This window comes from Conger conger, chromosome 3 (assembly GCF_963514075.1).
Source record: "Conger conger chromosome 3, fConCon1.1, whole genome shotgun sequence".
Lineage (NCBI taxonomy): Eukaryota > Metazoa > Chordata > Actinopteri > Anguilliformes > Congridae > Conger > Conger conger.
In genome coordinates, this window is record NC_083762.1 from 77,022,030 (window position 1) to 77,093,273 (window position 71,244).

The 71,244-nt window shown below is 43.8% G+C and overlaps 4 protein-coding genes and 1 long non-coding RNA gene across 8 annotated transcripts; 2 read left to right on the forward strand and 3 right to left on the reverse strand.

Annotated features, from left to right (window-relative positions):
• Window positions 1-4,093: 4,093 nt before the first annotated feature.
• On the reverse strand, window positions 4,094-35,259 carry LOC133123846 (class I histocompatibility antigen, Gogo-C*0203 alpha chain-like). 2 transcript variants are annotated; one of them, XM_061234479.1, is made up of 5 exons: window positions 35,065-35,259; window positions 5,904-6,149; window positions 5,513-5,797; window positions 4,710-4,982; window positions 4,094-4,544 (listed from the first exon to the last, which is right to left on the reverse strand). In XM_061234479.1, exons 2-5 carry the CDS (start codon window positions 6,031-6,033, stop codon window positions 4,393-4,395), a joined length of 840 nt encoding a protein of 279 aa, XP_061090463.1. In that variant the 5' UTR covers window positions 6,034-6,149; window positions 35,065-35,259; the 3' UTR covers window positions 4,094-4,392. The 2 variants fall into 2 exon arrangements, with proteins under 2 accessions (XP_061090463.1, XP_061090462.1); XM_061234478.1 differs by lacking the exon at window positions 35,065-35,259 and adding an exon at window positions 13,546-13,712.
• LOC133125044 (class I histocompatibility antigen, Gogo-C*0203 alpha chain-like) lies at window positions 14,430-18,532 on the forward strand. Of its 3 annotated transcripts, none has more exons than XM_061236741.1 (5): window positions 14,430-14,560; window positions 16,564-16,809; window positions 16,917-17,201; window positions 17,771-18,043; window positions 18,209-18,532. In XM_061236741.1, exons 2-5 carry the CDS (start codon window positions 16,680-16,682, stop codon window positions 18,349-18,351), a joined length of 831 nt encoding a protein of 276 aa, XP_061092725.1. In that variant the 5' UTR covers window positions 14,430-14,560; window positions 16,564-16,679; the 3' UTR covers window positions 18,352-18,532. The 3 variants fall into 3 exon arrangements, with proteins under 3 accessions (XP_061092725.1, XP_061092724.1, XP_061092726.1); XM_061236740.1 differs by lacking the exon at window positions 14,430-14,560 and adding an exon at window positions 14,788-14,868; XM_061236742.1 differs by lacking the exon at window positions 14,430-14,560 and adding an exon at window positions 14,898-15,468.
• On the forward strand, window positions 20,172-25,440 carry LOC133123850 (uncharacterized). Its single transcript, XR_009708254.1, has 3 exons — window positions 20,172-22,243; window positions 23,554-23,696; window positions 25,300-25,440. It is a non-coding gene; the product is annotated as an uncharacterized LOC133123850 (long non-coding RNA).
• Window positions 30,370-36,196, reverse strand: LOC133123648 (class I histocompatibility antigen, F10 alpha chain-like). The gene is made up of 5 exons (XM_061234126.1): window positions 36,130-36,196; window positions 32,252-32,497; window positions 31,857-32,141; window positions 31,005-31,277; window positions 30,370-30,838 (listed from the first exon to the last, which is right to left on the reverse strand). The coding sequence occupies exons 1-5, from the start codon at window positions 36,194-36,196 to the stop codon at window positions 30,687-30,689; spliced, it is 1,023 nt and encodes a 340-aa protein (XP_061090110.1). The 3' UTR covers window positions 30,370-30,686.
• Window positions 36,197-65,750: 29,554 nt separating this feature from the next.
• On the reverse strand, window positions 65,751-69,450 carry LOC133123203 (phospholipase A2 inhibitor NAI-like). The gene is made up of 5 exons (XM_061233538.1): window positions 69,358-69,450; window positions 68,810-68,929; window positions 68,233-68,376; window positions 66,750-66,863; window positions 65,751-66,013 (listed from the first exon to the last, which is right to left on the reverse strand). The coding sequence occupies exons 1-5, from the start codon at window positions 69,404-69,406 to the stop codon at window positions 65,823-65,825; spliced, it is 618 nt and encodes a 205-aa protein (XP_061089522.1). The 5' UTR covers window positions 69,407-69,450; the 3' UTR covers window positions 65,751-65,822.
• Window positions 69,451-71,244: the final 1,794 nt, after the last annotated feature.

Consider the following 71,244-nt stretch of genomic DNA (forward strand, 5'->3'; position numbering starts at 1 on the left):
TTTAAATTTAAAAAAAGCATACATGGAATGTACTATAGCCTATAGCAGGAGGATATACAGACGGGATTACGGGGTTAGCGAGGAAACCTAAGCCTTAACCGTGCGTTTCCCGTACTACGAAGCTGAGTTGCATCTGGGTAAAAATCGCAGGGGGAACGCCGGGGGCTAACCTGGTCCAGGGCAGGTTATGGGTAGCTACCATGGGACACGACACGATTTGAGCTACACTTAGTGAATCTAGTGAATCGCGCTGAATTTCTCTTCAAGGTAGCAGTAGCGAAAGTGACAAAACGTAACTTACCCGAGTCAGTGCGCCGAACAATGACAGAGAGTAAGAAAATAAAGAAATTGCGATGAACGATAAACATTTCAGTGATCTCCGCCAGGATTTACTCGTTGACGCTTAACCGAGGCGGGTGGCTACGGCATCTCACTCCTTCCCAGATTTAAGTGAGGCAGCGCTTCCTCACTACGATTACCTATCCACATGTGGGGAGAAGCGACGGAGGCGTGGCTCCTACAGTCACAACAGCGTAAACTCTATCGCACTGACGAAACAGAGAGCTTCATATGGGCAAGTGTGGTTGGCTTTGAAGACATAACATAACATGTCTTCTTTCAGACTAGTGGAAAGAAAACGTTCAGAGAGAGCTTGATCGGATTTTATTGATATTTTATTCGCGCTTACATTTTTAAACCGACCGAACCGAAGGACAGTCAGGACAGTCTACTTACCTTAGTAAGTTACCTCCTCCGACAGCAACACGACCTTTCGTCGCGCAAATGGAAAGTGTCACAAGGTTTAAGACACTAAAGTGTTCAACACTTCCTGTAACCGTTCAGAAATCGATTAGTGTAGGCTAATCAGGAAACACCGTTGTCAATTTAACAGACTTAGTTTATTGCAAATATATTGCAAATATTCTCACATTCTCATTCTTGCTGTTGTTGTGTTTATATGTTCATAAGAATTGTAATATGCAGTGCCCTCTGTAATGCTTGGGACAAAAACATTAAATTAGCTCAGTACACCACAATTTTATATTCATAAACAAACGATTCAAAGTGCAAGTTCTCATATTTTATTAAAGGGTATTTTTATGCATTCTGGTTTCACCATGTAGACATGACAGCACTTTTTATACATAATCGCCCATTTCAGGGCACCATAATGTTTGGGACATATTTATGTGATGTAAATTACAGTCATGTTTACTGCATATTTTCTGTATGCATGACTGGTTGAAGTCTGTGACCCACTGAGACATGACTGTAGTCTTCTGTGGACAGTAGTCTCTGACACATCCACGCCTGCCTCCTGAAGGGTGTTTCTGATCGGTTGGACACATGTTTGGGGATTTTTCTTTATTATGATGAGAATTCTTCAGCTATCAGCTGTAGAGGTCTTACTTGGCTTGCCATGCCCTATGCCCCATTACATGTTCTCTCTCCTTAATGCTGTTCCAAACAGTTGATTTTGTTACATCTAAGGTTTGGCCTAACAAAACAGACATTACAGACTTTTTATTTTAATTTTTCAGTCTCATAATGGCTTCCTTGACATTCATTGGAACAACTCTGGCCCTCATGTTTAATGACAATCATACAAACCAAAGGCAAGAAAAAGCCTAGAAAAATATGGTGTTTATTGTTACTATGTATAAAAAACACTGTAATTTCAATATGGTGAAACCAAAGTCTGTAATTATGCCCTTCAATATTTGCTGAGAATATATGTCCTAAACATCACAGATGGCACTGTATATAACATTGTCATCTTCTTTTTGTTTATGTAATAAATTGCAATAATTGATCTAATGTCAGTAGTGATGTAATGTCAGTTCTACATCTAATGTAGAACTTTCCACATATTGTTATACATGGCTATGTTCACATACATACTACTGTACTACTTTCATGTTGCCACATTGTGTAAGTGCAAATATGTTTATACAGTTCTGTACTTTAATAAGCTATACCCTTCACCTCAGTTACATATTTTGCATCTTCTACCAGCTGCCTGCCTTTTATTTTATTTCCTGCTTGATATTATTCATTTGAATGTAAAGTTTGTCAGGATTAGAAGATATTAAATGATGTACTTCATTATCTGTCATGGCCTGGCTCAGTGGCCGTGACAAAGAGGGAGACGCACACTGACGCATTTAAAAAACAAGGTCAAATTTATTTGAAATAACCAGTTAAAAAAAATGTGTAGTGTGAAAGTCAGTTGCATCAGTAGTGTGAGTGAGTGGATGTGTGAAAAGTATGCTGAAGCAATGTTGTCTGATGCAAACCCAAAAAGAACCAACAGGTACGTGGGCAGAGAGTTCCCTCCTTCAGACAAAAGTCAGGCACATTTTAACATCTGGTCACAGGTGCTCCCCATTGCGCAAACTACCTGGTACTCCGCCAAAAAGGCACCTGTGAAGTAACGCCAGAATAAGTAGCACAGAGCAGGGGGCTGTAACATATCCCTAATTTTAACATTTTGAAACAGTAAAATAAAAAAAATAAAAAAACATTTACAGAGTTACAATAATAGCCATTAAAAACAATGTACTTAAAACAAATTGCATATCCCATATTGTTCAAAGTGAACAGTGGGGGACAAAGCCAAATACCTTAATTGTATTTGAGATAACTATTAAGTGGAATGATGGCAGAAAGGATTTCCTATCCATAGTGAAATGGAGGTGGAGATCTAATGACACAACAAACATGATTATGGGACAATTCTACAAGGAAATAGTTTCCATTTTTTATGTCATGGTTTGCCAAAGGGCGGATTCGAGCCGTCGTGACCATCGTAGGGCTCTACACCGACACGCGGCTGGCCCCGGCGGCGGACGATATCGCGGCGCTGTTCCGAGATAAACGAATGTGTATGTAATAAATTGCAATAATTGATCTACCGCCAGTTTAAATCCTCTGCCGATGTGATCTGGATCTGGTGGCTCTGCCGAAATCTGGCAGAAACTGGTGGATTTTTATGTAATTTTTTTTTAGGTTCCTTTGTTTAGTTTAGTTTGATATTGGAGTGGGGACAGGTTGTGAGTATATCTGTATCTAGGGATATACAGGGCGGGGTTCGTGCGAGGTTGTGGCCTGCTCTGTATTTTTAATAAATGTTTTGCCCTTTACCTGCTTTGTCCTGAGCTCCTTGTGGTGGGTGGGTTCTGCAAAGAGAATAATCGGACTGTGGAGGGGGCGGGAGTCAGTAGGTGCTTTTCCCGCTCCTGACATTAGTTTTCCTGTTATTTTGCCAGCGGTGTTTTCACTTGATTGGCAGTGTCTAGTTATACGGCCGGTTTGCTCCCCTATTCTTTGTACCTGTAAATGTTAGCTTTCCTCTGGGGTCCTCGTCGCACTTGTCCCTGTGTTTGATTTGCACTTCGTTGTTCGTCGCTCTGGATAAGAGCGTCTGCTAAATGCCTGTAACGTAATTTAATATATACACTTTATATAGCATCGCGCATCAACACCATTTAGAATTGTCTTTCACTGCTTGTTTGTACCATTGTGTGTTTTTTAAATGGTACGTATATATGCTTGCAAGCAATTCCATCTCTCTGACCATTTCTTCCCATTATACACTCCCAATTGTAGAGTGAACTTACATTTTACAAACAATAAAAAAATTATCCATGAAACAATTCTAGTCGTGAGGCACACTAAGACAATTACAGTAATTGTGCACTAGATGGTGGTATTTGAGTCCTCAACAGGCCATCTACAATTATGCTACAAGTGTTTGACCTACAGGCGACGAAATATGGGCTGACCATGGATCACGAGAAGACATAGAGATATTGAGACCCATGTCATCAGAGTTGGGCTATTCTCAAAAATACAGAACACTAACATTTTGTTAATGTTGTAATGATGCAGTTATTAATATGAATATGAATTCTGAAAATAAATAAATAAATAAATGAAAGAATGAATAAATAAATAAAATAAATTTTTCTTTTCGATCCCGCCTGTCGAAGAGTCCCTGAGCAAGACCTCCAACCCCCAAATACTCCTGAGAAGCTGGTTGGTGCCTTGCATGGCAGCCAATCGGCGTTGGTGTGTGAGTGTGTGTATGAATGGGTGAATGAGAAGCATCACTTATACAGCACTATACAAAACGAAACAAAGGAACCAAAAAATAACATTACATAATTGAGGACAAATGCAAAAATCCTCCAGATCCTGCCATATTTCGGCAGAGCCACCAGACCCAGATCACATCCGCAGAGGAATCAAACTGGCGGTAGGACTGTGGTTGACCCCAGGACCTCCTTGCTGTGGGGTGGCGGTGCTACTCACTGCACCATCCGTGCCGCCCTACGTAACAACATGTATGCAGCAATTCCCTCAGTGTGACTGCAAGATAAGATGCGAGGGTCACACTTCTGTGGTGAATTTGTCCTGTTTCACAGCTGTGAACCATATGAGCATCAGCATCAAAATTAAAAGCACTATAGGTGCTAGTACCCATAGTAACCAGTAGTGATGCCTCTTGGTATGGTCTACAGCCAGGTCCCATATCTTCCCGTCTGCAAAGGCAAAGAGTACATCAATAGGTTAGTTGGACAGCCACACTAATGTATGATGCCACACTCTACAATAGTGGTCATGATTTTGTTCTCACAGTACTATTCATTTCATCTAGTCTTGCAAGTCAACATGAAATTAAACCAGGTTATAATCGGTGGACTTACCCCATTTGACCGTCAGATGTCCAAAATGGACTCCACATCTATAGGACTCCTCAGTGCTGTTTGAGATGTCCAAGCTCTTTCTCAGCTGGCAGGTCCCATCCCCGTTCGGTCTGATCCCAGTGGACAAAAGGCCATCTTTTTCAGTCAAGATGTCTTTATCCCGATAAAACCCCACCGTCATGTAAATGCAGCGAAATCCTGAAACTAGGCAGGTAAGAATAACCTTCCCAGTGTTCCGGTACCTCTTAGCGAATAATGCAGCAGTGGGCTGAGCTGAAATAGCGAAACAGGAAAAGGCTTAATATCCTGTGCATGAGGAAAGGCCTTTTTGGGGTTATGATGAAAATGAAAATGTGCATTTGTATGTTTGAATGTTCAGGCTGTTTCAAGACAACTTTGTACTGTGTGTCCATTTTGAAATGTAAAGTAAAGTACCATCCTCAATTTTTTTAAAAGCAAGAAAAACAATAATTTGGGAGCGTGCATGGAAAACACACTTTAATTTGCATATGTACTCTCTGGGGTTTTGTATGGCTCTCTGATTTTGTATAGCAGTAATTCAAATAATTCCCTAAATATTAAATTCTGATATCTTGGTAATATTTCATCTTTTTATAATACAGAGCAGCATGTAGCATAGCCAAGTGGCTAAGGTACGATGACTGTGACCCGGAAGGGTGCTGGTTCACACAGTAAGATCAGTGCATCTGTATAGCTGCTAAATAACGGCTAAATAACTAAGTATACAATTATAAATTGCTGCAGTGTGTTCTAATTCCGTAAGGGAGGACCATGGTACTAACGTGTCTCCTGGCTCTCCTTTTCTTCGAAGGACAAACTTCTCATCACATGTCTCAGGCAGAGGAAGTCTAAGTAGAATGTGGTATTTTTGATGATGTCCGTGTCACTGTTCCACTTGGTTTCAATGGGGACAGCAGATCCCACTGAAGCCTCCCACTTTTGCCTGGAGATGCTGAAGGACAGGAAGTCATCTCCATTCCATCCGAACTGTGCAAAGGTCCTCCTTATTCTTAGATACGGGTTTAGCTCGATCTTACAGCCGAATCTCCCCTGCAGGACGGCAGCACCTGCAACAAACGGATGTATGCAATGCTGCAGTTACCTCCATGTATTGGAACTTCAACTTTAATGTATTACTTTTTTTTTTTTAAAGCTCAAATATAGGGCACTCACCAGGCATTTGAATTCCTTTGTCATTTAAGATGGCAGTTCTGCCTCTGTCCCATTGCTGCATATTGAGGCGTCTGACTGTGTTCCACAGATCATGGCCGTCACCTTCACGCATCCAGTTTCGCATGGGCATGATGACCGCGCCATCGCTGCTGTAGGAGTCAACTGCTTCGCCATCGAGCCACAGAACTGAAGTGAACTCATAACGGGTCACCGCAGTGTAGGTGCCTAAAATGGAGTGCACCTCATCTATACGCCGCAAAAGAAACAAATGATAAAAACACATGGAAAAACGCACCCAGACACACCCTCTATATAGCACAGTGCAAATAAAAATAAAAAACATACATTTAATGTACTATAGTCTATGGTGGGAGGATATACAGGCGATATTACGGGGTTTTCCCGTACTACGAAGCGGAGTTACATCTGGGTAAAAATCGCAGGGGGAACGTACAGTGGGAGCAATAATTATTTGATCCCTTGCTGATTTTGTAGGTTTGCCCACTTACAAAGAATGGAACTGTGTAGAATTTTAATCATGGGTACATTCTAACATCGAGAGACAGAATATCACAAAATAATCCACAATAACAACATCATATAAATTTTATACATTTATTATCGTATTTTTGCATGAAATAAGTATTTGATCCCTGACCAATCAGCAATAATTCTGGCTCGCACAGACCAGTTAGTTTTCCATTAAGAAGCACTCCTAATCTCAACTCATTACCCAAAACACCTGTGTCAGGTGTAGCTGTAGAAAAGACACCTGTCCACACAATCAATTAGATTCCAACGTTTCCACCATGGCCAAGACAAAGGAGCTGTCTAAGGACATCAGGGACAAAATTGTAGACTTGCACAAGGCTGAGATGGGCTACAAGAAAATAAGCAAGCATCTTGGTGAGAAGTTAACTGTTGGAGCAATTATTAGAAAATGGAAGAAACACAAAGTCACTGCCAATCTCCCTCGGTCTGGTGCTCCACGCAAGATCTCGCCTCGTGGGATATCAATGATCATGAGAAAGGTCAGGGATCAGCCCAGTACTACACAGGAGGAGCTTGTTAATCACCTGAAGGCATTTGGGACCACAGTCACGAAGAGAACCATCAGTAACACACTACACCGTGAAGGATTAAAATCCTGCTGCGCACGCAACGTTCCTCTACTGAAGAAGGCACATGTACAGGCCCGTCTGAAGTTTGCCAAAGAACACCTGGATGATCCAGAGGAGGCCTGGGAGAAGGTGATGTGGTCAGATGAGACCAAAATAGAGCTATTTGCCATCAACTCGACTCGCCGTGTTTGGAGGAAGAGAAATGCTGAGTACAACCCCAAGAACACCATCCCCACTGTGAAGCATGGAGGTGGAAACCTTATGCTTTGGGGGTGCTTCTCAGCTAAGGGGACAGGACGACTTCACCATATCGAGGGGAGGATGAATGGGGCCATGTACCAGGAAATTTTGGGCGACAACCTCCTTCCCTCAGTGAGAGCACTGAAAATGGGCCGTGGATGGGTCTTCCAACATGACAATGACCCAAAACATACGGCCAAGGCAACAAAGGAGTGGCTCAAAAAGAAGCAAATTAAGGTCCTGGAGTGGCCTAGCCAATCTCCAGACCTAAATCCCATCGAAAATCTGTGTAAGGAGCTGAAGCTTCGAGTTGAACGAAAATCCCTCCCAAGATCTGTGCAAACCTGGTGAAAAACTACAACAAGCGTCTGACCTCTGTGCTTGCCAACAAAGGTTTCGCCACCAAGTATTAAGTCCTATTGTTCTATGGATCAAATACTTATTTCATGTGAAAATATATTAAATGTATAACATTTATATGATGTTATTGTGGATTATTTTATGATATTCTGTCTCTCAATGTTAAAATGTACCTAAGATTAAAATTCTACACAGTTCCATAATTTGTAAGTGGGCAAACCTACAACATCAGCAAGGGATCAAATAATTATTGCTCCCACTGTATGTCCACAGCTGGTCCAGTCACTAAACCGTGACTTCCCCGTGTTTATAGGGGTGGCTATGACTATAACGTGTACTATAGCCACCAACCGATAATGACGTTAAGAATGAGAATTTTACTGAAAAGGGGCCGCGTCACAGCAAGGTGGTTACAATCTACTGTATGTGGAAGCGGCAGAAAGAAAATAAATAAATTGCTGTGAACGATAAACATTTCAAAACTCAAGGCGAGACACGGCAGGCAAAAACATCGGTTTTTCATGCACTGGTCAATTTTTAGATTTTGAGCTATTTAGCTTCCATAACTTGTCTACTTTCAGACTAGTGGAAGGAAAACGCACAGAAAATCGTAAAAGTAGTTTTGCCAAGTACGCTACATGGCATCACATGACTATGGACTGGTTTCACGACTTTCCTGTTAGCATGCCGCGGGTAGTTTGAAACCTAGAAATGAAATGGTCAAAACGCCAAAAATCCGTGTAAAAGCTACTCACAAGAGACATTGCCAATTAGCTACGGCCAGAAGAAAAAAACGGGGAAAATGCGTGTGACAGTGATCATGCCAGAGAATCACCCGCTGTCAGTAATGTAATGGCTGGCTTGTAATGTATGATTATTTATTGTTCCGCAGCTAAATCTTTTTTCGTTTGTGCTTCGCTGTCGATCATAGCTGTTGTCATACAGTTTTAGTTGTGAACTACCGAACGAGATTCAAATGCGAATCAAGTCGTAGGCTATTAAGTGGATTAACGTTACTGTTAACTTTAATACGAACAACGGTATGGTAACAATGAAACGTGCATTTAGAATCACGGGATAGCAAAATACGCTATTCACTTTTCAATTCAATACATGACACAAAAAGTAACACCGCATTTCAGAAAAAGAACATCATACCAACAGTAAAATATGGTGGTGGTAGTGTGATGGTCTGGGGCTGTTCAGGACCTGGAAGACTTGCTGTGATAAATGGAACCAATAATTCTGCTGTCTACCAAAAAATCCTGAAGGAGAATGTCCGGCCATCTGTTCGTGACCTCAAGCTGAAACGAACTTGGGTTCTGCAGCAGGACAATGATCCAAAACACACCAGCAAGTCCACCTCTGAATGGCTGAAGAAAAACAAAATGAAGACTTTGGAGTGGCCTAGTCAAAGTCCTGACCTGAATCCTATTGAGATGCTGTGGCATGACCTTAAAAAGGCGGTTCATGCTCAAAAACCCTCCAATGTGGCTGAATTACAACAATTCTGCAAAGATGAGTGGGCCAAAATTCCTCCATAACGCTGTAAGAGACTCATTGCAAGTTATCGCAAACGCTTGATTGCAGTATGTCCCTAAACCGTGACTTTCCCGTGTTTATCGGGGTGGCTATGACCATAACGTGTACTATAGCCCCCAACCGATAATGACGTTAAGAATGAGAATTTTATTGAAAAGGGGCCGCGTCACAGCAAGCCCCTTTGAACAATAAACATTTCAAAACTTAAGTTGCATCCACGCTAAAACGTCTGAAAGAACAAGTCGGACATATACTGTATGTGAAAGCGACTTACCCGAGTCAGTGTGCCGAACAATGACAGAGAGTAAGAAAATAAAGAAATTGCGATGAACGACAAACATTTCAAAACTTCATGCGAGACAAGCCAGCCAGAGATCTGCTGGGGGGTTTACGGGATACGACTGTGCCCAGATTTGAGTGACGCGGCGCTTCAACTGAAATCTAGGCAGGAGCCACGCCGTTTGAGAAGCCACGGAGGCGTGGCTCCTACAGCCGCAACACAGCATACAATCTATGGCACTGACAAAAGGGGGAGCTTCACATGGGCAAGTGTGGTTGGCTTTGAAGACGCGTAACTTACGTTTTGAAATGTTTATCGTTCATCGCAATTTCTTTATTTTCTTACTCTCTGTCATTTTTCGGCGCACTGACTCGGGTAGGTCACGTTTTGCCACTTTCACATAGGCTACTTGGAAGAGAAATTCAGCAAGATTCACTAGCGACTGTGGTCTAAGTGGCGTGAAGTGCAGCTCAAGTCGTAATAGCCGGCAGATATCGCACAGTATACAGCCAGCATAACTGCGATGTACGCCCCAATAATATCCAGAATATGGTGTTTCCTGATCTAATTGTTTTAATGGATTTTTAAATTGTGTAATGCATTGGACTGAATAGTGAATATTTTGCTTTCCCGTGGTCGCTACCCACTTTATAGCAGCTACCCACTGTAAAAACGCTGGGACAGTTTTGGCTACCTGCCAACGGTTGGTATGCATGGACATTTATTAAACATGGCCTAATTGTTAGGTTATTATCATTGAATGTTTAAAATAAACAAACGGTAGCATTTTGAGTATTTGTCGTGTCTTTCGTTTGCCGCAATGTAGATGCGCACTATAAACGAAGTGTGCCGGAGAGAGCAGTCTTCAGGTAAAAATCTTTGTAAAATATTTGTTGTTGCTCTGACCTTGTTCGGCGCACTGATTCGGTAATTTAACGTTACTTGCTTGTGTTTGTGGGCCGCCCCACAGTGGAAATACAGCAACAATTGCTGGGAACATGATTTCACAGAAGTGACTGTACAATATTAAAAATATGGGCCTATAGAGTAAACGTATACCCCCTTTCATTTGATAAAAATGTACTGTTTCTGAGTTATGAGCTATGCAAATGAGCTGGTTGGCAATTGACAGTCTATGGCAATGTCGCCCCAGGGTAGGGTAGGCCTATATGACGACGAAGAAGTTAAAAATGAAAGCCTCATAGGCAAATAGCAAAAAGTAACATAATGCCAGGGACAAGGATTGGTTATCGAATCAATTAATTGTCCTCCAGTTTATTTCTGTTGGAATTAGACTACATATTCTAGAAACGTGACTTGATACAGCATATTCACAAATATTATGTCTGTAGGAGCCATTTAGGCCTACATGCTAGTTTTGTTTAATTTTTAATTCTTAATAATATTGATTGGTTTGATTTGATTATGATGACATTTGCTTTATTTTTATTTATTTATGTTGTCATTACCCCCTTGTGTTCGAATTGATATGTAGAATATAAAAGAACAGCAAACGGGGTGCCTGCTGGGAGCAAATAGGTTTTCAACGGCAGTATCAATGGCTGAGGCTTATTGCAAATGTATTTTTGGAGGCAGTAAATGAACGTTTATTTTAAACGTTTTGTTGACTCCGTTTTGTTATGGAACTGTTTGTTGGGACCTCCGACTCACCCAAGTAGAGGCGATTTGGATCCGTTAAGACGCCTCTACAATGTCTGAAGCGAAAAGGGTTTATTCTTAAGCTCTGAAGTTTATAATTGATGGCTATTGATGTCGGCTACTGTATTCTCTCCCTTGAGAATCTAATTTATATTTTTCGAGTGGAACTTTAACCACGAAGAAAGTTAGCCGATTAATTTGATCCCCGCCCAGCGAGAAAACCCCCGAGCTCTACGGGAGTGTCCTGGCGAGACGTCTATTTCCGATAGCCTGTGCAGGACCTGCCCTGCACCAGGTTAGCTGTGGGCATACGTTCCCCCCGGCGATATATACCCGATATATATAAGTAAATCAGCTTCGTAGTACGGGAAACGCACGGTTATGGTTAAGGCTTAAACCCCGTAATCTCACCTGTATATCATCCCACCATAGACTATAGTACATTCAATGTATGTTTTTTTTAAATAAAATTTTAATTTGCACTGTGGTATATAGAGGGTGTGTCTGGGTGAGTTTTTCCATGTGTTTTTATCGTTTGTTTCTTTTGCGGCGTATAGATGAGGTGCACTCCATTTTAGGCACCTACACTGCGGTGACCCGTTCTGAGTTCACTTCAGTTCTGTGGCTAGATGGCGAAGCAGTTGACTCCTACAGCAGCGATGGCGCGGTCATCATGCCCATGCGAAACTGGGCACCTCATCCATACGCCGAAAAAGAAACAAACAATAAAAACGCACGCACACAGACACACCCACTACAGTGCAAATTAAAATAAAATAAAAAACATACATTTAATTTGCTATAGTCTATAGCTGGATGGTATACTAACGAGATTACGGAGTTAGCGAGGTAACTTAATTTCTAACCCTCAGTGTCCCGTACTACGAAACTGAGTTTCTGGGTATAGCCTATCGCCGGGGCTACGTATGCCGCGCAGCTAACCTGGTCCAGGGCAGGTTATGCATCGGCTTGAAACATATAAAATAACCACCCTTTGACCGATCAACTCATTGGAAATAGACGTCTCTCCAGGACAGACGTGTAGAGCACTGCGATGACGCCATCCGCACTTGACGAAAACCGTCGGTCGCGCTATCCGCTCTTGGAAATTTCTATGCGCGTCTACATTGCGCTTTACGGTTGTGTCACGGTTTACGGATTTTGGTGTTTCGATAGCAATATACAGCTAAAATCTCCACGACTCGCTCGTTCAATAGTTCAAATTATACCATTTGGTTATTTTAAACACTCGATGATAAATACTCCAAAATAGTCATTATTTTTATTTTTTTTAATCTATAAAAATCAAAGGTCGACTCGAACTGTTCTCAGAATTCCACAATAATCCTGAAAACCATTGCATGTATCCTTGCATATCGATTACGTGGGTATTTAGAACGATGGAATAGCAAACTCTTCAGCAAAAGACTCACTATTCAATTAAATACCTTAAAAACTCCCTCCCCTACCGTGAAGCTTCCACGCTTCTCATTTTTAAAGTACCTATTGTTATATATATATTTTATACTAGGCTTAGTATAAGTAAGTAACTAAGTAAATGTTATTTATATAGCACCTTTCGCAGACGGTCACAAAGTGCTTCTGGTACTGTCAGGCAAGGGGACAGGCTTGGTGCTACAGCTGTGGCAGGAGGGAGTTGTGCGGCTGGTCTTGGGCTGGAGCTCCAGGCCAGGAGGGTGTGCGCAGGAAAGTTGGGCTATGTGTGGACTGATGTCTATGTTGATCAAAGCCAATAGATTCAGTGATAGACAGGAATGCTGATCTGAGATTGCTTCACGATTGCTTCAACCGGACATCGTTAGCGCTGACATGAATAACAATTTTCGAAAATGTACGATTACCCTAAGCCAGCACTTTTAAATTTGCCTCGATGTCGGTCGCCCTAGCCCCAGGAATACATTGCACTATAGTCGCTGGTGTCGCTAAATTCACGTTTCTTAAAATAGAGTCGCCAATTACCAGAGTTTTTTCAACAGGTTTCACAGCCGGTGCGTTGCTGAGGGGGGAGAACCTGTTTGAAACGTGAATGGGCTGTTGGTGGACTGGTGACTTAAGTTTTCGACTACGTTCCCGAACTGTAATCCACCCGCCTTGCTGCAAAGGCTCTGCCGGGTACTACCTGGAGAGACTAACTTGTGCATCCGGAACCGAGAAGGATTCTATGAACTTTTCACTATCTAGAATTTCGTATAAGGTACGGATGCGAGTTTCCGATTCAACAATCTCCGTCAGCCTAGCATTTAACCTACACTTATCACAGGAAAGTTATTAACTCCCAGTCATTAACTGCGGAGAAGAAATAAGTAAACATATCGCACACAGAGCAGGAGACAGCCCAAGAAGGAGAGGGAAGGCCAGGGTGAGAGATGGGCGATACCGGCGAGCCGAAAACCGCCATAAGAATTCGTAGATAACTTACGTTTTATCTGCCTGTATTTATTCCGTGAGCTTGTGGATGATATAGGACGCCGTGGAAATTCGGAGCGCCTTATTGATGGTAGAGTAATCCAATGATTATTTTCAGAATATATTATCAAAAATAGAAGCGAAGTTCAGCAGCTGCTTGGAGAAAAACGCGCCTCTGGTTCAAACATCAAACAGGAAACAGCGTCAAACAGGAAACAGCGTCAACCGTCAACCGTCAACCGTCAAGATCCTCCTGGAGCTGGTCAGCAGCCTGGCAGCAGCATTTTGGACCAGTTGTAGGCGGTCTAGAGATGATTTGCTGAGGCAGGTAAAAAGCGAGTTACAATAGTCCAAGCGTGATGAAATAAAAGCATGAATAATCATTTCCAGCTCAGAGTGTGATACAATATACCTGAGTTTAGTAATGCTTCTAAGGTGGAAAAAACATGTACGGGACAAAGACTTAATGTGCTTGTCAAGATGCATAGCCTGATCAAAGACAACACCAAGATTTCTCACATTTGATTTAAGAGACCCAATACAATTTACAACATTAGAAACAATATTATCAGCAGCAATGATGGGGACTTCAGTTTTGTCTGCATTTAACTGAAGAAAGTTACTGTCCATCCAGTCCTTAATAGCAGACAAACAGTCACGCAGTACATAAGTTTATCAATCCTGTCAGGTTTAAAAGAAAGATAACTGAATGTCGTCCGCATAGCAATGGTATGAAATACCTTTGAATTGGCTAATAATGACACCTAAAGGAAACGTGTACAGAGCAAACAAAATCGAACACAGAACAGAACCTTGAGGGAAACCACAGGATAAGGCAGCGATCGCAGCAGATTCGCAGGGGCCAAACAGCCACTGAAAAACTCCTATCCGAGAGATAAGATGAGAACACGTCATAGTCATAGCCACGCCTATATACGCTTTTGCTGGTACCAAAACCTTGCTGTTTGCATTTCCTACATTTGTAGCAACAGGCTCTTACTCTGTCATTTTTCGGCACACTGACTCGGGTAGGTTACGTTTTGTCACTCACAAAGGCTACTTGGAAGAGAAATTCAGCGCGATTCACTAGTTACTGTCGTCTAATTGGCGTGAAGTGCAGCTCAAATCGTAAAAGCCGACCGATATCGCAGTGTACAGCCAGCATAACTGCGATGTACCCCCAACAATATCCTGAATATGGTGTTTCCTGATTATTATAATTGTTTTAATGGATTTTTAAATTGTGTCATGTATTGAACTGAACAGTGAATATTTTGCTTTCCCATGGTAGCTACCCACTGTATAAACGCTGGGACAGATAGGCTACTTGCTAAAGGTTGGTATTCACATTCACGAATAGGCCTAGGGCCTGGAGAGCCGCAGGGTTTGCTGGCTTTCGTCTCCACCTTAAAGTTAACTGTGTAATCAACGGCTTTCATTGATCAATTAATGCCAAGTAGCAACGAAAGCACACCCTCCGGCTCTCCAGGACCAGGGTTGCCGACCCCTGGGCTAGTTCGACATTCATTTAACATGGCCTAATTACCGTTTTGTTAGGTTATTATCATTGAATGTTTAAAATAATCAAACGGTAGCATTTTGAGTATTTGTCGTGTCTGTCGTTTGTCGTTACCGTAAACCGCAATGTAGATGCGCACTCAAAAAGGAAGTGTGCGGGAGAGAGCAGTCTTCAGGTAAAAATCTGAAAGACTTTATCCAAAGCGCTGTACAATTGATGGTTCTCCATTCACCCATTCATACACACACTCACACACCGACGGCGATTGGCTGCCATGCAAGGCCCCGACCAGCTCATCAGGAGCATTTGGGGGTTAGGTGTCTTGCTCAGGGACACTTCGACACAGCCCGGGCGGGGGATCGAACTGGCTGCCAGACGACTGCTCTCACTGCCTGAGCCATGTCGCCCCAGGATAGGGTAGGCCTAGATGACGACGAAGAAGTTAAAAACGAAAGCCTCATAGGCGAATAGCAAAAAGTAACACAATGCCAGGGACAAGGATTGGTTATCGAATCAATCAATTGTCCTCCAGTTTATTTCTGCTGCGGGAATTAGACTACATATTCTAGAAACGTGACTTGATACAGCATATTCACAAGTATTATGTCTGTAGGAGCCATTTAGGCCTACATGTTAGTTTTGTTTATTCCATAATATTAATTTTTAATTCTTAATAACATTGATTGGTTTGATTTGATTATGATGATATTTGCTTTATTTTGACTTATTTATGTTGTCATTGCCCCCTTGTGTTCGAATTGATTTGTAGAATATATAAGAACAGCAAACGGGGTGCCTGTTAGGAGCAAATAGGTTTTCAATGGCAGTAGCAATGGCTGAGGCTTATTGCAAATGTATTTTTGGAGGCAATAAAAGAACGTTTATTTTAAACGCGCATGACTGCGTTTTGTTATGGAACTGTTTGTTGGGACCTCCGACTCACCCAAGTAGAGGCGATTTGGATCCGTTAAGACGCCTCTACAATGTCTGAAGCGAAAAGGGTTTATTCTTAAGCTCTGAAGTTTATAATTGATGGCTATTGATGTCGGCTACTGTATTCTCTCCCTTGAGAATCTAATTTATATTTTTCGAGTGGAACTTTAACCACGAAGAAAGTTAGCCGATTAATTTGATCCCCGCCCAGCGAGAACACCCCCGACCTCTACGGGAGTGTCCTGGCGAGACGTCTATTTCCGATAGCCTGCGCATGACCTGCCCTGCACTGCACCAGGTTAGCTGTGGGCATACGTTCCCCCCGGCGATATATACCCGATATATATAAGTAACTCAGCTTCGTAGTACGGGAAACGCACGGTTAAGGCTTAAATTTCCTCGCTAACCCCGTAATCTCGCCTGTATATCATCCCACCTGTATATAGTACACTATAGTACATTCAATGTATGTTTTTTTTTTTTTTTAATTTTAATTTGCACTGTAGTATATAGAGGGTGTGTCCATGTGCGTGCGTTTTCCCATGTGTTTTTATCGTTTGTTTCTTTTGCGGCGTATAGATGAGGTGCACTCCATTTTAGGCACCTACACTGCGGTGACCCGTTCTGAGTTTACTTCAGTTCTGTGGCTCGATGGCGAAGCAGTTGACTCCTACAGCAGCGATGGCGCGGTCATCATGCCCATGCGAAACTGGATGCGTGAAGGTGGCGGCCATGATCTGTGGAACACAGTCAGACGCCTCAATATGCAGCAATGGGACAGAGGCAGAACTGCCATCTTAAATGACAAAGGAATTCAAATGGCTGGTGAGTGAGTAGCCCTATATTTGAGCTTTAAAAAAAAAGGTAATACATTCAAGTTAAAGTTCCAGTACATGGAGGTAACTGCCGCATTGCATACATCCGTGTTTCAGGTGCTGGCGTCCTGCAGGGGAGATTCGGCTGTGAGATCGAGCAAAACCCGTATCTAAGCATTAGGAGCTTCTTTGCACAGTTTGGATGGAATGGACTGGACTTCCTGTCCTTCAGCTTCTCCAGGCAAAAGTGGGAGGCTTCAGTGGGATCTGCTGTCCCCATTGAAACCAAGTGGAACAGTGACACGGACATCATCAAAAATACGTCATTCTACTTAGACTTCTTCTGCGTGAGACATGTGATGAGAAGTTCGTCCTACGAAGAAAAGGAGAGCCAGGAGACACGTTAGTACCATGGTCCTCCCTTACGAAATTAGAGCATGCTGCAGTAATTTATAATTGTATACTTTGTTATTTAGCCGTTATTTAGCAGCTATACAGATGCACTGATCTTACTGTGTGAACCAGCACCCTTCCGGGTCACAGTCATCGTACCTTAGCCACTTGGCTATGCTACATGCTGCTCAGTATTATAAAAAGATGAAATATTTTACAATGATATCAGAATTTAACTACGCTATATTTAGGGAATTATTAGAATTACTGCAATACAAAACCCCAGAGAGTACATATGCAAATTAAAGTCTGTTTTACATGCACGCCTCCAAATGATTGTTTTTTCTTGCTTCTTTAAAAAAAATTAAGGATGGTACTTTACTTAAAATGTGACCTTATTTCCCAATGGTTTTTTCGCAGGAAACCAACCTTTTCAAAATGGACACACAGTACAAAGTTGTCTTGAAACAGCCTGAACATTCAAACATACAAATGCACATTTTCATTTTCATCATAACCCCAAAAAGGCCTTTCCTCGTGCACAGGATATTAAGCCTTTCCCTTTTTTGCTATTTCAGCTCAGCCTACTGCTGCATTATTCGCTAAGAGATACCTGAAAGCTGGGAAGGTTATTCTTACCTGCCTAGTTTCAGGATTTCGCTGCATTAACATGACGGTGGGGTTTTATCGGGATAAAGACATCTTGGCTGAAAAAGATGGCCTTTTGTCCACTGGGATCAGACCGAACGGGGATGGGACCTGCCAGCTGAGAAAGAGCTTGTACATCTCAAACAGCACTGAGGAGCCCTATAACTGTGGAGTCCATTTTGGACATCTGACGGTCAAATGGGGTAAGTCCACCGATTATAACCTGGTTTAATTTCATGTTGACTTGCAAGACGAGATGAAATTAATAGTACTGTGAGAACAAAATCATGACCACTATTGTCGTGTGTGGCATCATACATTAGTGTGGCTGTGAAACTAACCTATTGATGTACTCTTTGCCTTCGCAGACGGGAAGATATGGGACCTGGCTGTAGACCATAGCAAGAGGCATCACTACTGGTTACTAGCACCTATAGTGCTTTTAATTTTGATGCTGATGCTCATATGGTTCACAGCTGTGAAACAGGACAAATTCACCACAGAAGTGTGACCCTCGCATCTTATCTTGCAGTCACACTGAGGGAACTGACTGTGACAACCACAGTCCTACCGCCAGTTTAAATCCTCTGCCGATGTGATCTAGATCTGGTGGCTCTGCCGAAATATGGCAGGATGTGGCGGATTTTTATGTAATTCTTTTTTAGGTTCCTTTGTTTTGTTTAGTTTGATATTGGGGGCGGGTGGGTGGGTGGGGGAGGGGGGTACGGGTGGGGTCGTGTGGGGTGGGGACAGGTTGTAAGTATATCTGTATAGTGCTGTACAATTGATGCTTCTCATTCACCCATTCATACACACACTCGCACACCAACGGCGATTGGCTGCCATGCAAGGCCCCAACCCGCTTCTCAGGAGCATTTGGGGGTTTGGGTTCTTGCTCAGGGACTCTTCGACAGGCGGGATCGAAAATAAAATAAAATAATTTATTTTATTTATTTATTCTTTCATTTATTTATTTTCAGAATTCATATTCATATTAACAACTGCATCATTACAACATTAGCAATCTCAAAATGTTAGTGTTCTGTATTTTTGAGAATAGCCCAACTGATGACATGGGTCTGATGACAATATCTCTATGTCTTATAGTGATCCATGGTCAGCCCATATTTCGTCGCCTATCGGTCAAACACTTGGAGCATAATTGTAGATGGCCTGTTGAGGACTCAAATACCGCCATCTAGTGCACATTTACTGTAATTGTTTAAGCATGCCTCACGACTACAATTGTTTCATGGATTATTTTTTTATTGTTTGTAAAATGTAAGTTCACTCTCCAATTGAGAGTGTATCATTTCTGTGAATGTAAAATACCAATACATTCACCCTTGGTGGCTAGATCCCGCGCGAACACCCACAATTTTTACTTCCAGGGGATGATGGGTGACCGTGAATCTAACGCCCAGGGAAGAAATAGACAGAGAGCTGGAATTGCTTGCAAGCATATATACGTACATAACTGAAGAGGCCCCCTGGACTACATCTTGGGAAGGTTTTCGGAGACCTGTGATAATTTTTGTTTCATTATTTATTTATTTTTGAAAAGAATAATAACAAGCCATAGATGGAAATGTTATTAAAACCTCAACATTACAGCTTGACAATTAATATAATGACATATGATCACAACATACTTAACCCCTTAAGTCTCACCGGCCCAGGGTTTTGCATTCATTAATTTTTTTATTATTCATTTTTTCAGGGTGCAATTTTCAATTGGGGGGGGTTGCATGTGAAACACTTTAATTTGCATATGTACTTTTATATGGCTCTCTGATTTTAACAAAGTATATAATTATAAATTACTGCATTGTGTTCTCATTCCGTACGGGAGGACCATGGTACTAAAGTGTCTCCTGGCTCTCCTTTTCTTCGTAGGACGAACTTCTCATCACATGTCTCACGCAGAGGAAGTCTAAGTAGAATGTGGTATTTTCGATGATGCCCGTGTCACTGTTCCACTTGGGGACAATGGGGACAGCAGATCCCACTGAAGCCTCCCACTTTTGCCTGGAGAAGCTGAACGATAGGAAGTCCCCTCCATTCCATCCGAACTGTGCAAAGGTCCTCGTAATTCTTAAATACGAGTTTAGCTCCATCTCACAGCCGAATCTCCCCTGCCGGACGGCGGCACCTGAAACGAGCCTGGCGCGATTCCTCGAATGATATTTATGTTGAAGTATTCCCACAATACTGTAGTTTAATCAGTTACTGCGATGTATTTTGAATGTTGTTAACTTGCCCATATTATGTAGTTGCCCAGCTAAGTACTTAAATAATAGAGCAGTTTCCACAATAATTATATTATATGAATGTACAGTAAATGCATATACTTATTATTCTGTTTTTTCTTTGTTTAGTACAATAATGACTGTAATGCCAGGCATTACAGTATAATTAGGCACACAGTATAATTGGTACTAGGTTAGTTTCATACATTTCATAACTAATGTTACTTTGATATCTCCAGGTGATCAGCATGTGGAGGCGTGTATATTTTCTCCCAGGTAGGCTACAGATGTACTTCCGAAGAGGTCTGAAGTCCTTGGCAAAATCGGAACAATACCAGAACGTCAGGAGACCCAGCAGTTGTGGCAGCATCTGACTGTCGGGACACAACCAACCTCGGAAGCACTCCTTTAATACCCATGCATATCCACCGTGCTAATATTGTTACATTACATTACATTGCTGGCATTTGGCAGACGCTCTTATCCAGAGCAACGTACAGTTGATTAGACTAAGCAGGAGACAATCCTCCCCTGGAGCAATGCAGGGTTAAGGGCCTTGCTCAAGGGCCCAATGGCCCCTTAGAACCACCGACCTTGCGTGTCCCAGTCATTTACCTTAACCACTACGCTACAGGCCGCCCATGTTATGTTATGTTACTCTATGTTGCATCAGGTTACTGTATGTTGTGTTGCATTACAGTATGTTATGTTGTGTTATGTTAGGACCTGATTTGTAGGGTCTGGAAGTGATGTTTTAATGTGAGACAGATAGGCATACTGAGGCAGATTTACGCTTACAGATCTTTTACCTTAACCACTACGCTACAGGCTCAGCTCAGTACTCCGTTCACCACACCACAATTTTATATTCATAAACAAACGATTCAAAGTGCAAGTTCTCATATTTTATTAAAGGGTATTTTTATGCATTCTGGTTTCACCATCTAGACATGACAGCACTTTTTATACATAATCCCCCATTTCAGGGCACCATAATGTTTGGGACATATTTATGTGATGTAAATTACAGTCATGTTTACTGCATATTTTCTGTATGCATGACTGGTTGAAGTCTGTGACCCACTGAGACATGACTGTAGTCTTCTGTGGACAGTAGTCTCTGACACATCCACGCCTGCCTCCTGAAGGGTGTTTCTGATCGGTTGGACACATGTTTGGGGATTTTTGTTCATTATGATGAGAATTCTTCAGCAATCAGCTGTAGAGGTCTTACTTGGCTTACCATGCCCTAGCCCCATTACATGTTCTCTCTCCTTAATGCTGTTCCAAACAGTTGATTTTGTTACACCTAAGGTTTGGCAAAACAAAACAGACATTACAGACTTTTAATTTTAATTTTTCAGTCTCATAATGGCTTCCTTGACATTTATTGGAACAACTCTGGCCCTCATGTTTAATGACAATAATACAAACCAAAGGCAAGAAAAAGCCTAGAAAAACATGGTGTTTATTGTTACTATGTATAAAACACACTGTAATTTCAATATGGTGAAACCAAAGTCCGGAAACATGCCCTTCAGTATTTGCTGAGAATATGCATTTTTTATTACAAATCTAAAATTGTGGAAGTGATGGACCGAGCAAGCAGGCACGAGGACACAAAGTCGAGTGCAAAATTAAGGGTTTTAATTTACCCAAAAATCAGGCAAAAGGGTAACAAAACCAATTGTGGATTACAAAAAGATAATAAAAAACATACATTGTGGAGCCCAAACTATATTATAAATAACGGACCAGAAAATAGAACTGAACAGAACAGGAGCCTTTTAGCCAAATGGCAAACTCAAGGAATATAAAGACCTGGCCAGGTACATTTAAACACAGGGGGAATAAAGTAATTAACTTCTACACAAAATATAATTGTATATTCAAATACATCTAACACAAGTAATTACCTTAATAAATAAAGACTTTCACATCTAAATAATTATCAAACGATCTAGTTTTAATACAAAATAAATACAACTAAACAAGTGAACTAAGGCCAACCCCCCCTTCAGTCTCCCGGGAGATGGTTCAGTCCACCGCCCCCGCTCCGGTATTTAGTAGTGGCCGGAACAGCTGCTCACTCTTTGGCAGTCAGGAGAGGTGGTGGACGGCGCCCGGTGAGAGACATGTGGAGGAGAAAAGTATGTAAGTTGCAAAGTAAATAACAGCAAAATGATAGACATGTTTAACTAAAATGTGCGCACTCAAATTAGAAACATGTATAATCAGTAATGCTAATAAAGTGTGATCATTTGAAAACAAACTATGTGTCGTGTAGTTATGTGGTGGTGATGATATGTGTATTGTGAGTAAACGTGCTACAAACTAAGTGAGGAAATGAGGTGAGAGGTTTTGATACCGACGGGTTAACTGGCAACTATGGACGGCAATTAGTTGCAGCCGTCACAGTGGAGTACAGAGCCAAATAAAAAAATATGTCTTTGTCCTAAACATGACAGATGGCACTGTATATAACATTGTAATCTTTTTTTGTGTATGTAATAAATTGCAATAATTGATCTAATGTCAGTAGTGATGTAATGTCAGTTCTACATCTAATGTAGAACTTTCCACATATTGTTATACACTGCTATTTTCACATACATACTACTGTACTACTTTTATGTTGCCTCATTGTGTAAGTGTAAATGTGTTTATACAGTTCTGTACTTTAATAAGCTATACCCTTCACCTCAGTTACATATTTTGCATCTTCTATTTGACAATGTACACTCACTTTATTAGGTATTTATTAGACGTATTAGGTCTTCTGCTGCTGTAGTCTATCCACTTAGAGGTTTGACGCATTGTGTGTTCAGAGATCTGTTCACTGATGTTATGTGCAGTTATTTCCATTACAGTCACCTTCCTGTCAGCTTAGACCATTCTGGCCCTTCTCCATTACCTCACTCATCCTCAAGCCATTTCCATCCGCAGAACTGCCGATCACTGAATGTTTTTATTTTTCGCACCATTCTGAGGAAACTCAAGAGACTGTTGTGGATGAAAATCTCAGGAGGTCAGCAGTTACAGAAATACTCGTACCTGCCCGTCTGGCACCAACAATCATGCCACACCCATGCATTGCACTGCTGCCATGATTAGGTAATCACATGACTAAGTAGGTGAACAGAGGTTACTGATGTACCTTCAGCGCCAGTGAAGGCCCCCATTCCAGTCCCAGTGGAACTTCTGCGTGTGTTCGTGGAGCTCACTGGAGCAGTAGCGCAGAGTATGGCATTGAATCTTACCCAATAGTAAATACTCTGTGAAGAGCCATCATTCATTGTATTTACTTTTTTATTTCTTACTTCCGTTGTGAAAATATACTACAATTGTTGAAATTATACAATAGTTTGACTGATGACCCTTTGTCTCAAAGTTCACAGTGGAGTTGCTACAACAGCGCCACATGTCTCTGTCTCTGACCATATGTCCTCTTTTACACCCTCCAGCCCCTGCCACACATGAGCCAGAGACACGACTGGATGAAGGTGAGCCTCGCTCCGTAAACACACATGAGCCAGAGACATGGCTGGATGAAGGTGAGCCTCGCTCCGTAAACACACACCTGAGCTAGAGACACGACTGGATGATGGTGAGCTTCGCTCTGCAAACACACATGAGCCACAGACACGTCTGGATGAAGGTGAGCCTCGCTCCGCAAACACAACCGAAGTCATTGTTGAGTGTTATTGTGTCAGCTCTTAGATACTTTGTTAATTTAGTGTTTTAAGTCAGTAACCCCATACTTTGTGTTTTGTAGCAATAATACAGCCAGCAACAACTTCTCCCCCTCCGCCTCCACTCCCTGGTGTGCCTGGCAAGTACATATACTGCCCAGCTAAGGTATTTTTCCAATACCAAGCACAAGGCATGGCAAGGGAGATGACCTGGAGTGAGTTTCAGACCACTGCCTTTTATGAAAAGGAGAAACTAAGACGGTCAGCTGAGAGAGGAAAATGAAGCACACATGTATGTGCGCACACGTATGCACACACAAGCACACACAGATACACACAGTTCTTCCAAGCCCCCACCCCCCACCATTGAACATTGGAACATTGTAAAATGCCTTTTTTTTGGTACAGGTTTATATATTCGTTTCAGTCCCTTTGTTTAAGTGTATGTTTGTGCTGTTGCTGCACATTTTGTTTTTACATAGATGTTGCATACCTAGTCATTAAAGAGTTTGTATTGTATAAGGGTGTCTTCATGTGTGTGTATGTGTATTGGGTACTGTATCGGGATGTGTATGTGTGTCTGTTAATATCAGTGAAATTAATAACAGGCAGATGAATACGCATTCTTTTGTATGTAAGTGATGTGTTTGGTCATAATTTTGCTTTGTTGTTTGTTTGTTTGTTTGTTTGTTTAATATATATATATAATAATAATAATAATAATAATAATTCAAATAGGCCCTAGTCCTTATCTTTGTTGTGCAATTCCAGCTCTGACTATTTCTTCCCTGGGCGTTAGATTCACGGTCACCCATCGTCCCCTGGACGTAACAATTTGGGGGGCTCGCCCGGGATCTAGCCACCAAGCGTGAATGTATTGGTTTTTAACTTTCACAGCAATTATACAATCTCAATTGGAGAGTGAACTTACATTTTAAAAACATTTTAAAAATCAGTGGTGGCAGCGATTGGTTTATAAACCAAAGGCAATGGATAGGCTTTCCTTATAGTATAGACAATTATCCATAAAACAATTCTAGTCGTGAGGCACCAGATGGCGGTATTTGAGCCCTCAACAGGCCATCTACAATTATGCTACAAGTGTACATGTACATATACATGGTATGACCATATATGGGATGAGCATGGATTACTGACAGAGAGATATTGAGACCCATGTCATCAATTGGGCTATTCTCAAAAATACAGAACACTAACATTTTCAGATTGCTAATGTTGTAATGATGCGGTTGTTAATATGAACATGAATTCTGTAAATAAATACATAATTAAAAAAATAGATTCACTGCTGTAGCCTATGTGAAATTGACGAAACGTGACTTACCCGAGTTGGTGTGCCGAAGGATGACACAGAGTAAGAAAATAAAGAAATTGCTATGAACGATAAACATTTCAAAACTTAAGGCGAGACACGGCAGGCAAAAACATCGGTTTTTCGTGCACTGGTCAATTTTGAGATTTTGAGCTATTTAGCTTCCATAACATGTCTTCTTTCAGACGAGCGGAAAGAAAACATCTCCTCATGCGAAGTTGGATGTGATTCCCGAAAAGCCATGATCTGACTGCACTTCAGTCCCCTCCTTTCACAGTCACGTTGTTTCTGGAAGAAAATAAATAGACGATAGTCCTTGTATTCAAGTCCGTCTCCGTCTGATTATTGTTCTAATTTAGAGTTTAAACGGGAATAAAACACAGGTAATATACATCAAAGTGGCAACGAGGATTCTCGTGATCTGCGTGTGTTTCGATGTTTGTAAAGAAAAGTTTCGAGCGGACTGTTTTCCATGAATGCGGCGGCGGATGATGACCTTCATCGTTGGGAGGACGACTACGTTGGCAGTGAAATCAGTTAACTAAGGAGCGCGAGTACTTGATAACAAGTAGCTAACGAGGCTAAAATGACGGGGATACTAGGAAGCATTGGCGCCTTTGATGAAAATACGGAGCAGTGGAACTCCTACACGGAACGTTTTGAGTACTTGACATGACATTGAAGCAGTCTGGGACTCTAGAACTTACTTTTTTTTCTTAATTATGTGCTTTTCATGTTCAGAAAGATTGTTTATCATCTTAGCTATGCATAGCACGTAGCTATGCATACCATAAATAATATAATATAATTGTGCTTTTTACGGAAATCCCGTGTTTTATTGTGTTTTCGCTGTGTGCGGTGTCTGTATTTCATCTTCACTCTGGAGTCTTTGTGTGAAATTCAATTGGTAACTGTTTCGGTTAAATTTGGAGAAAAACAAAAATGTTTTTTATGTTCCGGATAATCTCCCCCCTTGCAGAGCAGCACACACCGTGAGCCAATCTGCACAGGAGTTGCAACAGGGAGTTTGGGGCAATAACTTTGCCCGTGTACTTGTGGCGCCATATGTCAGTGACAAGATCCTTAAGGCAACCTCTGAATCTCCAGAGTTCTTGCTTAGTTGTGGAGGGAGACTACTGTACCTCCAGAAGTTCTGCCAAAGTAAATTCCTGTATCCAGGCCAAGATGGTAGGTCAACAGCTCTTTTAGCTGCAGCATCCACGTGCACATTGCCCTGGGAAACAGGGTCTTATATTTTATTACATCACAGCTAGCTTTGATGGTAGTTTTATTGCCTTGAGTACTCCAACAGTGGTAAGTGAAAGGGGAGTGTTGAGTGACGATGGCAAATCCTGATTTCCCATTTTGATGTCGGGGTCAATAAATGATGAGCCGTCTACAAACAAAGTCATGTCTGGGGTACTGAGGAGGTTTGTAAGCAGACCAGGTCTAGGGCTCAAGTCCACTTCAACTGTGGCTTTGCAGTTGTGTGGTTCTCCATCGAGGGGAGTGGTCCTGAGAGTGGCTGGGTTGACAACCAGCGAGTGATTGTGATGTGTGTTTGGGTCCACAAAACTTTGTAGCCAGAAACTCTTTGGTGGGTTAGGGCATTTTTTCCCTGGATAGCATGGAGTCCACAGCGTGTGACACATGTAAGGAGAGCTCTGCTGTCTTGCTCGCATGCTTCTTTGGATGGGCTGCAGAGTAGGAGATCATCTACATACCGAATGAGTGTGCTCCCATTGGACCGGGCGAAATCGGAGAGATCTTGTCGGACAATTTGGTTGAACACACTTGGTGATTCCACGTGTCCTTGTGGCAGCCTGGAATAAGTGTGTTGCTGCCTTCTGTAGGTGAAGGCAAAAAGGGCTTGTTCATGTAAGGTGATGGAGAAAAATGATGAGCACAAGTCTATGACAGTGTAATGGGTTGTTGAAGGTGGGATTTTGGTGAGTATTGTTGATGGGTCTGGTACAATAGGATAAAAGTCTCTTTTCCAGTTCTGGCCTTTAGGGGGCGCTCTTGCTTCTGGCAAGGTTCCTGATGGGCCATGGATCCTCCTCCAAACAGCTGGCTGTCGCGTAGGTCATCACTCTGTAATGAACAGGCACTTTGCATGGAGGGGTGTTGAATTCTGGAAGGGCTGCTGGTGTCCCTCTGGTGGGGAGGACAGGAGGTGCTCAGCTGGCCTGATAAAGTCCCTTGTCTGAGTCGTCCTTCCATCTGTAATGGAAGTGTCAGATTGATTTACTTGACTTACCATCATTTGGACCTCCTCAATGTCAGGGTACATTCCTCCAGCAGGGGAAGCTCCAGAATAAGGTGGTGGTTTCTCAATGAGGGCAGGGCAGCTTGGTTCTGCGTCACTGGGAAGCTCCTCCTTCCCGGGCACCCCTCTCTGCTTCTTCCTGTTGGCTTCAGTCCTTCTGCCAAGCCTATTCTGATGCCTCTGTGACTCAAAAAAATGTTGTCGGTACATATTTTTATCAAATTTTTCTTCCCCCAGCCTGGGCTCTTTTCTTTCTCAATCAACGCAGCCTCAACGCAGCCTCAACGCAGCCTCAACGCAGCCTCAACGCAGCCTCAACACAGCCTCAACACAGCCTCAACACAGCCTCAACACAGCCTCAACACAGCCTCAACACAGCCTCAACACAGCCTCAACACAGCCTCAACACTGCCTCAACACTGCCTCAACACTGCCTCAACACTGCCTCAACACTGCCTCAACACTGCCTCAACACTGCCTCAACACTGCCTCAGCACTGCCTCAGCACTGCCTCAACACTCCAAGCAATCAGGTTTAAATGTTCCAGTCTTATCTGGCCACACATTCTTTTTAAAAATAATTATTTATTAATTCATCTATATATATATATATATACTTATTTATTTATTTTCAAATGTTTGAACATATGGTCCAGGGGAGTCACAATCTTATTTAATGTTTCTGAGCAGTCCGTCAACATCACAAGATCAACCTTTCTTCGTTGCATTTGCTTTTCCCCAAAAACTGAATAAAAGAACTGAAAAAAATTAAATAAATGAAATAAAAATAAATGTGAATGGAACTTAATGTTTTCCAATTTCGTCTTATTATTTATTTTAATTATATATGAGAACAACCACTTTGTCCTAGCTCTTGGAAAATTCATAATATTTTTTCTTATTTTTAGAATATATTATTATTATTATTATTATTATATCTGAGAACAACCAATCAATTTGTTCTCTCCCTTGGCAAATTCACAATATTTAAAACACCCGGCAGTAATCACGCATATATTTACAAAAGATTCTCAAACCTTAAAATTATATAAAAAAATATATAAAAAGAGTGAGAGTAGTATATTAAGAATTTTTTACTTTTTACTTTCACAGCAATTATAACAGCAGCAGCAATTATAAACTCTCAATTGGAGAGTGAACTTACATTTTACAAACAATGAAAAAATGATCCATGAAAATTCTAGTTGTGAGGCATGCTTAGACAATTACAGTAAATGTGCACTAGATGGCGGTATTTGAGTCCTCAACAGGCCATCTACAATTATAATGGTAAATGGTTGGCATTGATTTACATTACAATTTAAATTTTGTCATTTGGCAGATGCTTTTAATCCAAAGCGACTTACAAGTGCATAGGTTCTACCACAAGTCAAAGCATTACATCCATAACAAGGAAAATACACATGGAATGCTGTTCTAAACATATAATCATCATAAGTGCATTTGTTTTTTTTGTTGTTGTTTTTTTTGCTTTTTTTGGGTTAGACAAGGAGGATAAGGATATCAGAAAGGGGGGGGGGGATCAGGAGGGAGGACTAAGGTAGAGTTTGAAAAGGTGTGTTTTGAGTCTGCGTCGAAATAGGGGGAGGGATTCTGCTGTTCTGACAGTGGTAGGCAGGTCATTCCACCACTGAGGAACCAGAACGGAAAACAGGCGTGAACGTGCGGCTCGACCGCCAGGTGCACGTAGAGAGGGAACCTTAAGGCGACCAGAGCTGGCAGACCGGAGTGGTCTAGCTGGGGAGTAGGGAGTGATCAAGGATTGTATGTAAGGTGGGGCAGTCCCCTTAGCAGCCTGAAATGCCAACACTAGGGCCTTGAATCGGATGCGTGCAGCAATAGGAAGCCGGTGGAGGCCAATGAGAAGTGGGGTGACATGAGCCGACCTGGGCTGACTGGTGATCAGGCGGGCTGCAGCATTCTGGACCAGTGGAGGGGCTTGATGGCACACGCTGGGAGACCTGCTAGGAGGGAGTTGCAGTAATCCAGGCGGGAAATGACGAACGCCTGGACGAGGAGCTGGGTGGCTTTCTCCGTCAGAAGATGACGTATACGGCGTATATTATACAGAAAGAACCTGTAGGTTCTGGCAGTGGAGGATACTTGTGGAGCCAGGGTGAGGCAGTAATCAAGAGTCACCCCAAGATTCTTTGCCGTACGGGAGGAGGAAACTACAAAGTCCTCAACACTCAGTGAGAGGTCGATTGACGGATAGGACTTAGCAGGGATGTAGAGAAGCTCAGTTCTGGCAAGGTTGAGCTTCAGGTGGTGGGAAGTCATCCACGCAGAGATATCAGCCAAGCAGGCAGAGATCTGTCTGGTGACTTGGGTGTCGGGGGGGAAGGAAATAAAGAGTTGAGGAAATAAAGAGTTGTATTAGAATTAGAATGAGAATGAGAATTTATATAGCGCCTTTATCCAAAGCGCTGTACAATGGATGCTTCTCATCCACCCATTCATACACACACTCACACACCAACAGCGATTGGCTGCCATTCAAGGTGCCGACCAGCTCGTCAGGAGCATTTGGGGGGTTTAAGTTTCTTGCTCAGGGACACTTCAACACAGCCCGGGCAGGGGATCGAACCAGCAACCCTCCGACTGCCAGATGACGACTCTTACTGCCTGAGCCATGTCGCCCCTTTTTTATGCTACAAGTGTTTGACCTATAGGCGACGAAATGCTACAAGTGTTTGAGCTATAGGCGACGAAATGCTGCAAGTGTTTGAGCTATAGGCGACGAAATATGGGCTGACCATGGATCATTATAAGACATAGAGATATTGAGACCCATGTCGTCAGAGTAGGGCTATTCTCAGAAATACAGACCACTAACATTTAGAGATTGTTAATGTTGTAATGATGCAGTTGTTAATATGAATATGAATTCTGAAAATAAATAAATAAATGAAAGAATGAATAAATAAATAAAATATTAATAAAATTTTTATTTTAGAAGCATCAATTATACAGCACTATACAGATATACTCACAACCTGTCCCCACCCCAACCCCCAATATCAAACAAAACGAAACAAAGGAACCAAAAAATAACATTACATAATTGAGCACAAATGCAAAAATCCACCAGATCCTGCCATATTTCGGCAGATTCTCCAGATCACATCGGCAGAGGAATTAAACTGGCGGTAGGACTGTGGTTGACCCCAGGACCTCCTTGCTGTGGGGCGGCGGTGCTACCCACTGCACCATTCGTGCCGCCCTACGTAACAACATGTATGCAGCAATTCCCTCAGTGTGACTGCAAGATAAGATGCGAGGGTCACACTTCCGTGGTGAATTTGTCCTGTTTCACAGCTGTGAACCATATGAGCATCAGCATCAAAATGAAAAGCACTATAGGTGCTAGTAACCATAGTAACCAGTAGTGATGCCTCTTGCTATGGTCTACAGCCAGGTCCCATATCTTCCCGTCTGCGGAGGCAAAGAGTACATCAATAGGTTAGTTTCACAGCCACACTAATGTATGATGCCACATTCTACAATAGTGGTCATGATTTTGTTCTCACAGTACTATTAATTTCATCTAGTCTTGCAAGTCAACATGAAATTTAAACCAGGTTATAATCGGTGGACTTACCCCATTTGACCTTCAGATTTCCAAAATGGACTCCACAGCTATAGGACTCCTCAGTACTGTTTGAGATGTCCAAGCTCTTTCTCAGCTGGCAGGTCCCATCCCCGTTCGGTCTGATCCCAGTCGACAAAAGGCCATCTTTTTCAGCCAAGATGTCTTTATCCCGATCAAACCCCACCGTCATGTTAATGCAGCGAAATCCTGAAACTAGGCAGGTAAGAATAACCTTCCCAGTGTTCTGGTATCTCTTAGCGAATAATGCAGCAGTGGGCTGAGCTGAAATAGCAAAAAAGGAAAAGGCTTAATATCCTGTGCATGAGGAAAGGCCTTTTTGGGGTAATGATGAAAATGTGCATTTGTATGTTTGAATGTTCAGGCAGTTTCAAGACAACTTTGTACTGTGTCCATTTTTAAAAGGTTGGTTTCCTGCGTAAAAACCATTGGAAAATAAGGTCACATTTTAAGTAAAGTACCATCCTCAATTTTTTTAAAAGAAGCAAGAAAAAACAATAATTTGGGAGCGTGCATGGAAAACGCACTTTAATTTGCATATGTACTCTCTGGGGTTTTGTATGGCTCTCTGATTTTGTATTGCAGTAATTCAAATAATTCCCTAAATATTGCGTAGTTAAATTCTGATATCTTGGTAAAATATTTCATCTTTTTATAATACTGAGCAGCATGTAGCATAGCCAAGTGGCTAAGGTACGATGACTGTGACCCGGAAGGGTGCTGGTTCACACAGTAAGATCAGTGCATCTGTATAGCTGCTAAATGATGGCTAAATAACAAAGTATACAATTATAAATTGCTGCAGTATGCTCTAATTCCGTACGGGAGGACCATGGTACTAACGTGTCTCCTGGCTCTCATTTTTTTCGTAGGACAAACTTCTCATCACATGTCTCACGCAGAGGAAGTCTACATAGAATGACGTATTTTTGATGATGTCCGTGTCACTGTTCCACTTGGTTTCAATGGGGACAGCAGGTCCCACTGAAGCCTCCCACTTTTGCCTGGAGACGCTGAAGGACAGGAAGTCCTCTCCATTCCATCCGAACTGTGCAAAGGTCCTCGTAATTCTTAAATACGGGTTTAGCTCGATCTCACAGCCGAATCTCCCCTGCAGGACGGCAGCACCTGAAACAAACGGATGTATGCAATGCTGCAGTTACCTCCATGTACTGGAACTTCAACTTTAATGTATTACTTTTTTTTTTTAAAGCTCAAATATAGGGCTACTCACTCACCAGCCATTTGAATTCCTTTGTCATTTAAGATGGCAGTTCTGCCTCTGTCCCATTGCTGCATATTGAGGCGTCTGACTGTGTTCCACAGATCATGGCCGTCACCTTCACGCATCCAGTTTCGCATGGGCATGATGACCGCGCCATCGCTGCTGTAGGAGTCAACTGCTTCGCCATCGAGCCACAGAACTGAAGTGAACTCATAACGGGTCACCGCAGTGTAGGTGCCTGAAATGGAGTGCACCTCATCTATACGCCGCAAAAGAAACAAACAAAAAAAAACACATGTAAAAACGCACGCACGCACGCACTCACAGACACACCCTCTATATACTACAGTGCAAATAAAAATAAAAAACATACATTGAATGTACTATAGTCTATGGTGGGAGGATATACATGCCAGATTACGGGGTTAGCGAGGAAACTTAAGCGTTAGCCGTGGTTTTCCCGTACTACGAAGCGGAGTTACATCTGGGTAAAAATCGCCGGGGGAAAGCATGTCCACAGCTAACCTGGTCCAGGGCAGGTTATGCGCAGGCTATCGCCAAACCGTGACTTTCCCGTGTTTATAGGGGTGGCTATGACCATAACGTGTACTATAGCCACCAACCGATAATGACGTTAATGATTTTATTGAAAAGGGGCCGCGTCACAGCAAGGTGGTTACAATCTACTGTATGTGGAAGCGGCAGAAAGAAAATAAATAAATTGCTATGAACGATAAACATTTCAAAACTCAAGGCGAGACACGGCAGGCAAAAACATCGGTTTTTCATGCACTGGTCAATTTTTAGATTTTGAGCTATTTAGCTTCCATAGCATGTCTTCTTTCAGACTAGCGGAAGGAAAACGCACAGAAAATCGGATCCCTTTTTATCAACAACCAATCGTTGAAATGTAAAAGTAGTTGCTTTTGCCAAGTAGGATGTGATTCGCTACATCGCATTACATGACTATGTGGCTCTGAGTTCACCACTTTCGCGTTAGCATGCCGCGGGTAGTTTGAAATGAAATGGTCAAAACGCCAAAAATCAGGGTAAAAGCTACTCACAAGAGACATGACCAATTAGCTACGGCCAGAAGAAAAATATCTAACGGGGAAAATGCGTGTAACAGTGATCATGCCAGTCAACCGCTGTCAGTGTCAGTAATCAGAATGACAGATCAGCCACTTGTAATGCTTGTAATGCATGATTATTGATTGTTACTCGGTCCTTCCGACTTTCCCAGTCGGAAATCCCACCGCAGGGGGCGTTCCAGTTGAAATGTCCGACTGGGAACTCGGAAATTCCGACTTCCCAGTACAAATGGAACGCATTTTCGGCCACCGCGTGGAACGCAACGGAGCAGTGGAGCTGTTTCGTCTTCTGCGCCGGAGCCAATGAGAAGACCGGAATACGGGTTTGTTGCTCGCTCTCAGTTGGGAGAGAAGGCGAAACAGCGCCACGGCTCCGTTGTTATTATTCTTTTCAAAAAATAAATAAATCATGAAACAAAAATGATCACAGGTCTCCGAAAACCTTCCCAAGATGTAGTCCAGGGGGCCTATTCAGCTATGAAGTAAAAGGCACCCCCACTCCTCACTGCTTATGTGGTTTTGGTGGAATTCTGGAAGGGCTGCTGGTGTCCCTCTGGTGGGGAGGACAGCAGGTGCTCAGCTGGCCTGATAAACTCACGCAAGACATAGAGCTATAGTAGCTTGTGAAATCAAGTCTTTTTTACTTTTTACTTTCACAGCAATTATACACTCTCAATTGGAGAGTGAACTTACATTTTACAAACAAAAAAATTACCCATGAAAATTCCAGTCGTGAGGCATGCTTAAACAATTACAGTAAATGTGCACTAGATGGCGGTATTTGAGTCCTCAACAGGCCATCTACAATTATAATGGTAAATGGTTGGAATTTCTATAGCGCCTTTATCCAAAGCGCTGTACAATTGATGCTTCTCATCCACCCATTCATACACACACTCACACACCAACGGCGATTCCCTGCCATGCAAGGCGCCGACCAGCTCGTCGGGAGAATGTGGGGGGTTAGGTGTCTTGCTCAGGGACACTTCGACACAGCCCGGGCGGGGGATCGAACCAGCAACCCTCCGACTGCCAGATGACTACTCTTACTGCCTAAGCCATGTCGCCCCTTTTTTATGCTCCAAGTGTTTGACCTTTTGGCAACGAAATGCTACAAGTGTTTGAGCTATAGGCGACGAAATATGGGCTGACCATGGATCATAATAAGACATAGAGATATTGAGACCCATGTCGTCAGAGTAGGGCTATTCTCAAGAATACAGACCACTAATATTTTCAGATTGTTAATGTTGTAATGATGCAGTTGTTAATATGAATATGAATTCTGGAAATAAATAAAAAATTAAATTAATAAATATTTATTTAGCAACTTGTAGCTACCTTACGTAGGCTACTTGGAAGAGAAATTCAGCGAGATTCACTACTGTAGCCTATGTGAAAGTGACGAAACGTGACTTACCCGAGTTGGTGTGCCGACAGAGAGTAAGAAAATAAAGAAATTGCTATGAACGATAAACATTTCAAAACTTAAGGCGAGACACGGCAGGCAAAAACATCGGGTTTTCATGCAGTTTTGAGATTTTGAGCTATTTAGCTTCCGTAACTTGTCTTCTTTCAGACTAGTGGTAAGAACCTTGAAACTACACATCTATTTCTCCTCATGCGAAGTGAAACGCGAAAAGCCATCAGATCACGTGTTCAGCACTTTCGCCTTAGCATGCCGCGGGTAGTTTGAAACCTGGAAATATCGTCAAAACGCCAAAAAGCTACTCACAAGAGACGTGACCAATTAGCTACTTCCAGAAGAAGAATATCTAACGGGGAAAATGCGTGTGACAGAGATCATAAAGTTTACGATCATGCCAGAGAGTCACCAGCTTTCAGTGCCTCAGAGCACAAAATACGGGAGATGGGGAAAGCGCAGTCTGTTGCTAGAATGTAGCAAATGCAAACCGCAAGAAAATGGCTACAGAAAAGGCCTGTTCTCATCCTCACGTCTTCGAGTCAACCAGGAGCGATGTAGCCTTTGACATTAAGTTACGCGTCTTCAAAACCATCCACACTAGAACGTGACTTTCCTGTGTTTATAGGCGTGGCTATGACTATGGCGTGTACTATAGCCACCTAGCAACAGGGACTTTAAGAATGAGAAGCGGGGAAGCGTCACGGTAGGGGAGGGAGTTTTTAAATTGTCAAGTATTTCCTCATCTTTTGCTGACGAGTTTGCGATTCCTGCCACCCGCTGTATATTTGGTTTAACGCCATTTATGAGCATAGACCGCTACAGAACTTTCTTTTCTTGTTAGTTTTCATGTTATTTTGCCAGCTGTGTTTTCACTTGATTGGCAGTGTCTAGTTATACGGCCGGTTTGCTCCGGTTTGCTATTCTTTGTATCTGGAAATGGTAGCTTTCCTCTGGGGTCCTCGTCGTACTTTGTTGTGCGTCGCTCTGGATAAGAGCGTCCGCTAAATGCCTGTAATGCAATGTATACACTGTATACCAACACCATTTAGTATTGTCTTTCACTGCTTGTTTGTACCGTTGTGTGTGTTCTTTAAAATGTACGTATATATGCTTGCAAGCTTCCAGCACTCTGACTATTTCCTCCCTGGGCGTTAGATTCACGGTCACCCATCGTCCCCTGGACGTAACAATTTGGGGGGGCTCGCCCGGGATCTAGCCACCAAGCGTGAATGTATTGGTTTAACTTTCACAGCAATTATACAATCTCAATTGGAGAGTGAACTTACATTTTACATGAATTCTGTAAATAAATACATAATTAAATAAATGGATTCACTGCTGTAGCCAATGTGAAATTGACGAAACGTGACTTACCCGAGTTGGTGTGCCGAAGGATGACACAGAGTAGGAAAATAAAGAAATTGCTATGAACGATAAACATTTCAAAACTTAAGGCGAGACACGGCAGGCAAAAACATCGGTTTTTCGTGCACTGATCAATTTTGAGATTTTGAGCTATTTAGCTTCCATAACATGTCGTCTTTCAGACGAGCGGAAAGAAAACATCTCCTCATGCGAAGTTGGATGTGACTCCAAGAGACATTGTATCACGTGATCCGTGACGTTGTTTCTCGAAGAAAATAAATGGACGATAGTCCTTGTATTCAAGTCCGTCTCCGTCTGATTATTGTTCTAACTTAGAGTTTAAACGGGAATAAAACACAGGTAATATACATAAAAGTGGCGACGAGGATTATCGTGATCTGCGTGTGTTTCGATGTTTGTAAAGAAAAGTTTCAAGCGGACTGTTTTCCATGAATGCGGCGGCGGATGATGACCTTCATCGTTGGGAGGACGACTACGTCGGCAGTGAAATCGGTTAACTAAGGAGCGTGAGTACTTGATAACAAGTAACTAACGAGGCTAAAATGACGGGGATACTTGGAAGCATTGGCGCCTTTGATGAAAATACGGAGCAGTGGAACTCCTACACGGAACGTTTTGAGTACTTTGCTAAAGCAAATGACATTGAAGCAGTCTGGGACTCTAGAACTTACTTTTTTTTCTTAATTATGTGTTTGAACGTATGGTCCAGGGAGTCACAATCTTATCTAATGTTTCTGTGCAGTCCGTCAACATCATAAGATCAACCTTTCTTCGTTGCATTTGCTTTTCCCCAAAAACTGAATAAAAGAACTGAGAAAAATAAAATTAATAAAAATAAATGTTAATGGAACTTAATGTTTTCCAATTTCGTCTTATTATTTATTTTAATTATATATGAGAACAACCACTTTGTTCTAGCTCTTGGAAAATTCATAATATTTTTTCTTATTTTTAGAATATATTATTATTATTATATATGAGAACAACCAATCAATTTGTTCTCTCCCTTGGCAAATTCGCAATATTTAAAACACCCGGCAGTAATCACGCATATATTCACAAAAAATTCTCAAACCTTAAAATGATATTAAAAAAATATAAAAAGAGCGATAGTAGTATATTAATTTTTACTTTCACAGCAATTATAACAGCAGCAATTGTAAACTCTCAATCGGAGAGTGAACTTACATTTTACAAACAATGAAAAAATAATCCATGAAAATTCTAGTTGTGAGGCATGCTTAGACAATTACAGTAAATGTGCACTAGATGGCGGTATTTGAGTCCTCAACAGGCCATCTACAATTTTAATGGTAAATGGTTGGCATTGATTTACATTACAATTAAAATTTTGTCATTTGGCAGACGCTTTTAATCCAAAGCGATTTACAAGTGCATAGGTTCTACCACAAGTCAAAGCATCACATCCATAACTAGGAAAATACATATGGAATGCTGTTCTAAACATATAGTCGTCATAAGTGCATTTGGTTTTTTTTTGTTTTTGTTTGGGTTAGACAAGGAGGATAGGGATATCAGAAAGGGGGGGCGGGGGAAATCAGGAGGGAGGACTAAGGTAGAGTTTGAAAAGGTGTGTTTTGAGTTTGCGTCGAAATAGGGGGAGGGATTCTGCTGTCCTGACAGTGGTAGGCAAGTCATTCCACCACTGAAGAACCAGAACGGAAAACAGGCGTGAACGTGCAGCTCGACCGCCAGGTGCACGTAGAGAGGGAACCATAAGGTGACCAGAGCTGGCAGACCGGAGTGGTCTAGCTGGGGAGTAGGGAGTGATTAAGGATTGTATGTAAGGTGGGGCAGTCCCCTAAGCAGCCTGAAATGCCCACACTAGGGCCTTGAATCGGATGCGTGCGGCAATAGGAAGCCAGCGGAGGCCAATGAGAAGCGGGGTGACATGAGCCGACCTGGGCTGACTGGTGATCAGGCGGGCTGCAGCATTCTGGACCAGCTGGAGGGGCTTGATGGCACACGCTGGGAGACCTGCTAGGAGGGAGTTGCAGTAATCCAGGCGGGAAATGACGAGCACCTGGACTAGGAGCTGGGTGGCTTTCTCCGTCAGAAGATGACGGATACGGCGTATATTATACAGAAAGAACCTGCAGGTTCTGGCAGTGGAGGATACTTGTGGAGCCAGGGTGAGGCAGTTATCAAGAGTCACCCCAAGATTCTTTGCCGTACGGGAGGAGGAAACTACAGTCCTCAACAGTCAGTGAGAGGTCGATTGACGGAGAGGGATGTAGAGAAGCTCAGTTTTGGCAAGGTTGAGCTTCAGGTGGTGGGAAGTCATCCACGCAGAGATATCAGCCAAGCAGGCAGAGATCTGTCTGGTGACTTGGGTGTCGGGGGCGAAGGAAATAAAGAGTTGAGGAAATAAAGAGTTGTATTAGAATTAGAATGAGAATTTATATAGCGCCTTTATCCAAAGCGCTGTACAATGGATGCTTCTCATCCACCCATTCATACACACACTCACACACCAACAGCGATTGGCTGCCATTCAAGGTGCCGACCAGCTCGTCAGGAGCATTTGGGGGGTTTAGGTTTCTTGCTCAGGGACACTTCAACACAGCCCGGGCGGGGGATCGAACCAGCAACCCTGACAGCCAGATGACGACTCTTACTGCCTGAGCCATGTCGCCCCTTTTTTATGCTACAAGTGTTTGACCTATAGGCAACGAAATGCTACAAGTGTTTGACCTATAGGCGACGAAATATGGGCTGACCATGGATCACTATAAGACATAAAGAGATATTGAGACCCATGTCGTCAGAGTAGGGCTATTCTCAAAAATACAGACCACTAACATTTTCAGATTGTTAATGTTGTAATGATGCAGTTGTTAATATGAATATGAATTCTAAAAATAAGTAAATAAATAAATGAAAGAATGAATAAATAAATAAAATAAATTATTTTATTTTATTTTCGATCCCGCCTGTCGAAGAGTCTCTGAGCAACCCCCAACCCCCAAATGCTCCTGAGAAGCTGGTTGGTGCCTTGCATGGCAGCCAATCGGAGTTTGTGCGTGAGTGTGTGTATGAATGGGTGAATGAGAAGCATCAATTATACAGCACTATACAGATATACTCACAACCTGTCCCCACCCCAACCCCCAATATCAAACAAAACGTAACAAAGGAACCAAAAAATAACATTACATAATTGAGCACAAATGCAAAAATCCACCAGATCCTGCCATATTTCGGCAGATTGTCCAGATCACATCGGCAGAGGAATTAAACTGGCGGTAGGACTGTGGTTGACCCCAGGACCTCCTTGCTGTGGGGTGGCGGTGCTACCCACTGCACCATTCGTGCCACCCTACGTAACAACATTCATGCAGCAGTTCCCTCAGTGTGACTGCAAGATAAGATGCGAGGGTCACACTTCTGTGGTGAATTTGTCCTGTTTCACAGCTGTGAACCAGATGAGCATCAGCATCAAAATGAAAAGCACTATAGGTGCTAGTAACCAGTAGTGATGCCTCTTGCTATGGTCTACAGCCAGGTCCCATATCTTCCCGTCTGTGAAGGCAAAGAGTACATCAATAGGTTAGTTTGACAGCCACACTAATGTATGATGCCACACTCTACAATAGCGGTCATGATTTTGTTCTCACAGTACTATTAATTTCATCTAGTCTGGCAAGTCAACATGAAATTAAACCAGGTTATAATCGGTGGACTTACCCCATTTGACCGTCAGATTTCCAAAATGGAGTCCACAGCTATAGGACTCCTCAGTACTGTTTGAGATGTCCAAGCTCTTTCTCAGCTGGCAGGTCCCATCCCCGTTCGGTCTGATCCCAGTGGACAAAAGGCCATCTTTTTCAGCCAAGATGTCTTCATCCCGATAAAACCCCACCGTCATGTTAATGCAGCGAAATCCTGAAGCTAGGCAGGTAAGAATAACCTTCCCAGTGTTCTGGTATCTCTTAGCGAATAATGCCGCAGTGGGCTGAGCTGAAATGGCAAAAAAGGAAAAGGCTTAATATCCTGTGCATGAGGAAAGGCCTTTTTGGGGTAATGATGAAAATGAAAATGTGCATTTGTATGTTTGAATGTTCAGGCTGTTTCAAGACAACTTTGTACTGTGTGTCCATTTTGAAAAGGTTGGTTTCCTCCGTAAAAAACATTGGAAAATGAGGTCACATTTTAAGTAAAGTACCATCCTCATTTTTTTTTAAAGAAGATGAAAACAATAATTTGGAAGTGTGCATGTAAAACACATTTTAATTTGCATATGTACTATCTGGGGCTGTCTGATTTCGTATAGCAGTAATTCAAATAATTCCCTAAATATTGCGTAGTTAAATTCTGATATCTTGGTAAAATATTTCATCTTTTTATAATACTGAGCAGCATGTAGCATAGCCAAGTGGCTAAGGTACGATGACTGTGACCCGGAAGGGTGCTGGTTCACACAGTAAGATCAGTGCATCTGTATAGCTGCTAAATAACGGCTAAATAACAAAGTATATAATTATAAATTACTGCAGTATGCTCTAATTCCGTACGGGAGGACCATGGTACTAACGTGTCTCCTGGCTCTCCTTTTCTTCGTAGGACAAACTTCTCATCACATGTGTCACGCAGAGGAAGTCTAATGTGATATTTTTGATGATGTCCGTGTCACTGTTCCACTTGGTTTCAAAGGGGACAGCAGATCCCACTGAAGCCTCCCACTTTTGCCTGGAGAAGTTGAAGGACAGGAAGTCTTCTCCATTCCATCCGAACTGTGCAAAGGTCCTCCTAATTCTTAAATACGGGTTTAGCTCGATCTTACAGCCGAATCTCCCCTGCAGGACGGCAGCACCTGAAACAAACGGATGTATGCAATGCTGCAGTTACCTCCATGTACTGGAACTTCAACTTTAATGTATTACTTTTTTTTTTTTAAAGCTCAAATATAGGGCACTCACCAGGCATTTGAATTCCTTTGTCATTTAAGATGGCAGTTCTGCCTCTGTCCCATTGCTGCATATTGAGGCGTCTGACTGTGTTCCACAGATCATGGCCGTCACCTTCACGCATCCAGTTTCGCATGGGCATGATGACCGCGCCATCGCTGCTGTAGGAGTCAACTGCTTCGCCATCGAGCCACAGAACTGAAGTGAACTCAGAACGGGTCACCGCAGTGTAGGTACCTAAAATGGAGTGCACCTCATCTATACGCCGCAAAAGAAACAAACGATAAAAACACATGGAAAAACTCACCCAGACACACCCTCTATATAGCACAGTGCAAATAAAAATAAAAAACATACATTTAATGTACTATAGTCTATGGTGGGAGGATATACAGGCGATATTACGGGGTTTTCCCGTACTACGAAGCGGAGTTACATCTGGGTAAAAATCGCAGGGGGAACGTACAGTGGGAGCAATAATTATTTGATCCCTTGCTGATTTTGTAGGTTTGCCCACTTACAAAGAATGGAACTGTGTAGAATTTTAATCATGGGTACATTCTAACATCGAGAGACAGAATATCACAAAATAATCCACAATAACAACATCATATAAATTTTATACATTTATTATCGTATTTTTGCATGAAATAAGTATTTGATCCCTGACCAATCAGCAATAATTCTGGCTCGCACAGACCAGTTAGTTTTCCATTAAGAAGCACTCCTAATCTCAACTCATTACCCAAAACACCTGTGTCAATCGTTATGTAGCTGTAGAAAAGACACCTGTCCACACAATCAATCAGATTCCAACGTTTCCACCATGGCCAAGACAAAGGAGCTGTCTAAGGACATCAGGGACAAAATTGTAGACTTGCACAAGGCTGAGATGGGCTACAAGAAAATAAGCAAGCATCTTGGTGAGAAGTTAACTGTTGGAGCAATTATTAGAAAATGGAAGAAACACAAAGTCACTGCCAATCTCCCTCGGTCTGGTGCTCCACGCAAGATCTCGCCTCGTGGGATATCAATGATCATGAGAAAGGTCAGGGATCAGCCCAGTACTACACAGGAGGAGCTTGTTAATCACCTGAAGGAATTTGGGACCACAGTCACGAAGAGAACCATCAGTAACACACTACACCGTGAAGGATTAAAATCCTGCTGCGCACGCAACGTTCCTCTACTGAAGAAGGCACATGTACAGGCCCGTCTGAAGTTTGCCAAAGAACACCTGGATGATCCAGAGGAGGCCTGGGAGAAGGTGATGTGGTCAGATGAGACCAAAATAGAGCTATTTGCCATCAACTCGACTCGCCGTGTTTGGAGGAAGAGAAATGCTGAGTACAACCCCAAGAACACCATCCCCAATGTGAAGCATGGAGGTGGAAACCTTATGCTTTGGGGGTGCTTCTCAGCTAAGGGGACAGGACGACTTCACCATATCGAGGGGAGGATGAATGGGGCCATGTACCAGGAAATTTTGGGCGACAACCTCCTTCCCTCAGTGAGAGCACTGAAAATGGGCCGTGGATGGGTCTTCCAACATGACAATGACCCAAAACATACGGCCAAGGCAACAAAGGAGTGGCTCAAAAAGAAGCAAATTAAGGTCCTGGAGTGGCCTAGCCAATCTCCAGACCTAAATCCCATCGGAAATCTGTGGAAGGAGCTGAAGCTTCGAGTTGGACGAAAATCCCTCCCAAGATCTGTGCAAACCTGGTGAAAAACTACAACAAACGTCTGACCTCTGTGCTTGCCAACAAAGGTTTCGCCACCAAGTATTAAGTCCTATTGTTCTATGGATCAAATACTTATTTCATGTGAAAATATATTAAATGTATAACATTTATATGATGTTATTGTGGATTATTTTATGATATTCTGTCTCTCAATGTTAAAATGTACCTACGATTAAAATTCTATACAGTTCCATAATTTGTAAGTGGGCAAACCTGCAACATCAGCAAGGGATCAAATAATTATTGCTCCCACTGTATGTCCACAGCTAACCTGGTCCAGGGCAGGTTATGCGCAGGCTATCACCAAACCGTGACTTCCCGTGTTTATAGGGGTGGCTATGACCATAACGTGTACTATAGCCACCAACCGATAATGACGTTAAGAATGAGAATTTTACTGAAAAGGGGCCGCGTCACAGCAAGGTGGTTACAATCTACTGTATGTGGAAGCGGCAGAAAGAAAATAAATAAATTGCTGTGAACGATAAACATTTCAAAACTCAAGGCGAGACACGGCAGGCAAAAACATCGGTTTTTCATGCACTGGTCAATTTTTAGATTTTGAGCTATTTAGCTTCCATAACTTGTCTACTTTCAGACTAGTGGAAGGAAAACGCACAGAAAATCTTTTAATCAACAACCAATAGTAAAAGTAGTTTTGCCAAGTACGCTACAACGCATCACATCACTATGGAGCCACGCCGTTTGAGAAGCCACGGAGGCGTGGCTCCTACAGCCGCAACACAGCATACACTGACATGACATCACAACATGGCAAAACGGGGAGCTTCACAAGGGCAAGTGTGGTTGGCTTTGAAGACGCGTAACTTACGTTTTTAAATTCATCACTTCGTTCATCGCAATTTCTTTATTTTCTTACTCTCTGTCACTGACTCGGGTAGGTCACGTTTTGCCACTTTCACATAGGCTACTTAGAAGAGAAATTCAGCAAGATTCACTAGCGACTGTGGTCTAAGTGGCGTGAAGTGCAGCTCAAATCGTAAAAGCCGGCAGATATCACACAGTACACAGCCAGCATAACTGCGATGTACCCCCCAATAATATCCAGAATATGGTGTTTCTTGATTTAATTGTTTTAATGGATTTTTAAATTGTGTAATGCATTGAACTGAAGACTGAATATTTTGCTTCCCCATGGTCGCTACCCACTTTACAGCAGCTACCCACTGTAAAAACGCTGGGACAGTTTTGGCTACCTGCCAACGGTTGGTATGCATGGACATTCATTAAACATGGCCTAATTGTTAGGTTATTATCATTGAATGTTTAAAATAACCAAACGGTAGCATTTTGAGTATTTGTCGTGTCTTTCGTTTGCCGCAATGTAGATGCGCACAATGTAGATGCGCACTATAAACGAAGTGTGCCGGAGAGAGCAGTCTTCAGGTAAAAATGTTTGTAAAATATGTATAGTTCGTAGCATTTTATTGCTCTGACCTTGTTTGGCGCACTGATTCGGTAAGTTAACGTTACTTGCTTGTGTTTGTGGGCCGCCCCACAGTGGAAATACAGCAACAATTGCTGGGAACATGATTTCACAGAAGTGACTGTACAATATTAAAAAATATGGGCCTATAGAGTAAACGTATACCCCCTTTCATTTGATAAAAATGTACTGTTTCTGAGTTGTGACCTATGCAAATGAGCTGGTTGGCAATTGACAGTCTATGGCAACGCATGTTTTGGCCACATGTGAAATGCCATGTAATGGCAGACATTTATATAGCGCCTTTATCCAAAGCGCGGTACAATTGATGCTTCTCCATTCACCCATTCATACACACACTCACACACCGACGGCGTTTGGCTGCCATGCAAGGCCCCGACCAGCTCATCAGGAGCATTTGGGGGTTAGGTGTCTTGCTCAGGGACACTTCGACACAGCCCGGGCGGGGGATCGAACTGGCTGCCAGACGACTGCTCTTACTGCCTGAGCCATGTCGCCCCAGGGTAGGGTAGGCCTAGATGACGACGAAGACGTTAAAAATGAAAGCCTCATAGGTGAATAGCAAAAGGTAACACAATGCCAGGGACAAGGATTGGTTATCGAATCAATCAATTGTCCTCCAGTTTATTTCTGCTGCGGGAATTAGACTACATATTCTAGAAACGTGACTTGATACAGCATATTCACAAGTATTATGTCTGTAGGAGCCATTTAGGCCTACATGCTAGTTTTGTTTATTCCATAATATTAATTTTTAATTCTTAATAACATTGATTGGTTTGATTTGATTATGATGATATTTGCTTTATTTTGATTTATTTATGTTGTCATTACCCCCTTGTGTTCGAATTGATATGTAGAATATAAAAGAACAGCAAACGGGGTGCCTGCTGGGAGCAAATAGGTTTTCAACGGCAGTATCAATGGCTGAGGCTTATTGCAAATGTATTTTTGGAGGCAGTAAATGAACGTTTATTTTAAACGCGCATGACTCCGTTTTGTCATGGAACTGTTTGTTGGGACCTCCGACTAACCCAAGTAGAGGCGATTTGGATCCGTTAAGACGCCTCTACAATGTCTGAAGCGAAAAGGGTTTATTCTTAAGCTCTGAAGTTCATAATTGATGGCTATTGATGTCGGCTACTGTATTCTCTCCCGTGAGAATCTAATTTATATTTTTCGAGTGGAACTTTTACCACTGAGAAAGTTAGCCGATTCATTTCATCCCCGCCCACTCAAATCTAGGCAGGAGCCACGCCGTTTGAGAAGCCACGGAGGCGTGGCTCCTACAGCCGCAACCCACCTTACAATCTCTCGCAGGGAAAACGGGGAGCTTCACATGGGCAAGTGTGGCTGGCTTTGAAGACGCGTAACTTACGTTTTGAAATGTTTATCGTTCATCGCAATTTCTTTATTTTCTTACTCTCTGTCATTTTTCGGCGCACTGACTCGGGTAAGTCACGTTTTGCCACTTTCACATAGGCTACTTAGAAGAGAAATTCAGCAAGATTCACTAGCGACTGTGGTCTAAGTGGCGTGAAGTGCAGCTCAAATCGTAAAAGCCGGCAGATATCACACAGTACACAGCCAGCATAACTGCGATGTACCCCCCAATAATATCCAGAATATGGTGTTTCCTGATTTAATTGTTTTAATGGATTTTTAAATTGTGTAATGCACTGAACTGAATAGTGAATATTTTGCTTTCCCGTGGTCGCTACCCACTATATAGCAGCTACCCACTGTAAAAACGCTGGGACAGTTTTGGCTACCTGCCAAACATTAAACATGGCCTAATTGTTAGGTTATTATCATTGAATGTTTAAAATAACCAAACGGTAGCATTTTGAGTATTTGTCGTGTCTTTCGTTTGCCGCAATGTAGATGCGCACTATAAACGAAGTGTGCCGGAGAGAGCAGTCTTCAGATAAAAATGTTTGTAAAATATGTATAGTTCGTAGCATTTTATTGCTCTGACCTTGTTTGGCGCACTGATTCGGTAAGTTAACGTTACTTGCTTGTGTTTGTGGGCCGCCCCACAGTGGAAATACAGCAACAATTGCTGGGAACATGATTTCACAGAAGTGACTGTACAATATTAAAAATATGGGCCTATAGAGTAAACGTATACCCCCTTTCATTTGATAGAAATGTACTGTTTCTGAGTTGTGACCTATGCAAATGAGCTGGTTGGCAATTGACAGTCTATGGCAACGCATGTTTTGGCCACATGTGAAATGCCATGTAATGGCAGACATTTATATAGCGCCTTTATCCAAAGCGCGGTACAATTGATGCTTCTCCATTCACCCATTCATACACACACTCACACACCGACGGCGTTTGGCTGCCATGCAAAGCCCCGACCAGCTCATCAGGAGCATTTGGGGGTTAGGTGTCTTGCTCAGGGACACTTCGACACAGCCCGGGCGGGGGATCGAACTGGCTGCCAGACGACTGCTCTTACTGCCTGAGCCATGTCGCCCCAGGGTAGGGTAGGCCTAGATGACGACGAAGACGTTAAAAATGAAAGCCTCATAGGCGAATAGCAAAAGGTAACACAATGCCAGGGACAAGGATTGGTTATCGAATCAATCAATTGTCCTCCAGTTTATTTCTGCTGCGGGAATTAGACTACATATTCTAGAAACGTGACTTGATACAGCATATTCACGAGTATTATGTCTGTCAGAGCCATTTAGGCCTACATGTTAGTTTTGTTTATTCCATAATATTAATTTTTAATTCTTAATAACATTGATTGGTTTGATTTGATTATGATGATATTTGCTTTATTTTGACTTATTTATGTTGTCATTGCCCCCTTGTGTTCGAATTGATTTGTTGAATATATAAGAACAGCAAACGGGGTGCCTGCTAGGAGCAAATAGGTTTTCAATGGCAGTAGCAATGGCTGAGGCTTATTGCAAATGTATTTTTGGAGGCAATAAATGAACGTTTATTTTAAACGCGCATGACTCCGTTTTGTTATGGAACTGTTTGTTGGGACCTCCGACTCACCCAAGTAGAGGCGATTTGGATCCGTTAAAACGCCTCTACAATGTCTGAAGCGAAAAGGGTTTATTCTTATGCTCTGAAGTTTATAATTGATGGCTATTGATGTCGGCTACTGTACTGTACTGTTCTCTCCCTTGAGAATCTAATTTATATTTTTCGAGTGGAACTTTAACCACGAAGAAAGTTAGCCGATTAATTTGATCCCCGCCCAGCGAGAACACCCCCGAGCTCTACGGGAGTGTCCTGGCGAGACGTCTATTTCCGATAGCCTGCGCATGACCTGCCCTGCACCAGGTTAGCTGTCGGCATACGTTCCCCCCGGCGATATATACCCGATATATATAAGTAACTCAGCTTGGTCAGCAGCCGCAGGGGCAGAGTAATGGGAATAGTAATGAGAATGCCCCCTCTAGTAGTGTTGGGCACCATGTATATGCCGGGGTCGGGCCACCTCCTCGCCCAGTTTTTATGCCTGAGACCTTTACGGGGGTAGGCCGTGCGTGGTCTGATTGGTCAGAACAGTTCGATGTGGCGGCTGAGGTGAATTATTGGGATGAGGCTCTCAAAATTAAGTTTGGGGAGAACTCGCCTTGCTTTACACCAGATCGATACAGAGGGAGCAAGGCCAGTGAAGTTGCCCCCCCGTCGTGTTCCCCTCCATTTACAGCAGGAGGTAGCGGAGCATATAAAGCAAATGCTCGAGAACGACATCATTCAGCCCTCTTACAGCCCCTGGGCGGCGCCTGTAGTTCTGGTCCGCAAGCGGGATGGAGGGCTCCGCTTTTGTGTTGATTACCGGAAATTGAATGATCTGACTCGAAAAGACGCCTACCCCCTGCCTCGCATTGACGACGCCCTTGATGGCTTGAGTAAGGCTTGTTGGTTCTCCACTCTAGACTTAGCCAGCGGTTACTGGCAAGTCGAGATGGACCCCAAAGACAAACCTAAAACGGCATTCATTACACGACAAGGGCTTTTCGAGTTCAATGTGCTTAGTTTTGGCCTGTGCAATAGCCCCAGTACCTTTCAGAGACTAATGGATCTAGTGCTGGCCGATCTGCAGTGGACAACTTGTTTAGTGTACCTAGATGATATTATTGTGTTTGGTCGGACTTTCCAGGAGCACCTGTCCCTGCTGGATGAGGTACTAACTAAATTACGCCAGGCTCAGCTTAAGGTAAAGCCAGCTAAGTGTAATTTATTGTCCACTCAGGTGCAGTACTTGGGCCACATAATCTCAGCGAGGGGCGTGGAAGCAGACCCAGCAAAGGTAGAGGCAGTGCGACAGTGGCCAGCGCCAAGGAACCAGACTGAAGTGAGGAGCTTTGTGGGGTTAGCCTCCTATTATAGGAGGTTTATGAAGGGCTTTGCGGAGATTGCTCGCCCCCTTCATCAACTCACAGAGAAGGGTAGACGGTTTAAATGGACGGAGGACTGTCAGTCAGCCTTTGAACAGCTTAAACTTAGGTTGATGTCGGCCCCCATTCTCTCATATCCAGACCCCCATAAAACTTTCATTCTAGACACAGATGCTAGCGATGCAGGCATTGGGGCAGTCCTGTCACAGGAAGAGGCAGGACAGGAGCATGTCATAGCTTATGCTAGTAGGGCTCTGACAAAATCCGAAAAGAAATATGCTACCACTAAGAAGGAGTTGCTGAGTATGGTCACGTTTACTAAATACTTCAAGCACTACTTGTTGGGCAAAGAATTTGTGCTGAGGACGGACCATAACTCCTTAAGGTGGTTGCATAATTTTCAGGGGATAGAAGGACAGTTAGCCCGGTGGTTGGAACAGTTGGCTAGTTTCCAGTATAGGATCGTGCATCGTCCTGGATGAGTACATGCTAATGCAGATGCCCTCTCTAGGTTACCGGCGTTTCTGTCGACCATTTCGCACACCCCGACGGAAGGGGGGGCGGTGGAGGCTCCAGCTCCCCAGGCTGTACGTACAGTGCACCACACAAACCCAGGGGTGCCCCCTGGCCCCGAGGAGGGAGATGATTTGGCGCAGGCTCAGAGAGAGGATGCAGAATTGCAACAAATCATCGCTCTGAAAGTGGGTGAGCTGGAGTGTCCAGGGCCTCCCAGTGAGTTAAAGGGGTTTGCACCCGTGTGGGCTCAGTTACAGGTACAAGGTGCTAGGCTGGTGAGGCTACCACCTGTAAATTCAGATGCAGCTAAACAGGTGCAGGTCGTTCTCCCCAAATCCCTAGTGCCGAAAGTGTTAGAGCAGTTGCACGATTCAGTTACGGCGGGTCACTTGGGGGTACAGAAGTTGCAAGCCAAGGTGAAAGACCGATTCTACTGGCCGGGGTGGTTTGGGGATGTTAAGCGGTGGTGCCAGGAGTGTGTAGAGTGTGGATCTCGAAAGACAACTGGGCAGCAGTTGTGTGCCCCCCTTCAATCTGCTGTAGCCTCAAGAACCTATGAGCGGGTGGCGTTAGACATCTTAGGACCACTGCCAGAAACCCCCACTCGGAATAAGTATATCTTAGTTATCGGGGATTACTTCTCAAAGTGGACAGAGGCTTTTCCCCTTCCCAACATGGAAGCACAGACAGTAGCCAAAGTTTTGGTAGAACAGTGGGTCTGTCGACTGGGGACCCCCCGCACCATTCACACCGACCAAGGGCGGAATTTTGAGTCCAGGTTGTTTAAAGAAATGTGCCAGCTGCTAAACATTCACAAGACCCGCACGTCGCCTTACCACCCCCAGTCTGATGGGATGGTAGAAAGGTTTAATCGAAACTTATTGTCCATGTTGTCCTTGTTTGTGGAGGAGAATCAGACTAATTGGGACACACTGTTGCCATATGTAATGTTGGCGTATAGGAGTAGTGTGCACTCAAGCACAGGGTTCACGCCCCACAAGGTGGTGTTTGGGCAGGAGGTCGTTCTCCCAGTGGATGTTATGCTGGGCCTTGGTGGGGGAGAGAGTTTCTCTGCAGCTACAGGGTATGTGTCTAGGTTGAGGGACACATTGTCCACAGTGGTGGGGGCTGTAAGAGGCCATCAGGCGAAGTCCTCTGGTAGGCAGAAAGAAGCCTTTGATGTCAGGGTCAACTGGCAGTATTATTCCGAGGGAGAGTTGGTATGGGTCCGGTCTAGGGCTAGGAAAAGGGGTGTTTGCCCTAAGTTGCAAAGGAGATTTAGGGGCCCCTATAGGGTCATAGACAGAATCACCGAAGTCTTATATCGTCTAGTGTTAGTGGAGGGAGGGCCTGAGGTGATTTTGCATTACAACAGACTCAAACCTTTCCTCTCCCCAGTACCGGACACAAGCTGCCAGGAGAGTGTACCAAATCGTCAGACCAGGCCCCCACGTCCAGGAGCAAGGGGCAGCACTGGCTGGGTCCGTTGGCGAGCCCCAGGTCCTGCTGGGAGGTCTGGAGAGGGAGAGGCCCAGCAAGCAATACAGAGTACAACGCCCCCTAGGCCCTGCGTTGGAGTGGAAGCAGAGCGACAGACTGGGGACCCGACGCAGAGTGTCCAGCAACCAGCGGATCCAGGAGGAGAGAGCCTGGAGAACACCAGCCAGGACACCCGGGAAGGAGAGAGACTGAGCAGAGGAGCAACAACCCAGGAGAGCACATCGGCCCCCATACAGGATGGGGGTGGAGAGAGGCCGAGGGGACAACAGACAGTGCAAGGGACACGTCAAGGACGACAGAGGAGGCCGCCAGTGTGGAGCAGAGACTACGAGATGTGTTGACTCAGGGACGAGTCACATTTAAGGGGGGGGAGAGTGTAGTGAATGTGGTTCTGAGTGGGTCAGTAATCAAGGACTAGTGGTTTCACCTGAGTTGGATGATTGCTGCTGACGGGGACTCTGTGTTGAGCCTTCTCAGCTGCACGTGATTTGCAGCGGGGAGGAACTAGGGCGAGGTTCCTGCGGTAGGCAGGGCTAAGGGGAAAGCATAGCGGGGATATAGGAGTGCTCCTGTCCGCTCTCCAGCTTGTGGAGAGGCTCTCCTGCCGTTTGTGGAGACGCCTCGCGGCGCTGGACCGAGGGTCACCTGTTGCTGTTGACCGACGGGGATCGGACCAGTGCCAAAACCCAGACCCCGTGGGAGGGTCTAGAACCCCGGGCAAGTTAAGTGTTTTAATGGACTTTAAGAAGTGTTTTATGTCCTATGTCTGTGCACTATTTGTTGTGTGATTGGTGTTAGCATTTTAGCCCAGCACAGCCCAGCCATAGCACGGGGGTGGGGGAAGCAGTCGGCTCTCCACCTACCAGTGGCTTCTTGACAGGTGTGCCCATTATCGCACGGGGGGGGGGTTTGTAGTGGAAGTAGCTTAGGTGTGTGTGCAGTGCAGTTGCCGTGTGGGTAGCCTACCTGTGTGTAGTATTATGTGCAGTGTGCATGAGGCCGAGTAGCCTACCTGTGTGCCGTGCCCTAAGGGGGTGAGTCTTTATTGTGGTTCCGGCGTACTTTTGGGGACCGGGTGGGGAAGGTAGCCACCGCAATATCCCATGCCTGTGTAGTGTCTGAGCTGTAGCCCATGCGTGTGTTTTAACAATAAAGGTAGCTGTTTTGTACCTGAACCTTCTCCTCCAGTAATTGTAGCTTCTAGCCCGAATACTTTATGTGGTCTGGCTCTCTACATCTTCCTATTGGCAACAAGGTTTATTACAGTACACTATAGTACATTCAATGTATGTTTTTTTAAAATTTAATTTTAATTTGCACTGTAGTATATAGAGGGTGTGTCTGTGTGCGTTTTTCCGTGTTTGTTTTTTTTGCGGCTTACAGATGAGATGCACTCCATTTTAGGCACCTAAAGTTCACTTCAGTTCTGTGGCTCGATGGCGAAGCAGTTGACTCCTACAGCAGCGATGGCGCGGTCATCATGCCCATGCGAAACTGGATGCGTGAAGGTGGCGGCCATGATCTGTGGAACACAGTCAGACGCCTCAATATGCAGCAATGGGACAGAGGCGGAACTGCCACCTTAAATGACAAAGGAATTCAAATGGCTGGTGAGTGAGTAGCCCTATATTTGAGCTTTAAAAAAAAAAGTTATATATTAAAGTTAAAGTTCCAGTACATGGAGGTACGTCCGTTTGTTTCAGGTGCTGCCGTCCTTCAGGGGAGATTCGGCTGTGAGATCGAGCTAAACCCGTATTTAAGAATTACGAGGACCTTTGCACTGTTCGGATGGAATGGAGAAGACTTCCTGTCCTTCAACTTCTCCAGGCAAAAGTGGGAGGCTTCACTGGGATCTGCTGTCCCAATTGAAACCAAGTGGAACAGTGACACGGACATCATCGAAAATACCACATTCTACTTAGACTTCCTCTGCGTGAGACATGTGATGAGAAGTTTGTCCTTCGAAGAAAAGGAGAGCCAGGAGACACGTTAGTACCATGGTCCTCCCGTACGGAATTATAACATACTGCAGTAATTTATCATTATATACTTTGTTATTTAGCCGTTATTTAGCAGCTATACAGATGCACTGATCTTACTGTGTGAACCAGCAACCTTCCGGGTCACAGTCATCGTACCTTAGCCACTTGGCTATGCTACATGCTGCTCAGTATTATAAAAAGATAAAATATTTTACCCAGATATCAGAATTTAACTTCGCAATATTTAGGGAATTATTTGAATTACTGCTATACAAAATCAGAGAGCCATACCAAACCCCAGAGAGTACATGTGCAAATTAAAGTATGTTTTACATGCAGGCTTCCAAGGTTTCCAGGTTTCCAAGATTGCTTCTTTAAAAAAAATTAAGCATGGTACTTTACTTAAAATGTGACCTTATTTTCCAATGGTTTTTATGCAGGAAACCTTTTCAAAATGGACACACAGTACAAAGTTGTTTGAAACAGCCTGAACATTCAAACATACAAATGCACATTTTCATTTTCATCATTACCCCAAAAAGGCCTTTCCTCCTGCACAGGATATTAAGCCTTTTCCTTTTTTGCTATTTCAGCTCAGCCCACTGCTGCATTATTCGCTAAGCGATACCTGAACACTGGGAAGGTTATTCTTACCTGCCTAGTTTCAGGATTTCGCTGCATTAACATGACGGTGGACTTTTATCGGGATAAAGACATCTTGGCTGAAAAAGATTTTTTTGTCCACTGGGATCAGACCGAACGGGGATGGGACCTGCCAGCTGAGAAAGAGCTTGTACATCTCAAACAGTACTGAGGAGTCCTATAGATGTGGAGTCCATTTTGGACATCTGACGGTCAAATGGGGTAAGTCCACCTATTATAACCTGGTTTAATTTCATGTTGACTTGCAATGACTAGATGAAATTAATAGTACTGTGAGAACAAAATCATGACCACTATTGTAGAGTGTGGCATCATACATTAGTGTGGCTGTCAAACTAACCTATTGATGTACTCTTTGCCTCCGCAGACGGGAAGATATGGGACCTGGCTGTAGACCATAGCAAGAGGCATCACTACTGGTTACTATGGTTACTAGCACCTATAGTGCTTTTAATTTTGATGCTGATGCTCATATGGTTCACAGCTGTGAAACAGGACAAATTCACCACGGAAGTGTGACCCTCGCATCTTATCTTGCAGTCACACTGAGGGAATTTCTGCATACATGTTGTTACGTAGGGCGGCACGAATGGTGCAGTGGGTAGCACCGCCGCCCCACAGCAAGGAGGTCCTGGGGTCAACCACAGTCCTACCGCCTGTTTAATTCCTCTGCCGATGTGATCTGTGTCTGGTGAATCTGCCTAAATATGGCAGGATCTGGTGGATTTTTGCATTTGTGCTGAATTATATAATGTATGTAAAACTAAAAAAATCATTATTATATATTCTGAATTTCACACAAATATAGAAACTTTTTATTGTCATTTTAAGTGTGTTTGAACAGTACCGCTGATAACTGTCCACTGATAACTGTAAAGCTATGAATAATTGTACAATATTTATTTTCCTATGATTGTGCTTATGTTGCACACTTGAATAATGACACTTTGTGATATCCAGGTGCTCATATTTTATAATATTCTGCAACAGCACATGAAAATATTGTTAGCTGAACTGTAGTGACGATAAGCAGCTATGATACGCTTCTGCTTTCTGCCATTCACACTGACATGACTTGCTCTGGCCAAGGTACAGCGCTTTTGGATGATATCCTGTGTGACTACTGCCACCTAGCGGCTAGGAGTGATATGCAAAGAACAGTTGCAGGCAAACTGTGTCCAATATACCGTTTGAACAACCAAATAAATATTCAACGAACATTAAAAAATGCGCTATGGGGGCTATCATAAGAAGCAATGCATATTATGAACAAAATGCATATTATGAACAAAATTATAAACGGTACCACATTCCATGGCGCCACACTTCTATCCAGGTAGGCTAGACGAGGTAGGCTAATTATTATTATTTTATTTATTTAATTTTGCCCTGTAGGGGGCGTATTCATCTCAAGAACTAAAAATACAGTTTCTGGTTAAATATTTTCACCGCAACATGTTTTTGCCATCCGAGACAGTTGTATTATATATATATAAAATAATAATAAAGAACATTTTTCAACTTTTTGGTGTTAGACGTGTTTTTCTTTAATTTGGGTGTATCTGTATGCATGTATTAAATTAAAGATATAGGCCAGAGGAAAACGCAAAATAATTAAAAAAAAGGTTTCTCCGTCAGCTGATCTGAAATGTAAAGTAAAGACATGTATTCACACAGATGGCAGCGTAACACAAAAGATTGTATTTACTGAACTTTTAGGCCTATTGGTTAGTTTCCTATTAAGGCTACTTTCAATTCCGACTGCGAGGGATAAGAGCTTGATAGGTTTCAACGCTTTTCCAACACCCAGGTAAGCAAAGTCTTATTTTATAACTCAATAGTCGATACATTGGACGGCATTGTGGAGGACATTAGTGATTATATTGCCATTGGGCGACTCGGATGTGGTTCGTGAACCATGTCAACTATAGGTTAGTACAATATTAATGAGTTCCTTTCGCTGAGCAGATTTATATACTTTTTTATTCTAATCATGTTTTTAATTTATAGCCTACGAATCACTGCAGTTAAAACAATGTGTCTGTGCTGTATGTGTATTCGTCTTTTGTATATTTCTGTAAAGCGGGTGTCTATTTGGTGTATAATTCTTGTAGAAACTCAACTCAAACGATAGCATTTGCTCTCATTTCTGCCTTTCTGAAATATATCTCAGAAAAGGTATACCTCAGTTATTAAATTATTTATACCTTATGCTAAACAACTTATTACACCCTAGAGTACATTTTTTACTGGCTATGAAGGAAACTAATGCAAACTTCCAACAAATTAACTGGATAGACACATAACAACCTTACAGATGGATATTTCACTCTGACTAAAGTTTACAAAACAGATAGGCTGGGATTTGAGAATACCAACATTGTCCTGAGCTTTAATAACTCTTATATTCAAAAAGTTTCAGCTATCACTATAACTAGTGTAATGTTTGTGCTTACTTGTTCGTCAGCTAATAGCAAATATTGATTGAATAGGATACAGTGCAGCTTGTTCAGTGTGACAAACCAGCAAACACTGGACACAGTTGAGGTTACATAATGCACATAAGTTCTATTGTACTATTCCTATTACCTGTACATGATTACTATTTAAACAGCACCCAAAAATGATATGCAGATATACCTTAGGCGCAGGTTGTGATACAAATCTGCCAACACTATGAATTTGTTTTTAACAACATAAACAGTCAACATTAGGCCACCACACAAAAGAAGAACAGTAAATTAACCGCTAATAATTTCTAATCCTTTTCTCTTATGCCACATTTTGGGGTGCCACAATTATTTACAGAGTGCCTTGGGCCTGACAATTTTGGGAACCGCTGCTCTTGAGACTGTTGTGTGTGTGAAAATCCCAGGAGATCTGCAGTTTCTGAAATGCACAGACAACCCTGTTTGGCACTAACAATCAGGTCAAAGTCACTTAGATCACATTTCTTCCCCATTCTGATGTTTGGCCTGAGCAATGACTGAACCTCTTAACCATGTTCACATGCTTTTGAGCGTGTGTGTGTGTGTGTGTGTGTGTGAGTGTGTGTGCGGAGTGTGTGTGTGTGTGTGAGTGTGTGTGCGGAGTGTGTGTGTGTGTGTGTGTGTGTGTGTGAGTGTGTACTCTGTATGAAAGAATCAAGCAGCGTGTCTGCTGCACTGGATTAAATTAACGACTCACAGAATATGCAATTTTCTTTTTCCTCTGGCAATTGAATTTTCCCGCTAAATGAGCTTGTGAAGAAAACAATTACATTCCCCTGCGGAATGAATGCTTCCGTCTCCAGTGCTATGGATCTGAACCTGTGGCAATATGTTTCTAGTGCTTCATTAAGGGGGTAGAGAGCAACGATGGCAAGGCTTCAGACGATCAGCGAGGGGGGAGATCCAGCAGATGAGCCGTGTGCTGCAGTCACGAGTGGTGACGGAGGTGGTCGCACAGGTGCAAAGCATGCTGGGACAACGGCAGTCCTCCACACTGGACATCGCGGTCACAGGGAAGTCCACCTTCATCAACGCCTTCAGAGGCACCGCTGATGACGATGACCCCAGAGCAGCAAAGACCGATGTGACAGAAACTGCCCAGGAGATCACGGCCTACGCCACCCCACTGCGCCTACCGTCCGTTTGTGGGACGTGCCGGGCATCGGGACACCCACTTTCCAACCTCAGCGTCATCTGTGTCTGATGCAAATCAGAAAGCCGGTAAGCTTTCTCACTTTCTGTCATTTCTTTGCAAATAAATACGAAAGTTAAACGCAGGTATAGCTATCGTTGTTTTTACTGGGATCTGTTTCATCAGACGATGCTCACCTGTGAAATGTTAAAAAGGGCATTTTTCCCTAGCACCCTGTAACCACCAGACAAAATAGAGCAGCATTGGACATGATAACAAAAGAAGGCGGAGTCTGTGCAATGTTGGGGGAAACAGTGTTTGTCTTATATTCGCAGCACTATGGGGGATGGAGAGGGACTGGACGCGGTTCTGACTCGGATGAAGAAGATGTCTGAAAAGATGCAGGATGGAGCAGGGACCACTGATTTGCTAGGAGGCCTGGGAAGGTGGTTCTCTGGCTGGACCGGCATCCTGATCACCTGACTGACGATTGTCAGACTGCTTCTGCTGCTCCTGGGGTGCTGTGGATGCTGCGTCCGCCCAATGCTGCAGGAAGCAATGGAGAGAACAGACTCGAACAGTCCAAAAGAGGACCGGACTATGATGATCAATATGATGATGTGAACTTGGCAGGATTGCCTAATATGTTTGAAGAGTAGAGTCCACTATAAAAATTAACCCTCTGTTAAAACCTGAAAGGGAGAGGCAGATGGGGGAAAAATTAAAATAGTGTAGATTAATCATAAGGAGCATTGTAATGATAAAAAATTTGAATTGGCTCACGAAATATAGCTCATATGGTATTAACTGTAAATTGTGCAAAGCATTAATATGTGCCCACTTCTACTAATGTGCAGAGAGAAGCTGTCTACCAGTGGAAATTTCCACTGAACTGTAGCAACGCAAGCAAATATGTGTCATAGGGCATGAATACCAGTAAGCTAAGAGAAGCAGAAACATTTGTTTCAAATATCATTACGAGCTTGCAGAAAAACAGGAGCCCACCTAACCACGAAGGAGGGGGCCACACTGGATTGACCCCAGAGCTTACAATTGTTTCTCTTGGTGCATGTGTTGGCTGCTGACTGGAGGGAGACAGGGACTGCCCCACTCTCCCCAGCAACAAAATGTGTATATAAGCTGTAACAAAGTATAAGGCATTGTTCTCTGCTTTGGAAGCGCTGGACCCGATATGCATATTGTATAAAGCTGTTGAAACTCTGTTAGGCCTCTCAGCCTTATTCTGCATTACGTTGCTTATTTCTGTTCTGGTGTCTTGTAGGCCTGGTCCCGTGTGTTCCTGGATGGGATGTGCCAGTGTGCAAGTGGGCCTGGCCTTCGAGAGAAGGGCGGGAGCTTTGCTTTGTCTTTTGTTCTGTTTGGCGTTTGAGATCAGATTGAAATACATATGCTTTTTTCACATAATTAAACCCTAAACATGAAACAGTTGTGAAGTCTCTCCTGCCATTTCTTTGTTACTTTGAGCCGGTAACAAACTCTCAGTTGTGCAGAGCTGTTATTGTGTTGCAGATTTGTATCCAACAGGGTCTCGGTGGCAGTAGGCTAAACTGGGTATTCCAGGCGTCCCTCTCCCCAGCAACGCATTCCAGCTCCTCCTGGGGGATCCCGAGGCGTGCCCAGGCCAGGAGAGATATATAATCTCTCCAGTGGGTTCTGGGTCTACCTCGGGGTCTCCGTCCAGTTGGACGAGCCTGGAAAACCTCCAAAGGGAGGTGTCCGGGAGGCATCCTGATCAGATGCCCGAACCACCTCAATTGGCTCCTTTCGACGCGAAGGAGCAGCGGCTCTACTCCGAGCTCCCTCCGGATGTCCGAGCTCCTCACCCTATCTCTAAGGCTGAGCCCAGCCACCCTACGGAGGAAGCTCATTTTGGCCGCTTGTATACGCAATCTCGTTCTTTCGGTCACTACCCAAAGCTTGTGACCATAGGTGAGGGTTGGGACGTAGATCAGGCATCCCATTCCTCCCAATCAACCCCTTCCAGGTGTCACGTTTCAGGTCTGTCTCACCATGTTTTATGTTGATTTATGTTTTTTCATGTTGTCTTAGTCACGTAGTGTCTTATCATGTATTATGTTAGTCTAGGTTTGTCATGTTGTTTAGTTATGTCTCGTTACGATTTATTTTCTCGTCATGTCTAGTTATGTTTTCGTACGATTATATTACCTGGTTATGTTGAGTGATTATCGTCTTAGTTTGCTTTGTGTTATGTTTCGATGTATGTTTATTGTTACGTTTAACTGGTCGTTGTTATGCATACACTTTTAGATGTTTTTCCGCAAACCTTGCGTTCCGCCTTTTCTCTCTCTCTCTCTCTCTCGTTCTGTCCTTCACTCCCCTAATGTTCTATTTGTCTATTTACTAAAACTACTAACGCTAGATCAGGATTGGGTAGAAACTAACAAGACTAATCATGTGTTCATGTTACCTTATGTTGCTCGTGCATGTCATTTACTAATTTACTAATGCTAGGGCAGGATAGGTTTATTACTAACGATTACTAATCTCCTTGTTAAACTTGTCATCCATCGCACCTGTTTTCCATTTCCTTGCTACGCTCTTACTAATTGTCTACACCTGTCTACACCTGCATTTATAGCCCAGTCGCGCAACTGTTCACTGCGAAATTGTCTGCCTCTGTTTTTTTCACGCAACTCTTGAGCATTATTTACTGTTTGATTTCACGTTACGATCCACGCCTGTTTACTGACCATCGATTATTGATTTCTGTTTTGTGACCTTCGTTTTGTTCTTGACTACGTCCCCGCCTACCGTTTTTTTGTACTTTTGCCCCGCTGATTGTTTCATGGTTTCGACTCCCGCTTCGTCCACGACTACGCCTCTGCCTGCCGTCCGTCTGTTCATCTGCCCCGCTGACAGCTCTCCTGCTACCGGACCTTCCTGCACGCCTACCGACTACGAGATTGCCTCTTCCCTCGGCACCGTGCTTTTTGTTTGTTTTGTATTTGTTTGGCTGGATCTACGTGTATGGACTTTGCTTGTGTTGACTACTCCCCTGGGATTCGTCCCGAATAAAGCCCTGAGGGGTCTTTATATTACTATTGTTTCTGAGTCGTGCATTTTGGGTCCAACCCCCACGCACCCGTCTCAGAACAATTTCGCCAAAATGGACCCTGCTGACTCTACTGCCATGTTCTACGCCCTCCAGGAACAAGGAGCCATCGTCCGGCAGCATTCACAAGGAATCTCCGAACTTCACCTGGAGATTCGTGAACTGTGCGCGGAGATGAGGAGGCTTGCCGTCGCGGTCCTACCACAACCACGGGAGGAGCCTTCCCACCCACCCACATCCCCAGCGCTCAACCCCACGGGAACCTGCCAATTCCGAGAGCCCCAACAACCCCCTCCGGAGAGGTTTGGTGGAGAACCTGAGAGGTGCAAGGCTTTCCTTCTACAATGCGACTTCGTGTTCAGGCAACAGCCCCAGACCTACAACAGCGACGACCGTCGGATTGGCTACGTGATGGGGCTACTCAAGGGGAGGGCGTTGGACTGGGCTACGGCGGTGTGGTCCGGGGATTCATTCCCTCCTCTTTACCCAGTCTTCGCCGATGAGATTCGGAAGGTCTTCCAACACGCATCCAGCGACCAGGAGCCATCCCAGAGACTGATATGCTCTGCGCCAAGGACGGAAGACCGCGGCAGACCACTCCATCGACTTCCGCACCCTCGCGGCGGCTACTAGCTGGAACGATGCGGCGTTGGCAAATCTCTTCCTGGCCAGCCTGAGTGAGACGCTCCAGGACGAGTTGGCGCGACTGGACCCCATCACCCAGTTCGACCAGCTCGTGCGCACCACGATCCGCCTGGACAACCGTGCCAGACAACGTCGGTCGAAGAGACCGATCCTTCCTGGCAACCATTACCCCAGGCAGGGGCCAAGTCCTCGACTGGAGGAGCAGCAGTCTGAGGGATCCGAACCCATGGACCTGTCCCGGGCCGGTACAAGGATCTCTACTGAGGAACGAGCACGCCGCAGAACCACGGGTTCGTGCTTCTACTGTGGGAGGCCGGGTCACACCCAGGCTCGGTGCTCCTTCAAGACCAGGAGACCAGTGGAGGTGAGAGCTGTCGACAGACATGAGGGGTCTGACAGAGACAACCATCGTCCCACGCTCACGACTCTCTTAATTCTGCCCGACAGAACGACCCGGATTAACGCGTTGGTGGATTCTGGAGCGGACGCCAATCTCATTGACGAAGTTTTGGTGTCTGAACTGAACATCCCCACCCTCCCTTTACCCCACCCTGAGAACGCGCGGTCGCTGGATGGAAGGACCTTTTGCCGCATGACACAAATCACCATTCCCTTACAACTGATCATTTCTGGGAACCATCGGGAGATGATCCAGTTCCGCGTCATCCAGTCCCCTAATGACCAACTCATCTTGGGATTACCCTGGCTCCAGAAACACAACCCCACGATCAACTGGAGTTCTAACCAAGTGCAAGCATGGGATCCGAAGTGCCATCTGTCCTGCTTGCGTTCCGCCCCACCACCAGCAGAGGGAGTGCCAGCTCTACCACAGACTCCCAAACCCTCCCTGGAGAGGGTCCCCTCTCCTTACCATGACCTGGGAACAGTGTTTTCCAAGACACAAGCTCAGTCTTTGCCGCCTCATCGACCCTACGACTGCGCCATCGAGCTCCTCCCTGGTTCGTCACTTCCCTCAAGTCGCCTATACAACGTCTCCAGACCAGAGAGGGAGGCGATGGAGAAATACATCCGTGACTGCCTGGCTAACGGACTAATTCGCCCTTCTTCCTCTCCCGTCGGTGCGGGATTCTTCTTTGTTCAGAAGAAAGATGGCTCCCTACGCCCGTGCATCGACTACAGGGAGCTGAACAACATCACGGTGAGGAACAAGTATCCTCTGCCCCTGATGGACTCCGCGTTCCACCCACTTCACGAGGCCACCATCTTCACCAAGTTGGATCTCCGCAACGCTTACCACCTGGTCCGTATCCGCGAGGGCGATGAATGGAAGACCGCCTTCAACACCTCTCTCGGACACTTCGAATACCTGGTCATGCCATTCGGCCTCACCAATGCTCCTGCTGTGTTCCAGGCCCTGGTGAATGATGTTCTTCGGGACTTGTTGGGTCGCCATGTGTTCGTCTACCTGGATGACATCTTAATCTACTCCACCAATGCCAAGGATCATGAATACCACGTCAGGCAAGTCCTACAGAGACTCCTGGAGAACAGACTATTCGTCAAGGCGGAGAAGTGCGTCTTCCACTCCGACACAGTTGAGTTCCTGGGGTTTATCCTTGAGAAGGGACGGATCAGGGCGGATCCCAAGAAGATTCTGGCAGTTACCAACTGGCCCACACCCACCTCACGTAAGCAGCTCCAACGCTTCTTGGGATTCGCCAACTTCTACCGGAGGTTCATTAGATCCTATAGTCAAGTGGTCTCTCCCCTAACCAAGCTCACGTCCCCAGCGGTGCCATTCCGGTGGAGCCCCGAAGCTGAGACGGCCTTCACCAAGGTCAAGAGACTGTTCGCTTCCGCTCCCATCCTGGTACACCCCGACCCCACCCGCCAGTTTGTGGTCGAGACGGATGCTTCCGACACAGGGGTGGGAGCAGTGCTCTCTCAGGTGGCGGCCGCTGACAACCGACTACACCCCTGCGCCTTCTTCTCTAAGAAGCTGTCCCCGGCGGAGAGGAACTACGACGTTGGAAACCGTGAGCTGCTGGCAGTCAAACTGGCGCTGGAGGAGTGGAGACATTGGCTGGAGGGGGCCGAGAAGCCGTTCATCGTTTGGACCGACCACAAGAACCTGGCATACCTCCAGACAGCCAAAAGGCTGAATTCTCGACAGGCAAGATGGGCGCTGTTCTTCGGGAGGTTCAACTTCTCTCTCACCTACCGTCCAGGTTCGAAGAACGTTAAGCCCGATGCCCTGTCCCGTCAATTCAACACCTGTTCTGAGCGTGAGATCCCCGAAAACATCCTTCCTACCTCCTGCACCATCGGATCCGTCACATGGAAGATCGAGGCGGTGATCCAGAGGGCTCTACGGGAGGAGCCCGATCCCAGGTCCAACCCCGGATTACGCCTATACGTCCCCTCAGCCGCTCGGACACAGGTGCTGCAATGGGCCCATTCATCCCTCCTTTCCTGCCATCCCGGCTTTACCCGCACCTTGGCGGTGCTGAAGCGGAGATTCTGGTGGAGTGCCATGATCCCCGACACCAGACGCTTCATCAAGGCCTGTACCACCTGTGCCAGAAGCAAGGCCTCCCACCAAGCCCCTGCTGGCTTACTCCAACCTCTGCCTGTGCCCAGCCGACCCTGGAGCCACATCGGCGTGGACTTTGTTACCGGACTTCCCCCTTCCGAAGGTAACACCACCATCCTCACTGTGGTGGACCGATTCAGCAAAGCGGCACACTTCATCCCCCTGGCTGGATTGCCCACCGCCCAAGAGACCGCAGAGGTTCTGGTGAGAGAAGTATTCCGCATTCACGGACTTCCCTCGGACATCGTTTCTGACCGCGGCCCCCAATTCATCTCCCAAGTTTGGAAGGCATTCTGCGTGGCCCTCGGGGCCACAGCTAGCCTCTCTTCGGGCTACCACCCTCAGTCCAATGGCCAAACGGAGAGGGCCAATCAGGACCTGGGGGCCGCTCTACGCTGCGTATCGGCAAAAAATCCAGCCGGCTGGAGCAAGATGCTAACCTGGGTGGAATACGCACACAACACCTTACCCTGCGCCGCCACCGGGAAATCTCCGTTTGAGGTCTCCTTGGGCTACCAACCTCCACTGTTTCCTGACCAGGAGGCCGAGATCGCTGTTCCCTCCCTCGCCATCCACATGAAACGGTGCTCCAAGGTTTGGAGGGAGGCCAAGGCCGCGCTGCTAAGCACGGCAGATCGTAATCGGCGTTTTGCTGATCGCCACCGCACTCCAGCTCCGGCCTACAAACCAGGTGACTCCGTCTGGCTGTCCACTAAGGACATTCCCCTCCAAGCCACTTCCCACAAACTGCAACCCCGCTTTATTGGTCCCTTTAAGATCCACAAAATCATCAATCCTTCCTCTGTTAAACTGTCACTCCCTGCTTCCCTTAAGATTCACCCCACATTCCATGTCTCATGTATTAAGCCTGTATCCTCTCACCCCATATGTCCCCCGGATCCCCCACCACCTCCCCCCCGCATTATTGACAACCACCCCGCATTCACGGTTAAGAAACTCTTGAACATTTGTAAGAGGGGCCGTGGGGTGCAATACTTGGTTGACTGGGAGGGCTATGGCCCTGAGGAGCGTTCCTGGGTCGCTCCCAGTCTCATTCTGGACAAATCGCTTATCAGAGACTTCCATCGTGACCACCCTGATAAATTCCAAGGACCGCCAGGAGTCGGTCGTTAAGGGGGGGGTCCTGTCACGTTTCAGGTCTGTCTCACCATGTTTTATGTTGATTTATGTTTTTTCATGTTGTCTTAGTCACGTAGTGTCTTATCATGTATTATGTTAGTCTAGGTTTGTCATGTTGTTTAGTTATGTCTCGTTACGATTTATTTTCTCGTCATGTCTAGTTATGTTTTCGTACGATTATATTACCTGGTTATGTTGAGTGATTATCGTCTTAGTTTCGCTTTGTGTTATGTTTCGATGTATGTTTATTGTTACGTTTAACTGGTCGTTGTTATGCATACACTTTTAGATGTTTTTCCGCAAACCTTGCGTTCCGCCTTTTCTCTCTCTCTCTCTCTCTCTCTCTCGTTCTGTCCTTCACTCCCCTAATGTTCTATTTTTCTATTTACTAAAACTACTAACGCTAGATCAGGATTGGGTAGAAACTAACAAGACTAATCATGTGTTCATGTTACCTTATGTTGCTCGTGCATGTCATTTACTAATTTACTAATGCTAGGGCAGGATAGGTTTATTACTAACGATTACTAATCTCCTTGTTAAACTTGTCATCCATCACACCTGTTTTCCATTTCCTTGCTACGCTCTTACTAATTGTCTACACCTGTCTACACCTGCATTTATAGCCCAGTCGCGCAACTGTTCACTGCGAAATTGTCTGCCTCTGTTTTTTTCACGCAACTCTTGAGCATTATTTACTGTTTGATTTCACGTTACGATCCACGCCTGTTTACTGACCATCGATTATTGATTTCTGTTTTGTGACCTTCGTTTTGTTCTTGACTACGTCCCCGCCTACCGTTTTTTTGTACTTTTGCCCCGCTGATTGTTTCATGGTTTCGACTCCCGCTTCGTCCACGACTACGCCTCTGCCTGCCGTCCGTCTGTTCATCTGCCACGCTGACAGCTCTCCTGCTACCGGACCTTCCTGCACGCCTACCGACTACGAGATTGCCTCTTCCCTCGGCACCGTGCTTTTTGTTTGTTTTGTATTTGTTTGGCTGGATCTACGTGTATGGACTTTGCTTGTGTTGACTACTCCCCTGGGATTCGTCCCGAATAAAGCCCTGAGGGGTCTTTATATTACTATTGTTTCTGAGTCGTGCATTTTGGGTCCAACCCCCACGCACCCGTCTCACCAGGTTTCTCCGTTGTTGCCCACGAGAGCGTTGAAGTCGCCCAGCAGATCTACGGAGTCTCCGGGCGGCACCCTTTCCAGGATGCTGCCCAGTGACTCCAAGAAGGCCGGATACTCTGAACTGCCGTTTGGTGCATAAGCACAACTCATTTGTGTTACCTATAATGTAAACAACATTAAATGTTATCTGAATATTTACTTAAAGGCAGAGAAGTGGAATGATAACACCAGGAAAAGTATTTGATTAGAAAAAATGTTTTAATGAAATTGAACAAGTTTAACCAACATTGTATGAATTTATTTGATGCTGCTTAGTTGAAGAGGAAGAAGGAGGCAAGAGGCAGCAGGAGGAGGAAGAGGATGCTCTGTCCGATGCGCAGGGCGTTGTTGCACATGTTTCCCTCACAGCAGTTCAAGTCCACAGTGGCTCCCAGTTCAGCATTCAGGACTCCAGAACAGATACTTTGGGATGCACATCCCTTTATCTTCACACCTCCAAGCACTTCAGAAACAATGGGGAGAAAATGTAATCGGAGAAATATCGGCGCATCTGCCTAAAGATTTATTTCCTGTATTTTAAGTCTTACAGAGCACCCCCTTAGTTACCCTAGGTTTAAAAAATAAATAAATAATATTTAATATTTAACACAGTAATTTGTACTCTTGGTTTTGCAATCTGTGCATTTGGTTTGCCGATCCAGGGTACAGTCTGGAAAACCGAGCGCATAGTTTGCAAAACTGAGTGTCCGGATTTCAGAATTATTATTTGTTTTACAAAGCTACCTACGAGGGCTCCATTTTAACCTCTTGCAGATTAAGTAATATTTCATAAATTAAGTTAATATTTGATATTATTGAAATTCAAATTTGATAACTCCTCCAAATTACTATAGCCATAATAATTTACCAGGTGGATGCAAGTTCTTGCATGTTATGTAAAGGGTAAGAACATGCCTTATCACTAAAAACAGATGTATAATGTAGAATTCTGATTGAATGTGGTATTTATTGGTTTCAATACAATACATTTCAGCTATAAGATGTTTTTTACAGAATGGTTTCCTTTACACAAATATTTTGTCAGAACATTTTGGTTTGCTTTATGCAAAACAACATCAATGCCCAAATAATTAATTAATAATGATTAATTAATTAATAATTATCAATGCCCATATTTTTAGTTACATTCGTGCCATGTCTATTCCCATCATAAAATTACAAGATAAGATAGTTCTCACCTGCGGACTTAAAGCAGCGATCTTCACTTCCCTTGCACTCCAAAGTGCCTGTGCAGTCACCAGAAGCTGTGCAGGTGAAACACTTTTTTCCATTGGTGCTGGATTCTGGTAATGCTATAACAGGATAATAAGATAATGTGTGAATTCTGGACATTAAGTAAAAAAGAGACTTAAGAAGACGCAGGGAAAATTGCAATTTAAGACATCCCCGGAACACTTTATATATCTAAGTGTGAGAGTACTTGCAGAGTGCTTGCAGATCCGAGACTTTGTCCATACACACTACCTCGGCTTCCCCAACGCCCCTCCCCCCACCATGATTGACACCATTCTGAATATAAATCCCTGTGCCAAGGGTGCTATCTCGAAATGTAACCCCGCCCTTTGCTTCAGAAGCGACACGGGCTGCTTGGGCCATCCTGATGCATTGGAAGGGCCCCCATCCCCCATCCCCCATCCCACTCACAATGGGTCAAAGATACCCTTTATTTTATGAAACTGGAAAAATTTTTACATTTCTTACACGGAACCGGCCCTAAGTTTGATAAGATCTGGCAGCCTCTTCGAGATCACGCCCGGTTGCTCCTAATTGATTCTGCACCTAATGGCTGGGCAGCCCTCCCCCTAATACATATCCCATTGAGTGTGGTACCCCCCCCCCCCCCCTTTAATTAATTAATTGAAATTTTTTTTTTTTTTTTAGTCTTATTATTTTTTTTTTTACATTGTTTATTTATTTCTTGTTGATTGATGTGGGGCGGCACGGATGGTGCAGAGGGTAGCACTGCCGCCTCACAGCAAGGAGGTCCTGGGTTCGAATCCCCGTCGGCCGGGGCCTCTGTGCGGAGTTTGCATGTTCTCCCCGTGTCTGCGTGGGTTTCCTCCGGGTACTCCGGTTTCCTCCCACAGTCCAAAGACATGCAGGTTAGGCTGACTGGAGAGTCTAAATTGCCCGTAGGTATGAGTGTGTGAGTGAATGGTGTGTGTGCCCTGTGTGTGACTGGCGACCTGTCCAGGGTGTATTCCTGCCTTTCGCCCAATGTATGCTGGGATAGGCTCCAGCCCCCCTGCGACCCTGTTCAGGATAAGCGGGTTCAGATAATGGATGGATGGATGGATGATTGATGTGGGCTTGGGAGGGGAGGGAGGGATTTGGGTGGGTTGAGGGATTTCCTGTTGTATTGTTTTGAATGTGTTCAAGAAAATGTAATTAAAAAAAACCATGATCAAAAAAAAAAAAAAGAAGACGCAGGGAGCTCTGCCTGTTCATAACCATAACATAAAGTAAAAGTAAAAAAGTAAAATGGTAAACATTCAAGTTATGTGAGCTTGGAGTTGATGTCCAATTGTGACTTCCAATAAATCAGCCATTGGTTAATTGAGAGGTAAACCGCAACCTAATGAGGGAAATTAAACCATTGAACAAAAATGTCACTTAGTACCCTGTAATTCTCATTTCAAAATGTAAATATGGAATATTTACCTGGCGGTTCTTGATTGTTACACAGGTTGGAATCACAGCATTGGGTGTTGATAGTTGTCGTAGAGATTCCACTGTTAAGAGATCCACTGATACACTGATCTGGTGTGGTGCATGACTTAATCTTCACAGGAACCTGTGTTCCTCCTAAAGACCAAAAGACAGACGGGTCAAGAAAGATCAAAAATAAAAATCACGATCAACAAAGACAATTTGTCTACATGTGAAATATGCAACACTGCTGTCGCCGGGAGTTGTATATCTTCATCCATCAAATAACGCTATACAGTGTCACTTATTTAAATGGAGGATGAGACAGAAAGTGCATATATATATATATATATATATATATATATATATATATATATATATATATATATATATATATATAATCTAAATCAAATTGTAAATAGCTCCTCATCACAATTCAGACGATTCTGCTTGGAATCACTACAGACTATTGCCTGGAAAAAATGCCTCGTGCACATTAGAGGCCATATCCCCTTGCACGACTGTATAATCAGGCTGTTGGTAAAAGAACACCTGCTAGCATGCAAATCTTGCTGTCGTTCTAGCTCACCCGCGGTGATCGCTGCTGTGGCGCTGGCACATTTGGTCTGGCTCGCGGGGCATGTTTTTGTAGTCTGCGAACACGGTCCAGTACCGGTGGCTACACACTCGTAACAATCCAGTGGGTATGCTAAAACATATTTTTTGGGGGAAAAAACACTTATTTTATTATTTAAAAATATACAGTTGCAGACCCTTCTAAAGTAAGAGCTAATTTCTATGTCACTCTGTATGAAAAGTTATATTTAAAATCTGCACGCAAAAAGGACAATAAAAACGAAATATAATATAACACAAAATAATTACCTTAACTGAATTTGGCATCTAAGCAGAAGTAGCCAATCTACATTTAGCACAAGACTAGCCTAAAGGCTTCTCAGTTTTCACGAACTGAGTGGGCGAATATTTGAGAAGGGCTGAACAATAGTCTGTAGGAGAATACTGTGTTAGCCAACGTAGCCTACATGTTAAACTAAATCCCACATGGCATTAATGACAACAATTTCAGTTTACATTATTGTTTCGAACTGACACGAGAGCAAATTTCAGTGGTATTACCTTTGGAGAAGAGTGCGCACGTCAGGGCAATGGTGACCAGGAGTTTCATTGTGTCCAGTATTACGCGCGCAATCCATAAAAATGAGACTGCGACCGTTTATATACTGTGAACCTGAGGGGCGTAAAGGCGTGACCCTGGTGTAGTTTCAAAGCACTTCTCTGAATAGAAACTTAAAATTGTGCATGTTCCTGTAAATTGGGGTAATAGGTTACTGAACAGGGCGCATTGTTAGAGTAGCTTATTATATTTTATACCGAAGATGGCAGGGTGCAGACTTCTGCCGAAGTCCATGCAGTTACAGTGTAATTATCGTGTCCTCCAAAAGTGTTCACACGCTTGATAAAAACTAGTAAGGATGACAATACATACAATATCGGTTATGAATCGTAATTGGACAATTATATTGCAAAATACAAAATCTGCATTAACATGCTATTCTGATGTTTTGCTCAGTTTAGGCTACTTCAATCTTAGCAATCGGTATACTGTATACATCATTTTCCTCACCCATTGCATATATCTTCGGCAATTAAAACACAAGCTGAGACGTAAAATGCCTGTGTTAATAGTCACCCTGCGGAAAGGCAATAAACTCTTTAAAAAAAAGAAAAAAAAAGAAAAAAAAAAGGGCTATTGACCTTCACAAGTCAGGACATGGTTAATATAAACACACAGATGACTGCTTTACACTGTCTACTATGTATGGTCACAAAATGGAGGCAGGGGAGATGCTATAATAATCCATCCATCCATCCATTATCTGAACCCGCTTATCCTGAACAGGGTCGCAGGGGGCTGGAGCCTATCCCAGCATACATTGGGCGAAAGGCAGGAATACACCCTGGACAGGTCGCCAGTCCATCACAGGGCACACACACCATTCACTCACACACTCATACCTATGGGCAATTTAGACTCTCCAATCCACCTAACGTGCATGTCTTTGGACTGTGGGAGGAAACCGGAGTACCCGGAGGAAACCCACGCAGACACGGGGAGAACATGCAAACTCCGCACAGAGAGGCCCCGGCCGACGGGGATTCGAACCCAGGACCTCCTTGCTGTGAGGCGGCAGTGCTACCCACTGCACCATCCGTGCCGCCTGCTATAATAATCAATTAATCAATTAATAAAAATGACCATAAGAGCACATGAGTACATGGGACATTTGCATCCGGGTAACATCACTTCTCGCAAAACTACAATGCCTCCGATGACGATACAGAATCTTGTCAGCATATCTGCACGAAGTATACAGTATAAAACGTTTAAAACTGCTAAAACATCTGTCCTGTCATGTCCATCAGGTAGACAATACTACTGAACAGACATGGTTTGTTTTTATTTTTTTTATACTACATAATGTCATTCAAAATGGGATCACTGTTTGGTGCAACTGTATTTAGAACTTAAAGTTAGATTGTCCAAACTTTCAGAATTACGCAGAAAGATTGTAGGTCAAATACTTGATCTAACATTAGAAGCTGCCCACATGAAAAGGTGGTGTTGCAATCACCATGAATCAGCAGGTAAAAAAATTATAAAATAAATTAAAAATTAACTGGCCTGTTTAAGGTCAGTATAGCTGTTGTATACCCAACAGAGAAAGTACAAATAATGGAGAACAGAGGCTTACATCCATTGCATTTGTCACTAGCTGAAACCATTGAGGACAAGTTCAAACTGTACTTCTCTGAACTTCACTATCCATTGTGCATACCCTCTTTATAAGGACCGTCTCAACTGTAATTTATTTGACCAATGAACATAAAGGTCATGGAAGAAGCCAATGACATTGTAAGGAGTTCATGTAAACAGTTTGGTTGTAATATACTACAGCTCCTCCCCTCATTGATAGGTTTTACAGAACAATTTTCAAATAAAAT

Coding starts and splice junctions, on each gene's coding strand:
- LOC133123846 (XM_061234479.1), bottom strand. CDS start 6,033: ATGCCCATGCGAAACTGGATGCGTGAAGGTGACGGCCATGATCTGTGG. Junction 5,798..5,903: donor CAAAGGAATTCAAATGCCTG/GTGAGTGCCCTA, acceptor CGTTTGTTGCAG/GTGCTGCCGTCCTGCAGGGG. Junction 4,983..5,512: donor AAAGGAGAGCCAGGAGACAC/GTTAGTACCATG, acceptor TCGCTATTTCAG/CTCAGCCCACTGCTGCATTA.
- LOC133125044 (XM_061236740.1), top strand. CDS start 14,817: ATGGTAGCTACCCACTGTATAAACGCTGGGACAGATAGGCTACTTGCT. Junction 14,869..16,563: donor AGATAGGCTACTTGCTAAAG/GTTGGTATTCAC, acceptor TGCGGCGTATAG/ATGAGGTGCACTCCATTTTA. Junction 18,044..18,208: donor ACATCTGACGGTCAAATGGG/GTAAGTCCACCG, acceptor TTGCCTTCGCAG/ACGGGAAGATATGGGACCTG.
- LOC133123648 (XM_061234126.1), bottom strand. CDS start 36,196: ATGTTTATCGTTCATAGCAATTTCTTTATTTTCCTACTCTGTGTCATC. Junction 31,278..31,856: donor AAATGAGAGCCAGGAGACAC/GTTAGTACCATG, acceptor TTGCTATTTCAG/CTCAGCCCACTGCTGCATTA. Junction 30,839..31,004: donor AAATCTGAAGGTCAAATGGG/GTAAGTCCACCG, acceptor TTGCCTCCGCAG/ACGGGAAGATATGGGACCTG.
- LOC133123203 (XM_061233538.1), bottom strand. CDS start 69,406: ATGAAACTCCTGGTCACCATTGCCCTGACGTGCGCACTCTTCTCCAAA. Junction 66,864..68,232: donor TAACAATCAAGAACCGCCAG/GTAAATATTCCA, acceptor ATCCTGTTATAG/CATTACCAGAATCCAGCACC. Junction 66,014..66,749: donor TCGCTGCTTTAAGTCCGCAG/GTGAGAACTATC, acceptor TTGTTTCTGAAG/TGCTTGGAGGTGTGAAGATA.